At 36.7% G+C, this 72,089-nt stretch overlaps 1 protein-coding gene and 1 long non-coding RNA gene across 5 annotated transcripts; one reads left to right on the forward strand and one right to left on the reverse strand.

Moving 5' to 3' along the window:
* The first annotated feature begins 6,665 nt into the window (after positions 1 to 6,665).
* Positions 6,666 to 20,288, forward strand: LOC121415567. 2 transcript variants are annotated; one of them, XR_005970023.1, is made up of 3 exons: positions 6,666 to 6,874; positions 16,836 to 17,049; positions 18,188 to 20,288. It is a non-coding gene; the product is annotated as an uncharacterized LOC121415567 (long non-coding RNA). The 2 variants fall into 2 exon arrangements; XR_005970024.1 differs by lacking the exon at positions 6,666 to 6,874 and adding an exon at positions 8,006 to 9,069.
* Positions 20,289 to 20,691: 403 nt separating this feature from the next.
* Positions 20,692 to 35,294, reverse strand: LOC121415568 (THAP domain-containing protein 5-like). Of its 3 annotated transcripts, none has more exons than XM_041608831.1 (6): positions 35,158 to 35,294; positions 28,105 to 28,310; positions 25,204 to 25,344; positions 24,550 to 24,884; positions 21,587 to 21,702; positions 20,692 to 20,904 (listed from the first exon to the last, which is right to left on the reverse strand). In XM_041608831.1, exons 2-5 carry the CDS (start codon positions 28,261 to 28,263, stop codon positions 21,699 to 21,701), a joined length of 639 nt encoding a protein of 212 aa, XP_041464765.1. In that variant the 5' UTR covers positions 28,264 to 28,310; positions 35,158 to 35,294; the 3' UTR covers positions 20,692 to 20,904; positions 21,587 to 21,698. The 3 variants fall into 3 exon arrangements, with proteins under 3 accessions (XP_041464765.1, XP_041464764.1, XP_041464766.1); XM_041608830.1 differs by lacking the exon at positions 35,158 to 35,294 and adding an exon at positions 33,753 to 34,003; XM_041608832.1 differs by lacking the exons at positions 25,204 to 25,344; positions 35,158 to 35,294 and adding an exon at positions 33,753 to 34,005.
* Positions 35,295 to 72,089: the final 36,795 nt, after the last annotated feature.

Here is a 72,089-nt window from a genome sequence, read left to right on the forward strand (position 1 = left end):
GAGGTTGGCTATGTCTTTCTTTATGCCTGGTGTGATGAGGGATAACAGGATTGCACTGGGGTGGAGGCCCTTTTTCATGGCTCTATTTTGCCTCTGTTGCTGCCGTTGCTCCAGCTAGCTCGTCAGTGCAATTCGACGCTGGAGTTCTTGACAACAGGCATGAAAACCAGAGTTGTTTTCATAGCCTGGTATCGCCCAGAGCCCTGCAGGTTGAAGGCAGATCTGATGTACGACCCCACAACTTATGACCAGCTTCAACATAACATTTATACTGTACAATACACCATGCATACAACGGCATATACAATAATATTGCATGTCGTTTCTGTCAAATAAAGACTTTAAAACATTTCAAAAGAAATCTAGACAATCACAATGCAGTAATCTATTTTCAAACATAAACAAGACTTGAAACATGTGGGAAGAAAAGTCTACCATCACATACTCAACAAAGATAATAAATTAATATGAGCAAACTGCTTAGATCATTCGCATTTGAATATCGTTCCTCTTTTTCGTATTCCTATCACGATCATGTTCATATTCGGAAGGGGGATACGAAACTAGTAGAAGTGGAAATGTTGCTAACAATTAACTAGTTTTCAAGAGAAACGCATTTTTTTCCATCAAAAGGTTATAAAGATCGATATACAAAAAACCCTTGAATGAAGAAAAGAAAATGCTATGAATTCATAGAAGTTGAAGTTTTTGGATAGATCATTATTTGGACACACCAGAAACGTTATTCATTGAAATTTGGGAATGTATGTTGATTTTTATCGTAATGATGACCAGAAAATTGACTTTACCTGTGTGCCCCCATCTTAAGCTGTGATGGATAGGATGCAGGCTGTGTATAGATGGAACTCTTCAGTTTTATGACCTCGTGTGTACAATTAGAATCCAACCACGCTGACCGGACGGTAGAGAGCAGATGTCATCAGAAATTGACTGGACAGATAAGATGTTAACTCTTGCAATCACATCGCGACAAATGCAGAAAACAAAATCACAAAGTTTCCCGATGGGGTGAGGGTGATGATGATGTCTCACGACGCCAGGAGATGAGGAGCTCCGGCTCCGGAGGATCCGGGACAACGAAAGAGATGAGAAATCAAGTAGGAATCCACGAGTTTGAGTAGGAGAACTGGCATCAAGTCAGTTTGGATCACAGGAGCCCGGCGCATGGCAGTCCGGACTCGACTAGATAGAAAGGTGATAATGCGGCGATAAGAGATGGCACAAATTCAACACCTTCGACTACGGAGTTTGAAGATTACGGCCACCCTGATAAATGAGGGTCACAGTGCAATACGACGGTGTGTATAGGAGAGTGTGTGTGCGTCATCATTGGTAGGGCTATAGGTAATGTGTGTGCCCGTGTGTGTGAGTTTGTGTATACTATAGTGGACTTTGGATGGAAAGAGGCGCTGTGTCTCGAGCGGTCGTCTTTTTAGTCCTCCATCCTCCTCCTGCTCGTGCGAGCAATCATTCTTCCCTATTAGAATGTTCAAACACCTCTCCCATCTCCGAACTGGTCAGGTTGGATCGTCACACTGCCTAGCACAATCCATTTTGACAGTAGGGGTGTCGATGAAGTGTCCCATTCAACGGTACACTCTTTTATGTTAGGACATATTTCATTTTAACGAGCGACAAAGGCGGTGCCTTGGCTTCACACCCGAACAGTCAATAAAATCGACTTGCTTGGCTTGTGCGCATTCAGCGGGTAATAATTCGAATAATATTTGACAAATCGCATGGCGACCTCAAAGGTTATAAATACCTTTCAGTATTGACGGAGTGATTGTAATATTTAATGCTGCAGTAAAGCGCTTTGTCCGACCTTTGTGATTTCTCTTCGGAGTTTGATCCTTTGTCGTATATGAATTGTTTGAATTTTGCTGCTGATGATTTGATTGCAATACAGATAGCTATGGATAGGTTAAATATTACAAACAACAGCATTGCATTCACCGTTCCAAAGGTTCAACAAATTGAGTACTATTTTTACAATATGAAAACATGAAATAACAGAGGAAGATCGCTTTTCTATGTCGTTTACGACAATCAATTTGAAAAAGTTATATTAATAGGTTCCACACGATGAAATACCCAGAATGGAAAATTGTAACTGTGCACATTCAACTGAGTCACACCCACGTTTCGTAACCCTTGTAGGAATGAAAATTTTATGGATACAAATCGAGCAGAATGTTTTGTTTAAAATATTCTGTACTATTCACGAAAATATCAATCAATTTGTGAAGCAAAATTGACGTTTTAAAATGGGGAAAACAATATCACATTTAATTGTATGCTCAATCATTTCAATTTTATATAAATCATTATTTTTTTAGACATAAAACGTCGACAATCACATACCATTGTGATCTCCGTATGTCAATATTTCATAAAGAAAATTCGGACTTAAATAGGGCAAAGCGACTTCTCAAATCCAAATTCTTTACAGTTGTCAATATAAGAATGACAATCATTCCAGTTGATGTCGAATGCAGAAGCTGAATGATGTGCCATAGCAGAAAATGTAATCAACCAATTTCCCTAGTTGACATTGTTCTTTCTTTCATACTCTTCACTGATGATGTTTCACTTTACATCAAAGTACAACTCGATTTTTTCTTCGCAAATTCCCAAACGTAATTTGTTTAAAAGCCAGGCAGATAGTGGTATTGCCTTTATTAATTAGGGGGTACCGATGCATGTAATTCGAATCCATTTCCAAATCAATAGTTTGGTGATATCCCAATTTAGCGACTGTGACATAAACGGGTCATTTAAAAAAGTTCTAATCTTACAGACCATCTTTTACAAAACCAAATGCATGCATTTTTAGATGTGTATTCTTCTGTGTAATTCATCTGGACAAAATCTAAAGATTCACGTTATACAACCACATCACAATATTTTAGCTACTTTTCACAGGAAACTTACATGTAATGATCATAAACCATTATGATCTAGATAGTGACTGCACTTAGTGATGATTTAGTAATTCAAATTTTAACTAGAAATCAACACAGTCACTACTCACAATACAAGCCCTATTAATGATAAATTAATACTTCAATTTTTAGTGTAAATGGTTCATAAAATCACGTTTGATCAGAACGAAATATTTTATATTAATTATTTTTTTCTTTTCCATCATTTATTGCTTTTTCAATGTTCAACGCAAAAAAATCAATCTTATCAGCAACCGTGCTGTAAAAAGGAGTTTGAAACTTTCAGAAAAAAATTAAAATACGCTATCTTCTTCTTCCATCCATTCATTCACTGTCCAAAGTGCCAGCCATTTTATTTGTCCGGCTGGTCGTTGACTTCACAGAAGACACATTTTACATTCAAATCACCTAGTCCCCGTGTCCCAACAGTCAATCTCAACCTATATCGGGTTAAGTAAATTTGCACTATTTTTACATTGGGTATGGCGAAAGCAGTACTCAAACCACTTGAAATCCTCTCCCAACCTTCTCCATTTAAAATTTTTACAAGAGAAAGGAAGAAAGGAAAGAGTGTTAGGCTGTAATATACTCTTCTTGCTCACAAAATAGAACTAAAGAGGAAAGCAATTACTAGTTAAATCGGAATTAAATGGATGTTTGGAGTTTGACAAAGCAGGGAGATTTGTTAACATACTTCAGAACAGAAAACCAGCGAAGGCAAATTAAAACTCGCTACATCAGACTACAAGTAATGATATAAACCAAATACAAGATTACACATCCGTTTAACTTTCCGTTTATAGTAATGTTTTTTAGTGTGGTTTGGTTAACACTTGGAAAACCTGCCAACTTCATTAAGACCGTCGGGTGTATAGGTCATATCAAAAGGTCTAAGAAAAGAAGAGAGTTTTGTAAATTTTATATTAAAATCGGTTTTTATCATTTTGCAAATCTTGCTAATTGGGTACCCCGGAAAAACTTCCCTTTTTCAAATCGACTGAATATGGTTTAAATGTCTCAAATCAACAGCTCGTTAAATAGCGTAGATTTCTAAAAGGGAGAATAAGGTGAAAAAAACACCCAAGAAGTTACACGCGTTCGCCAATTTTTTAAAGTATATTTTTGTCGAAAATCCATGTTTTTTTTAATGTCACTTCAACCTCTACCCCCATTTTGTTTTGTCCCATTCCATGTATTGAAATGATTTTTGTAACAAAAGGATATAAAATGAATAATATAGGACCCTTTTTTCATTTCAACATTTTTATTGCATATTTCACCAATAAACATTATATTATAGATTGAATCTTTCAATTAACGCCTGTGAAATGACCGTGAATTCATTTTATCTGAAAAGTTTCACCAAAACTAAATACAGGCTCTAGAATCTGAAATTTGACACCAACCATGCCAACGTCGCAATATTCAATGTTCTAAAGTGTCTTTTTAGTCATCATATTATATTTACATTTGAGATCATCCATCTTTATAGCCTATATGTACTGAGGCGCGATAGTCCAGTCGTATAGAGCGGGGGTTTCGGACTCCGGTGACCCGGGTTCGATTCCTAAGTGGTGCGCTAGTGCCCTTTGGTAAGGCATTTATCCTCATTACCAGGTCCCTCGGAGAGGACCTTAAGCCGTCAGTCCTCTGGTTGCTTGCTCACAGGCATTCGTGCTCTCTTAGCAGTCAGGTAAAAAACCTCGGTATGGAGATACATGAAGCAATTACATTGTAACATCATGAACATGGTAAAAGTACATGTAAACTGGTATATTAAGTTAAATGTATTGCTTTTGTTATCATCATTATTTGCTGTATATTTTTAGACCTTATTCTAAACGAAAACCGCTTGACATGTGAGTACTTTTTACCTGATGATATGAACAAGCTTTTCTCGGGTTTGATATTTGCCAATGCAGTTGACACTAACCATGCTAACTGTAACGTAAATAATGTGCGAATGTGCCGTTAGCAGTTGAAATGGAATAAACTTCTTCACCCCTTTTCCCCTTTTCGAAGTCTCTTCTGTTCTCTTCATGTGTGAAAGTGACTTGCGCCATGACAAAACCGGGTTAAACAGCGCCGGTGGGACCTATACTGGCCACCAATTGCAGAAAGACAGTGGGTTGACACCGCGTCACGTGGCGCAATAAATCGCTAATAAATTGATCAATGGAGTTCTGTTTCGTCAAGTCTTTTCCTTTATATGTTTCCTAATAGTTACAACACCTTTTATTTTTATTTCCTGAACATTTTTTTTGGGGGGATGACTGAGAAATTTACAATACAATTTAGACAAAGTGAAAGGCACAATAGGAATAAACAAAGTTTTGTTTTTAATGGATGGAAACTAACAAAAAATGATAGGAAATAGAAAGGCGACAGTAAAAAAATCATCATACAAAGTCATACACATTTCAAAGAGGTTGTTTCCTAAAGCTTGAATTAAGTTCGAAAATAATTATCCCCCATTTTTTTTAGATGTAAGCCTATACAGTGTGCAAATCTTGTTGAACAAGAAAAACAACTAAATTCACACAAACGACTTTTTGATAAAAGCTAAGCAATATTTTCGAAGACACAATAATGGAGGTCAAGATTTCCATACGGTTTTAGTTCTGAACGTACTGTGATTAGGATTTGAGTTAAAGTTAGGTTGAGCTTGGGGTTAATGTTTGCTCTAATGAGCAGAACAATTAAGACCGGAGTTAATGTTCAAGGAATAATATTTGTTTTCGTGTATTCAAAATGGGAACTGATAATAGGGCATCATTACGGTAAAACTGACCAAGCTGGAGAACAGAAAGAATGAAAAGAAGCAGCAAATAGAACAAAAAGTAGAACAACATGCATAGCGAATTAGTTTTATTCCACTAGTATTTCACAAGTGTTCTAATTTTCTGCACTTTTAATGTACTTTCTAAATGCCTCAAGAAAACTATGGGGCGCCAAGTGTCCGCCAGTATATTCTGTGCAATTCAAGCAATTCCGTACACAAAATGTGTTTTTATTCAGACGAAAATCTTTTCGTCATGACGCTGTTTTATTTCGTACACGAAATTTATTTTGTGTCACACAAAATTAATTTTGTCTCAACGAAAAAAATTTCGTCTAGACGAAATGTAATTGCGTCCACAAACTTTTTTTGGCGTGCCATACTCCGTCCAATTCACGCCATTCCGTACACAAAAGTTCTTTTGTTCATATGAAAATGATTTCGTCATGATGCAATTTTATTTCGTATACGAAATTATTCTTGTCACACAAAATAAATTTTCGTCGAGACAAAATGTAATTTCGTCCACAAAATTTATTTCGTACACACGAAATGAATTTTGATCTAACGAAATGGCACCCCAAGTGTTCAAAGGAAAATTCTGTAGGAAAATTTGTGTTTCACTCCAACGAAATTCATTTCGTCATGATGCAGTGTGATTTCGTATACGAAATTTATTTTGTGTCACACTTATAATCAATTTCGTCGAGACGAAATAAAATTGCGTCCTCAAAATTCATTTCGTTGCGATGCGAATATCTATTCGTCGATGAAATGATTTTGTGTCACATCACAAAAAATTCCGTCGACGAAATGATTTTGTGTCACATCACAAAAAATTCCGTCGACGAAATTATTTTGTGTCACATCACAAAAAATTCTGTCCATGTAAAATAATTCTGTCTCCTCTTTCTGGCAGGGTATATGAGATCGTCGCTGATTGGCTGCACCTTGCTCAAGCCGATCTTCGATCGATCGATATCCGGCCGCGGGACGGTCACACTCACAGGTCGGCATGTTGGTGAACCTTTCCTGTTTAGCTTAGATTTCACGTTATCATGGTTATTCATGCCAACAAGAGCTGCAAACAACTTCTCTAATTAGTAGAATGTGGACGGACATTGCATTCGTAAGTTCAGCTATGTTTGAATTACGTTGAAAACAAAATGGGAAATGTGGTTGCCATACCTGCTACTTTCATTTGCAAGAAGCTGTGTACTGTAAAAATTATAGTCCCATGTATTCAAGTTTGTGTACTGTAGTCAGACAAAGGGGGGGATTGGTCTTTTCTGCACACCTAAAATGGTGAGGAATTATACAGGCTGAAGATATTTTGGCCTAGAACTTAGCAAATAATGTAAAATTCATACAGAGCAAAATGCTGAAAATTTCATTGAAATCAGATGACAAATATATTTTTTTTTAATTTGAAATAACAAATTTATTCAACAGTTTGGGCATGTTGGGCGGGCTTGGCCGCAACTTGGCGCAAGTTTACCCAGCCTCACTTACCTCATACCCCGGGCCGGGGCACTTGAACAAAAAGTGGTGGGGGTGTGCCGCAGGAGAGACAAAAACGGGGGCCTTGGGCTTGGAGCATGGAGCGGGAGTATTGTAAAAAGGAGGGTCCTCGGAACGGGGTTTGGAACTAAAATTTTGTGAAATGGGGGTCCTTGGAAGTTGGAACGGATCGATCGCCAGCGTGTGAGTACGTGCGTATGCATCCCTATGGAACGGGCATCCGTGATGCAGCTAGCGCAGCCTCCGCCGGGTGCGCTCGCTCAGAGACGATGGTCGGACAGCGCTCTGTGGCCGCTTTTCACCAAAATTGCAGCAGATCAATGCGACCGGAATGGCGTAACGAAAAATATGCGAAGCTTTGGAGCGAATTTCTTCTTTTTTCTAGATAAGAAAAAAATGCTTTGCCTTGGCTTGGAACGGAAATTTGGGTGTAAAAATGGGGGTCCCCTCCGCGGCACATACCCACTATGCATTATATACTGAGTGCCCCCCCCCCCCCGGGCCTCGTACTAGTGTGAGTGCCCTAGCCTAGGCTACTCCACTTACACGTATTGCGATGTTTCAGTCTTGATTCAGGCCCTCTTCAAATTCAGCTCCTCTGTAATTATGCTCTCGCAGACAAAGTCCGGAGGGGGCATTAAGCGTTCCATCTGTCCATTGATTTGCCTGCCTCCCCCCCCCACCCCCACTTGGTTTCAGTGCAATAAATTGAAATATATTTGATTGTTTTTTTTTTAATTTAGGTGTGTTGGTAGATGACACTCTAGGCACCGTGCCTATTAATTCCTGTGTTAAAAAAGTGAGTGCACGCGAATTAAAAGTTGGACTTAAATTACTAGATTTTAACATGGAACTCCATTAAGAAAACTATTTTTAATTAGTCCCTAGATACTACTTCTTTTCTTGGGGTATTGAAGCCTATTCGTCCAGAACTTGCTCAACTTTTGCGACTAGCCTTGTCGCCATAGGGTTGTACACATCCTCGTTTAATACTGATTGTCACGTGACACGGCAATGTGTGTGTGTGTGTGTGTCGTTAGGCTGTTTGGCCTGTATTCAAGGCGTTCTATCCGTTATGATTTTATATTGAAGCAGAATACATCAGGTATAGGCCCATGTCAAGTCAAATCGATACAGGGATCGAGGAGGGGGGAGGGGTAGAGCAAAAAATTCCCAGTCACATGGTATGAAAATGATATTTTTTAATGATTGTTCATGCATTAGGGCAAACCCCTGTGTGGCAGGAGCATGATGAGTAAAAAAATGAAATAGTAGAAAGAAAGAGGCCGAAACATATGGCACGTGGGAATAAAGTTGCTTTATATGTTCCAAGCGAATGAAGCAAGCGAGAAAAAACCTTTCGTGCAAATCTAAATTTGAGACAGATATCTTACCTTACACTTTTCCTAATTTTGGTTTCTTTAATTCCCTTCATTTTTTTATATCTTGGTTGTACGTAGAACATTCGGGGGGCATGCACTGGGCATAACCCTGGCTTGTGTACCCCAGTGCTAAATCAGCAGGTGGGTTTTGATATCTCTGGATCTTTAGCAATTTTAAAACTTTTTATAGAATGGATGAGAAAATCCCTGCAATCTGATTGGTTGAGAGCAATGCAAAAATTTTACTGGGCTGCATGAACGATATCCCGATAATCAAAACGCAACGATATCCACTGTAAACAAGCAATCGTCCGAAAAGGTCATTGTGATGTCATCGCGCATGTACTGTTACCGTCGCTTGTTTACGTCAAAATTTGAATTTCGATCAAAGCAGAATGAATCAAAGGATGCAAAATGATCTGTAAGTACAAATACGGTACCGTAATTGTCATTGGGATTAAAACTGCCCACATACTCGTTAGTTGAGAAGTCCAGACATACATGTACGATCTAACGTTAGATCTATACTGCCCTGGGCTGGCTGTGCACAGCGAAATATCCACTGCAGGCCCAGGCAGGCGCTGGCCCCCGGCGCGGCCCGCATACACACACACAGCTACATGTATTGGAGGTCGGAGGCTGCCTCAACTGCTCAAGATATAGTCAATGCAAAGCTGTATCTGGCATTTTGGGTATAACAATATCTTTGTGGCAACATTATCCAGTTAAGCCCATATTTATGTTGTCCAGGGTTATCAAAGTGTCTGCGCTCTGCATTAGATTTTGGAATTTTCATGCATCGATCCGGTAAATAAATCATGCGTCCAGTAAATAAATCATGCGTCCGGTAAAAAAAATCATGTGTCCGGTAAATTAAATTTACCGGACGCATGAAATTATCATGCATCCAGTAAATCATTAATTTTTGTGGTTTATTAAAAAAAAAATTCCATTCTATAAAACAGATGATGCATGGGTTTCTTTCGTGGGTCAGTGGAACTGTGTGCATGTGGTTACCTTGTACACAGAGTTCCTACTGACCCACTCTAACGCATCATTTGTATATAGATGGCTACTATTTTTTATTAAATCGCGAGTGTAGACCTAAATGTAATTATAGAAAAACATTTCGTTAAGGTTTTTATTTTTTTGACCCCCCCCCCATAAAAGAAGGAAAAACAATTATAAATGAAGTTATAATATACACCCCTTTAATGATTTCGCTTTTTCTTCTCTCTTTTCCCCTCCTTTTTTTGGGGGGACCTTTTCGTTTATTTCCCAGTCTTCCCTTTCTCCCCCCCCCCTCTCTCTTTCTTTCTTTCCTTTTCTCTTATCTGGATTTTTTTTTCCGGTGAAATCCACTAGGGATCAAGGGCCAGCCTGCATGCCCCTGCAGCGGTTTACGCCTCTGCCGTGGTATACGCATGATCTTAACCCTAAAAAGACTGAATCAGCCCCCCCCTCGACATTTTTCGTGATAAATCCGCCGCGCAAATCTTTTTGACCGCGTTGCTCGCTGACTTTTTACTTTCAAGTCTCGCACAACTTTTGAGACCAAAATTGTGACCCCCGGTACACAGTTTCGAAATTACGCAACATTTCGTTCGTGCATGCAGACCCAAAATTACTCAAAAACGTGAATTTGTGTACAAATCCAATACAAATAGTGTTTTTAGCCAAAATTCATAAATGTATTATTATTTTTCCTTTTACTGCTTAAGATCAATTTATTTTATCTTTTTCATGGTCAAAATAAAGTCCCTGACAATTTCCATTGAAAAAACAATGAAAAACAAAGTCGAAAAACAATGAAATACATAAGAAATTTAGAAAACAATAGAATACATAAGAAAATAAACATGATGTTGAAATTTTTTAAAAATAAATTTGATCAGATGCCTATCTAGAGTAGGTGAAACAAAAATTAGCATTTCAGGGGCATTATTTTATTAATTAGAGCAAACTAATGATTTTACGCAAAAATTAGCATAATTAATGAAACATGAGATTTTTTGCATAATTTGATGTGATAATTTGGTAGATTATGCCATGGGTAATGTGTGCCAATTTTCGTCGCGATCGCGCAATCGACGTCCGAGATCATAAGGGGGGCTGATTCAGCGCCCCCTCCCCAGTCTTCTTAGGCATCGAAATAGCCCAGTCTATTTAGGGTTAATCATGATTAAATAAGAGGTAAATCCAAGATTTTCCAAAGTAGGGGGGGGGGGTGGGGTGAATTTTCTCAAGTACAATTAGACAACTCCCAAAAAAGGTTCTCACTTAAAAAAAACCGGTCATTTTGTCTCACGTAAAGTGATGGTCACTAAAAATGAAAGTCATTTCGTTCGCGTGATATTCGGCAAGCTCCCCCCCAAAAAATAAATAAGAAAAGGGAAAGTCATTTTGTCCATGTTATATTTGGCAACCCCCCCCAAAAAAAAATTAAAATAAAAAAAAAGGTTTTAACTGTAATAATGATCGAAGGTAATTTTGTCTTGCGTAAAATTTGACAAATGAAAAATAAGATTGTCACTAAAAAAATGAATGTAATTTTGACCCACATAAAATTTGGCAAGCCCCCCCCAAAAAATGAAAAGGTTTTAACAAGCAAAAAAAAGGCTAAAAAGAGAAAGAAGAGACAAGAATATGAACGAAATATATCCCCATTACAAATAATGCTGTGATCATCATGAGGGAGGGGTCGCATAACTAATATAATTCCAAAATATTTACTATAAATCTCAATAGGGGGATCGTGTAGAAATGCTCACCAACAGTGAGCATTAATATAATCCATTTTAATTTCAACTAATTTTATAAAGTATTAAATGTCTTCCCACCAAATGAAAGTCATATCGCATAACTCCAATTTGTATTAAGGCGTACATTTACCAAAGTCTTGGTTTGAAATCAGATTCAGAACAGCATTGTCCAACCGGCAACCCATATTTTGGGTAATGTCGCCTATGAGGTCCAAACATTAACATTAATCATTGGTACTAGGAGTGTGTGTGTGTATTTTGAGTTTTTGACAGACGTATATCAATCAGGTTTGATTATTTACGTCTGGGACCGACCTTTAATGTCACAATCCGAAAGACGTGATCAGGGCTCGAACCTCTGCATCAATGTGTAACTTCCCCACAGCTTGGAGTGGGTGACACCATAGTAACAAATAATAATAATATTCCCAATATTTATATAGCGCTTAATGCATCGGAACGACGTCTCTAAGAGACTAAGCGCTTTCCAGACTCAGTATTACCACGGTCATCAGAACCTTGTATGCCTGCGTACAATGTATGCACCTTCTCCACTCCCTGGGGAGCACTCCAACAAGAGTTCCAAGACTCAATTGCTAGGCATACTACATTATACATAGGCTTTCACATCCTACCAGGTACCCATTTAACACCTGGTGGAGAGTGGCAAAGTGGATTAACGCCTTGCCAAAGGACGCTAGTCCATGGCGGGATTCGAACACACGACCCTCTGATAGTACAGGCCAAGTTTGAATTTGGAGTCGGCAGGTCAAAACACATTAAATATGCAATTTAGTTTCCGCATGATAATGTCTTTTTTATGAGTTATGAAATATTCTACTTATTTGAACAAATTTGGGTGTGTAGGTAGATGATACCAATACAGGCTAAGTTCGAATTCGGAATATGCTGGTCAAAGATCACAGCTCATTAAATATGCGAGTTGGATTCCTCACGATATCTTATCAAAAGTCATCAGATTTTTTAAAATTTGGGTGTGTTGGTAGATGATGATGCACAGCATTTATATAGTGCCATATATCTGTTAAAGACATTCCAAGGCGTATTGGAGGAGCCAGCCAATCTGGGTCGCCTACAAGGGTGCGCACACAGAACTGTGACCCGCAGGTATCTCCTCCCAATTACTGGTTGGGGGTATCCGGGTGGACCACTACACTGGGTCATTAAATATGCGAGTTGGTTTCTTATAAAATAACATCAATATGAAATAATCACGTAGGCCTTATATAAAAGTGCAAAGGCAAGCAATTTTTTTTCTTACTTTTTTTGGAACTTTTATATATGTATTTAGGATGTATTTTGTCCTGAAAATTTAACATTCTAGGCACCGTTTGTGATCCTGAACAAGATGTGTGTGTTCTAGATAATTACTGAGAATGCCAAGCACGAACATAATTTTTAATAAGTGTTCTAGCATGATCCTGTTAAGGACTGTTTAACCATGAGGATGGTACATATTTCAATAATGGGAATGCGAAGCACGAGCTGAAAATTGTTGACATTCCGACCTAAAAAAAATGGTCATTTGTTCTATGCACTAGATCATAAAATGATAGGTACGTAACTAAATAATTGATGCGAGTGCAAATTGGGAATTTGAGTGTGGCAAACTGATTCTGTTTGGTTCTGCTTGCGTAGACTGGGGCCCGTTTCTCAACACCGTTAAGTCTTCTAACTTCTTAACTAAATTGGAAATAGTTAGCTACCTGTTAGCGAACTGTTTCACGAATCCCTCTTTGCCAAGATCGGGGACAACTTGACCAAATAGTTATGACATCTCCAAACCTGTCATAACTTACTTCTTTCTTAAGGATCAAGTCCACCTCAGAAAAAATGTTGATTGGAATCAATGGAGAAAGACCAGACAAGCACAATGCTGAAAATTTCATCAAAATCGGATGTAAAATAATAAATTAATGACATTTCAAAGTTTCGCTTATTTTGAACAAAATAGTTATATTAACGAGCCAGTTACATTCAAATGAGAGAGTCGATGATGTCACTCACTATTTCTTTTGTTTTTTTATTGTTTGAATTATACAATATTTCATTTTTTACAAATTTGACAATTAGGACCTCCTTGCCTGAAGCACAAAATGTTAAAATAATGTAATTCCACGTGTTCAGGGAGGAATGACACTTCATTTCACATGACAATGACGAGAAAATAAAAATAATTCATATTTCATATAATAGATTACAAAAGAAATAGTGAGTGATGTCATCAGTTTCTCATTTGCATATCGACCGAGATGTGCATAACTGTTTTGTGAAATGAAGCGAAACTTTAGAATGCCATAACTTTCTTATTTTACATGCAATTTTGATGAAATTTTCAGTGTTATGGTTGTTGAATTTTTCTCTTTTTATTCAAATAAAGTTTTTGTTGGAGTGGACTTGTCCTTTATGTAGTGATATCATGTGGATAGACTGTGACATTCAAATGAGCCTCGAAATTTGAAAATTTTATTACGTAATAATTTAAAGAAAAATGAATTATATAGCAAACAAGTGGGATAAATCATTTAATAGTAATTGTAATGCACAGAAATTATAACAAGTGTTAATTTAAGGTAGTAAAATAATTGAATTGACAAAGATTCTACCACTTCAGGTCATCCATAATTGGACTCGTTTTCAGACCCTTATCAAAATTTTAATAAATTCTTCCTCTAATATACGCATAGCATTCATAAAATTGTGCGTTTAGGTATCTAAAGAGTTTAACAATCCATGATAATATATTTTTTGATGATGTTTGGAATCCTGAAAATCTGTTTGATTATCATCAATTAAAGGCAAAAAGAAGCTGCTGAAAACTGCTTATCTAAAAAAAAAAGAGCCAATGGAGTAAATTAGAGAGTCAAAAGGGGGCCTAAGCTTTCGATCCTAGCAGAATCTTCGTCGGAGGCAAAATGACAAACATAAAGTGGAACAACCATGATATAGACCACAAACATCCAACAGCAACACTAGAAAATCATGTTAGGAAGAAAGCCTTATGGTTTACTTACGTAAACTATTCAAATTTTATATCTTGGGATAAATATCTCAATGTCCACTTACATGTGATTTTTTTTATCATGATATGAATTAGTGTTAATTTCATTTCCTCAGAAATTTAATGCCCATGTCTGCATGTTTAAGTACTTTTTAAGCATATTTTGCCTCTATTTTTTGCAACTTTTGGAAAATTTGCTATTTTGTGACTAAGGCTACGTCTGGTATGTACTTTCCACCAATAGTATCAATATGATATTAATGGATTCTAGTTAATCCTTTTGGGTAATTTTGGAACTAATTCTGTGTTTGGTAGATAAATAGGACTAACTTGTCCAGTGTTGAGAAACGGGCCCCTGCTGATGAGTAGGCCTAGAGTTTTTATGCCCCTGCAGATGAAGCCCGGAGGGGGCATTAAGTGTTGCCCCTGTCAGCCCCCCCCCCTTGGTTTCCGCGCAATAACTTGAAAAACATTCAATGGATTTAAAAAAATTTGGTGTGTAGGTAGATGTCACCAAAATACAGGCTAAGTTCACAGCTCATTATGCAAGTTGGTTCAAAATTATTTTTTTGATTATATTTATATGCGTATTGATTTCTGCATGATATTAAGTTCAATCATATTGAATAGATTTCTGATCGCGTTAACTGGGGCCCGGTTGGCACGTTTTAACCAGTGTGTTTTAAAACACATTTTTTTTACTTGTGTGTTATAAATAAATCCTCTTTCTCTTCCCCCTTTACTCTTTCTTGATTGCTTTGTCATGTTCCTCTTCTCCCTGTTCAATCTTGCACAGCAATCAATATTAAGAATATCATTTTAACAAACAAATCTATGTGATTAGCTCACTTTTATCTACAATAAATTCGTAAACATGGCAGGGCCACACAACATTCAAGACTATTTTTGGAATGCATGCATGGTTACGCAGTTATGATATACACAAGTGCATATTATCAGATTCCGAATTGCTTAAAAACTTGATTTCATGTACAACTCAATGTGAGTCATTGCCAAAATTTGTATCTGTATCATTATTTTCAGAAATTGCTGAAAATTTCTATTAGTAATAAATTTGAAAATCTGTACATAAGAAAAATGAAAAAGTAAAAAAAAAAAACATTACCAGTAACCTACATAGACTGGGCTATTTCATTTCCTAAGAAGACTGGGGGGGGGGGGCTTTATGATCTGGGCAGTCAATCATGGGATCACAGCGATGATTGGCAAACGCATTACCCATGGTATATTCTAAAAAACTATAATCAAATTTTGCCTAAATCTCATTGCTAATTTATGCGTAAAATCAAAAGTTTGCTCTAATTAACTAAATAATGCCCCTGAAATGATCACTTTTGGTTCACAGACTCAATATATTTCAACATCACACTTATTTTCTTATGTGTTTATTGTTGTTTCAATGGAAATAGTCGGGGACCATATTTGACCGTAAAAAAGTTGAAATTAATTGATTTTAATCAGTAAAAGGAAATATAATGGCACATTTATGAATTATGGCTAAAAACACTATTTCCATAGATTTGTACGCAAATTCACATTTTTCCAGCAACTTTTGGTCTGCATGCACTTCCAAAATGTTGTGTAATTTCGAAAACACATACCAGGGGGTCGCAATTTTGGTCTCAAAAGTTGCGCGAGACTCGAAAAAGTGAGTGAGTGATGCTGTAAGTCTGTGAGTGATGCGGTAAAAAAAATTGCGCAGTGGATTTATTGCAAAATATGACAAGGGGTAAATCAGCCCCCAGTCTCATAAGGGTTAAAAACATTATATAGGCCTACTGATTGTTTTTAATATACATTTGATCAGAATTCCTGAATTAAAAAAATAAGTAGTTCAAGGGCTATATTTATAGGTTTGAATTGAATTTGTATTTTATGCCCTAAAATTGGTATAATTGATTCAAATGAAATAAAGCATATTGATTTACCCGAAATGAAATTAAGCTTTGAAACCCAATGTATATCAATTTTTCCATTGTGCAAATTCTCCTCGCCCCCCCCCCCCCTCGATTGACAAGACTCAGGATACCTAGGGACAACACGTATATAATCATGTATTAGGAATGAAATGTCATATTACTTATAAAGTGTTTTTTTTTTGTAGGCATTCAATTTCCATGATTTAGTAATTTGGGGGGAAATATCAACTTTTCTGTTCAAAATTCATAAACAAAATTGTGGTAATCTCTTATTAAAACATCAAGAACTGAAATCTTATTTTATTTAGTGTATAGTTTAATTGATTTACAGAAAATTGCATCATAAAACAATAAAAAAACATTTTGTACTACAATTCTGCGGGGCATCTGTTTCCTTTGGACACGTCAAACTTTCTTAATTATGTGTAATTGATTCTATGACATGTGTTTACATTTGCTGCAGATTCCCATTCAGCCATTGGACTGAACCGGTACCAAGACCGGAACTGTAACACAGTAAGGATGGTCAATATGAAGCGAGCTTCATTGAATTCCTCCAAGAGCTCTGTACTCTGTTCTGATCATTTTGAAGATGCTTGCTTTGACCTGGGCAGACGATACGTCTTAAACAGGATGCTGTCCCAACCATATTTGATTTCCCGCCTCGTCTTCAGAAGGTACAGTGGATCTATATCATACATGCGTTCTAAAGAAATATATATTCTGTTTTATCTACCTTTGTTTTGATAGAACATTGCTTTAATTATTCAATTTTCAGTAGCAAAATAGAGATGAAAATTATCCTAATCAGGAGGATAACCATGGACCGGGGCCTATACTGTGTATTTACAGTAAACTACTAAATAAATATATTTTTTAAAATTTGGTTTAACTCATAATCCTGGGCTACTTTGAGATTGCATAGCCCAGGGAGGGGGAGGTGGGCTTTTTTGGTCCCCCTCTTCAGATCTTGCCTCTGATCAAAACGAAAACCAATGCACACATCAACATCAATGTAATCTGCAAGCATGGAACTAAAGGTTACAGAATTCATTAAAATTTATTGTTAATAAATTAGTAATGCTAATTTATGCGTAATAGAGAATTCTTTGTTTTAAAGGTTAATCTCTAAAGAATTCCCGAAATTCTATGATTTCTAACAAAGTTGCTCAAAAATAAATGGTAAATGACATTTCTAATCTTATGTATTTTATTGTTTCTATAATTCCATATGTATTTCTTTGTTTTGGGGCCTTATGTATTTTATAGTTTTTTTAATGGGATCTGTTCATGGCACTATTCTGATTATAAAAAGCAAAGATTTGATTATTTTCAACCAATAAGTGCAAGAATAATGATAAATTTGTCAATTATGACTGAAAATAGAATTTCCATTGGATTAAATGTGTATACAAAATAATATTTTTGAGCAATTTTTGGTCCGACATAAACTCATAAAATGTTGCGTAACTGAATATCCGGGTATCTCAAAAGCTCTGCAGAATTGACCAAAAAGTAATCATGGTACCTCATTTCTCATTGTGGACTTATCATGAAAAATGTGGATGGGGAGGGGAGTTTATTAAGCCCCCCCCCCCCCCCGGCTAGATAGGGTTTATATATCATGTATATTTTTAAAAAAATTATCTTGTTGCAAGTCACTGCAAAAGGTTTGATTTCTAAACGAATATTGTTCTTCATGGATAATCGAATATTTGATTGAAAAATTATCTTTGAATAGTTATCTTTTCATTCTTGTATCTGTTTTTGTTCAATATTGTTTTTCTTATTTTTTTATTAATTCGTCTCCTACAGAATTCACCCAAACCAAGGTATTTCCCAAAAGACTTTTCGATTCAGCAAACAACCTCCCAGATACTGCAAAGACACCAGTGCCAAAGTCTTCAGCACCTTAATTTCTCGAAGACCACTCCTACTGAATACCAGAAAGTCCAAGAGGGGTAAAGTGGAAGTCAACAACAATAATGGACTGTATTAAAACTTGGAGAAGAGGCTGAAAACCACACAGAAGTCCTACCTTATACATTACTTGCTTTTAAGTTTGGACAAACATTGATTTGCACAACTTTACAACAAAAAATTTACGCTGTGTGGATTCTGATTATTTAAAATAGCTCAATGAAAACGTTTATCACTGGGCATGTAACAAAAATGAATTCATTGAATTTGAAGATGTCTTACAGTATATTCATTCTGATTTGAATGTCAGAAGAGAAAAAAGTTTGTGAAAAGTAGGAATGACGGCAAGCTGACAGAAGAATAGAATACATGTAGGATAGAACAAGGCCACAGTTATAAATGAGCTGTTGGATAGAGACAAAAAGATGAATTAAGAATGGGGGTGATAGAGAAATAGAGACAGGAATTGGGGAGCCTGTGATGAATGCCTGAGAAAGTAAAAATTACCATATTTTATTTTTTTAAGGATTTGAACAGTCAGGAAGAATGTGGTCTTTTTTCTGTTGTTATTTCTCAAAATACTGGTATGTTTTGTGTACAGAAAGGGGTATAATCCTTTGCAATAATCACTCTCACAGAAAATATTAACTAATCAAAAGAAAAGTCAAATATTTCACTGATTTACAATTGTTCGGTCACTCTCATATCTAAAGTTACCCCCCCCATCATTTCAAGGTATTGGAGAGAGAGGTTGGGCAGGACATGGCTGTCAGCAGAAAAAAAATGCAGGGTGGGGCAAAACAATTTTGGGATATGTGCGAGGGAGCGAATGCGACAGAGCAGAATTTTGTGGGGGGGGGGGATATATGCGAGAGAGCAAAATGACAGAAGGAAAATGCAGGGGCCAAGAGATTTGAGGAATATGTAAGAGGGAGCGAAGTGACCAAGCAGAAGAAATGTAGAGGACAACAAATTGTTGGGTATGTGAGGGAGCAAAGCAACCAATTAAAAAAGGAGGTTAGTCAAAACGTTCTTGAATATGAGTAAGGAAGCAACTTGTTCACTTCCGAGCAGTAGGACTCGTTTTAAAATAGCTTAGGAAATATGTGTTTCCTAAGCATGGTAAACACATATTGTAGGCCTATAGTACAATTTAGGTGCTCTAAGAGTTAAATTCTGAATGAGCTGCATTTGCTGGTAAATCATGCGCAGAGGATCTTTGTCTTTTATCCATTTCTACACTTTTCTTTAGATTTCAGTTTTAAGGCGGGAAGGATCCCACCCTCCTGTGGATGCTAATATTTTGACTGACCCTGGGTAAATAGAATAATTACAAAAACAAAAATGATGTTTTAATATGAGATTTTTTAATGCCCCTTGAAAGTCCACCATCTTTCTCACTCTCTCCATCTTTGTTTTTATTCATTTTAACTTTCCAATTCTTTCTCTCTTGATATCTATAAAGTTCAGGTTCACCCTTTTAACTTGCACTATTCCAAGCCCCCAACCAATTGGCATCCACAGGAATGGGGGAGTGGGGCTTCCCCTAGAAAATAAAGTCAAACAAAAGAAAAATGTGGAAAATAGAAATGGATAAAGACAAATAATCCTCTACGCATGTCTTACCTACCAATAGTTCATTCACAATTTAATACCTAAATTCTACTGAGTTTACCATACTTAGAAAATGCATATTTCCTATGCCATTTTTAAACAAGTCCCTATCGCTGGGAGTGAACGTGTTGCTCACCAGCACGAATTCGAAAATATTTTGATTGACCTGGGGCCCGTTTCATAAAACATTTGCCGCAGCGGCAACTCCCATTTTCTGCGGCAAATCTCAAAACAGCGGCAAATGACAATTTCTGCGGCAATATTTGATGCAGCTATTTGAGCTGCGTCAAATATTTGCCGCAGATACTTTCAGGGGCAAATGACAATTTCTGCGACAATATTTGATCTATTTGAGTTGCGTCAAATATTGCAGCAGAAACGGCTTTTTCATCAAAATATCAACAATTTGGAGGGCCTAACAACCATATTGCTAAAGTTTTTGATGATATTGAATTGATAAATTGCTTTTTGTCATTCTAAATAGAAAATACAGGTATTTTCACTCATTGACAAATAAAAGTAGATATTTATTGAATCACTAAATTTATTGAATTGAATTTACTGAATTTATTAAAGTCAAATTTATTTCATTAAATAGATACATAGGAACATCCATTGTGTTCCTGCAAATTTACACTTTAAAAAAGTATTTCTTTATCCTGTAAAAGAATGAATAATTGTCTCAGTTTGTCAAAGATGTTGCGTCATTGGCTTTTGAGTTTCAATTAGATTCATTTCATTATTCATAAGTGTTTTTTTGCTGCTGTTGGTTTTTTTCTGATGTGTTTGTTGAAACTCCAGCTGAAGCTGTGGTTGCTGTTAACGTTCCCGGAGTGTTTGTTGGACACCTTGATGTTGTTGAGGTTGCCAGTGTGGTTTTTGCATCTCCTGCAGAAATTGTTGATGCTGCTGTAGTTGTTGCTGTTGGTCAATGTAGTGTTACATCTCCTGTGTGTTTGCTGCTGTTTTTGCTCCTACTGTGCATGTGATTGAAGTACCTGAAATAGTAATTAATTTATAATGCATATGAGCAAGATACTAAACTTATTCCTAATTTCAATTTCATTGTTAACCCTTAATAGAGTGGGGGGGGGGGGTGGAGGCACCTCTTGGTACTTTGCAAGATTTATCCAAATGGACAAGATCCTCAGGCACTCCCGGGATGACCTACCAGAATAGCCTCACAGTAAGGTGTATTAACAGGATTTTGTACTCATAACATTCAGTTGATTTTGCATGAACTCAATTCATCAAATGAATGTAAAGGGTCTACCAGTAAAAAAAATTCTGTGAGCTTTTTCGGGTAATCTTTCTGAGTCCTTTTACTCCTTTAATGAAATATTAATAATAAAATACATGATGAAGTGAGTTTGACAGTTATTTGACATGTTGCATCTTATGTGCTAGTGGTGGGGTCAATCATTATAGAAATGCAGAATATACATGTACATGTACCAATTTGGCAAGAGAAAGCAAGTCACATTATCGACCAATGATTGATATTGGTTTGTTACTTTTGCAGCTGAAAAAAAAATCATCAACACCTCAAACTAAGAGTTTAATTCTAAAATTTGGATTCCTGACAAAGAGCAAATCAAGAAGACAAAAATCATTCAAATTGTTATTATGACTTACTTTCTATGCCAAAATGAATCAGAATTATAAATAAGTTTAACTTACGTTTAAATCACATTTCTAGGCTCTTTATCTGGCTCTTCAAACCCTTCAGTTGTTGATTCTGGCATGACTTTCTGATACTATTTTGTGTCCTTCTGGAACTGTGGACAAAACCTCACCTGAAGGAATAAATTAAAATTTTCAAAAAATGTTTGGCACTATAATTTTTTTTCTCACATGAATACATTACATGTATATCAAAAGAAAAGAAAAGGAAACTTCATTTGACTATTAGGTTTTTGTCAGGGGGGGGGGGGGTAAAGGGGTCAAGATGGGTCAATATGATGAACAAAAATGCAATAGTAAGTAATACATAAGGATCAATCTCTGGTTGAAAAACGTCACTTCATGCAATTATTCCTCATAATTCATCTTGCACACACATATACACATAGTGAGGATGGGTGAGAGAGAGCGAGCATCGTCATCGTACATGCAAAAAGTATTAAATCCATCACTGATGTATAGATGGGGGCCATGCCCCCCAGTCAGACTGCAGGTCCCAAGAGAGTGGCTTCTTTCATCCAAATGATATTCATGACTTGAGATGTTTTGTATATTTAATGAGCTTGACGCGGACCATAACACCTTTTCATTCGGTCATTGCTGCTCTAACTGTGCATCGAATTTCATGAATTTGGTACCATTGTAAAGAAGAAGAATCATTCTTTCATGTCATATGTTTGGATTTATTCAAAGATTTTGTAATATAGGTTCAAAGTTTGATCTAAAATATGCTATAAAATAAATATTTTCACCTGACAAAAGTTGCTATTTTCACACTTTATTTGTGTTTGAGCCCAAATGATTTTTATATCATGATAAAGCTGAATATGTATGCTTTGAAACGATATAGGTTTCAAAATAAGAATTGGTTTAATCGGGTCAAGATCACACTTTTCATTTGCCAAGTACATAAAGCAGTTTGAAAACAAGAATACTGCATTCTGATTGGTCAAATGGACCACCCAGTGGCAAATTCCAACGGTTCCAGTGCCATGGTTCGTAGGAAGGTCACACTTCCCATGTGGTAATCTCCTCAAATACCCTGTGCCTGTTGTTCTGTGAACCTTATCCAGCCAATCAGAACTCTGGATTTCATGCAAGTACAAAATTACAGAAATCTCGTATTGTACCTTAGTGGGAAAAGTGTGATCTTGACCCGATTAAAAGGTGCCGCATATCAAGAGTGGCATTGTGAGAAAGAAAAGAAGTTCAGCTTTATGGTGATATGGATATCCTGGAGGCTCAAAATAAAAAGTTTGCACAATGTGCAAAAGAAAATGGAAGAAGAAAATTAAGTTTTGAGGCACACTTTCAGGCCAGAAATTTACTTATTTAACAAAATATTGTATACAAAATAAATGACCAATATGAAAGAGTAACTTTTACTCTATCTGATAGTGCAATAATATTTAATTTAACTTGAGGTTAAAAAGTAATGCCAGTAGTTGCAGTAAACACTGATTTCATGAGAAAGTCTGGCTTAATTGTCAGTATATCATCGAGGATCTAGATTTGGTAAAGTTACATAAACTGAACTTTGTGAAATCTTGAAATCTACGCTGAAAAATGTTCACACTGAAGATCACCAACACAGATAGGCACACGTGGGACAGTGTATTATTATTGCTGGAATATGAGCTTATTTCTCAGCAATTACACAATTTCTTCCAGAATCCTTTGGCACATATTTTTTATTCATACAAACAGACACTTGGGTGGTCATTATATTAGATTCTGTAAAAAGTCATTTTGAGATCGTTACCAATACTGGAATTTCTCTTTAAAACAGGTAAATTCTTAGACTCGAGAAAGAAAATCTCACGAATCACAAGATTTTGCAAGGATTCAGCCACGAGATGATTTGGATGTATCTGGACTTTTTGCTCATTAGCATAGGGACCTGCGGTCTGACTGCCCCCCCCCCCCCAATGTTTAACGACCAAGAAAGAAAAGGAGAAAAAGAAAGAAAGCGAACGAGAAAGGGTGAAATAGAGAGTATTTACTGGATATTATTACGTCAAAATCTTTCCAAATTTTGATTTCTGTATTAAAAAGTTCTAAAATTTTGCACACTCCCTTCGCTCTCTTTGGAGAACTTTTGTTCCATTCGCCATATTTAGCCCTCTCAAAATATTTGGCTCATTACGCCACTGAATTCAATTGTAAGAATTTTATGTTTGCTTAATGTAGACTTAATCTAACCCTAATAAGACTGCCAGGGTATTTTGGAGGCAGGAAAGATGGGCGGAAGGGGAGTGGGGGCCCTCAAGATTGACCGTTAATTGCGCAATTGTGAAGAAATGCAAAATGCCTGCCACAGATGAAAAAATTGTATATTTGATCATTCTAAAATTATTTAGAATTATATATTTTACTAAATCATGCATGAAATTAGAATTTGGCTGGAAATCTATAAACACAGCCCTTGAAGTTTTTGTTCAGACACATAAAAATTAATTGATATCAATACCTCTCATATGTATTTTTTTCCTTTCTTAAGTATTTCTTTGTTTTTTTTACTTTTTTTATATTGTTGACAAAATTTTCTGATCATAAGCACAATGAAATTAATTGATTTTAATCAGTAAAAATAAACATTAACCGGTATGATACAATTATGAATTCTGGCTAGAAACAGATTTTGCATTGGATTTGTCCATGAAATCACATTTTAGTGCAATTCTGACATGTGTAATTACACAATGCACAATGTTGCATAATTGCAGAACCGGGTACCCAGGTGTCACAAATTTTGTCTGAAAACTCATAAACTTTTTTTAAAAAAGGCTTTATAATGACGCGGCACAATCTTTCACGTTGTGGATTTATCGTGAAAATTTTTGGGCTCCCACCGCCTTTTTAGGGTTAAATCAGATAGCACATCATGATGGGTTTTACTGATATTCATTCTGCAACCCATATTTCAAAGACTATCCATCATATCTGACATTGATTTTTACCTGTGGCAGTATGTTAGTCTCTGCATTTCTACAACTGTGGCCAAATATTCTACTACTAGTTCATTAGATGGGCCCATGGCATTTTTCTTATTGTAGGAGACTGGCAAGCCCTGGCTTTGAAGTTCCTGGTATATCCTTCTCCAGCTGCAATATCTGGTCAGTTGAGGACTTGGGGGCTTTGTGTCAGGAGTGGTCTTGGTAATGGCGGTGGCAATGGTGATGGCAGTGACAGAAGCAGACTTGGTGGTGGTGACTGCAATTGCAGCATTGTTGATGGTGGTATATGCCTCATCACGACCAACATTAGCTCCTGCTGCCATGCTGCTGGTCTCCATCTATTATGTTTTAAATAGAATAAAACATTAAAACAATTGATTATTAACACATCAACTTCAGAACACTAGCATATTGATAATAAAACTTGTAGATTAGCAGTCAAAGCATAAAATGAACTTCCACAGAAGACTACATGTACCTTCTAATAGAATTTCAGACCACCTTGAGGATGTTATGCTCAAAGCAAGGTTTTTATTTGACAACATTGGTCAGAGGGACATGGATTTAAATGTCAGAATACAACTGGTATCATTGGTTGATCAATCATACTGTACAATACCCCATTTAGATATATGTTGCTGTTATCTTCCACTTTACCCCTCTTAGATTTTTGGCATTGAGTAGTAGTCCCAGGGAAGGTGCTGAAGACTTTGGTACAGGTGTCTTTGCAGTATCTGGGAGGTTGCTTGCTGAATCTAAATGACTTTCTTTCGAGGGTTTCCCTGGTTTGTGTGCATTCTGTACGAGAAGAGTGAATAAAAAAAAAAACATTAAAAAAAGAAGAAAAATTGAATAAACCGAGATGCAAGAATGAAAAAAATGACTTTAAATTTGTCAAATTAATATTCAATAGTACATTTAGAATAATATTTGTTTAGAAATGAATCCTTTTCAATGGACTTGCAGCAAAATAAACATGTTTAAATATTCATGATGATTTATTAACCCTATCTGGCCCCAAAGGAGGAAGGGGGGGGGGTCTTAAAGGGATGGTCCAGGCTGAAAATATTTATATCTTAATACATAGAGTAGAATCCACTGAGCAATATGCTGAAAATGTCATCAAAATCGGATAACAAATAATAAAGTTATTGAAGTTTAAAGTTTAGCAATATTTTGAGAAAATAGTCATATCATGAATATTCATTAGGTGGGATGATGTCACATCCCCACTTTCCGTTTGGTTCATAAAATCATATTTCATACATGTGTAAATGATGTGTCTCCATTATGATGAAATAAGTTTCAGCAATTAATATCTAATGTACTAAATCAGTTGTCAATCCAATTTTTCTAGTTCTTGGAGGATAAAATTTAATAAACATAATTTCATATAATAAAATTCAAAAGAACAATTTGAGATGTGACATCATCAGCCCACCTAATGAATATTCATGACGACCGTTTTCACAAACTATTGTTATAAACTATCAAATTCAATAACTTGATTATTTGTCATCTGATTTTGATGAAATTTTCGGCATTTTGCTCAGTGACTTCTACTCTATTTATTAAGCTACATGTATAAATATTTTCAGCCTGGACCATCACTTTAATAAGCCCCCTCCACATGTTTTGCAATAATTCCACAGTTAGAAACATGTCCTCATTTTTTTTGTTGGTCAAGTCTCGCAGAAGTTTAGGGACCAAGTTTGCGGCATCCGGATACGCAGTAATGCAACAATGTATGAGTTCATGTCGGACCTAGAATTGCTCAAAAACATTATTTTTCTTACAAATCTAATCCAATGGAAATTCTATTTTAAATCATAAATGACAAATGCATCATTATTCTTGTACTTATTGGTTGAAAATTATAAAATCTTTGCTTTGTCTCAAAATATAGATCTAATATTTTGATATTAATAGATGCTCTAAGATCTTATCTTTGAAATGGCATTTAAAAAATAAATTCATGCTTGAGCGAACATGGGACGTTTTATACTTTTAGACTTTTGGCTAATCAGCAGACTTATAATATATTCATTATCTTTGCCATAATTTTCGAAAAATGCTGTCAAATTTCACTAATAAATTTATTCATTTACCTGAATTACATTGGTTTTAATTTGAACTTCTTTTACCTTTGAATTTTGCTTCATAAGTAAGAAGAGACTTTCTTGTCAACCCAAGTGAGAAGATTTGCATTTTTAATTGGGAGAATTTGTAATCATTCAAATCCTTTTTATTATGTGAAACAAATTATGTTATGGTACCTTTGATAATAATTATGTGAAACAATTTATGTAATGGTACCTATAAAAGACATGAATCCTATTTTCAAGGGGTCATTGAATCCTTCACCAAGTTTAATTATGTGCTTGACAGGACAAACAAGAAAATATTCATGTCTTTCAATGGCAATGGTGTATTGAGTCAATTTTGAAGGAGCAAGATATGGCAGATCAGGTAAAATGCATTGAAAAGTTGTGAAGCGAGCAAGCAAAAATTTCCAGTTTTTACTAAAATATCCAATTTTGTGATTTTGACATAATATTCAGAATAATATCATATTTCACTTTCTATGTTTTCTGTTATTTTTCTTTCCACTTTTTTCCTTGGTCATAATTTTGTATTGGGAGGGGGGAGCACCCCGAGCCCCCACCCCTCAGTATGCCACTGTTCAAAGGCATCATAACCTTTGCAGAACACAATGAAAGGATTAAAAAAAAAAACACGCTCTACCATAATTTGGTTTTAAAAAATGTTCTTGCCTAAGGAAGGAATATTCAAAACTAAAAGAGAACATATTAAAAAGGAACAACACCACAACTATCCAAATAAATAAGTAGATTTGGAAATGAATTTTGACTGCATAATTCGAAAATTATGGCAAAGATAATGAAAAGGTTAAGAGGAATTCTGCTGATAGCAAGAAGTCCGACCATCATATTATGCCATTTTGGCGCAAGCTTCCTTTTTTACCCCAGACAAAACAAAAATTTGTGTTTGCGTAAGCACGAACAAAACCAAATTATTTTAATAGCATTTGAAGGATAAGACTCCATAGCATGTATTGACACCAAAATATTGAGATCATAATTTGAAACAAAAATTTTATAGACTTTTCAAATCTATCCCATTTTTTCATACGCACTGTAGAACTTGGGAACTTATTTAGAGATTTACTTAACTGTACAGCAGAGAATTCTCTATTTATGCATAAATAATTTATCAAAAATGAATTTTAATAAATTATGAAAAATCAGCAATACACCCTTAGCTTTGCAATTTCAAAGAAGCTCATGCTAATTATGTAGGGCTAAACCAAATTTTTAATTTGTTTGATCATTTAGTAAGCGTTAACTTAAAATACACAGTCCCCTGGTACACAGTATAGGCCGAGGTCCATGGTGACCCTAACGAATAGGATAATTTTCATTTCTCTTTGGCTACTGAGAATGGAATATTCAAAACATTGTTCTGTCAAACCAAAGGTAGATAGATAATACAGAGATTATATTTCTTTAAAACACGTATGATATAGATCTACTGTACCTTCTGATGACGAGGCGGCAAATTAAATGTGGTTGGGACAGCATCCTGTCTTAGACGAATCGTTTGCCCAGTCCTGTCAAAGCAAGCATCTTCAAAATGATCAGAACAGAGTACAGAGCTCTTGGAGGAATTCGATGAAGCTTGCTTCATATTGACCATCCATACTGTGTTACAGTACCAGTTCAGTCCAACGGCTGAATGGGAATCTGCAGCAAATGTAAACACATGTCATGAAATCAATTATATATAATTAAGAAAACTCTAGGCCTACTCAGCAGCGGCCCGTTTATCAACACCTGGACAAGTGAGTCATATTTATCTACCAACCACAGAGTTAGTTCCTATCTTTAGGATTTTTAACAAGAAATAATCCATTAATAACGTTATATTGAGACTATCGGTAGAAAGTACAAGAGATGTAGCCTTAATCACATAATAGCATAATTTTCAAAAAGTTAAATTATGATAAAACTTGCAATTATTGTGATAAATCAGGAAATACATCCAATCAAAAAATAGCAGAGCCAAAACTAGAACTAAAGCTTCGGTCTCTGTTAAAGGGGAATCCAACCCAAATAAAAACTTGTTCTTAGGGGAATAAGAAAAATCAGTCAAGTTGATAGGTGAAAGTTTGAACACTATCTGACAAATAATAAGAAAGTTATTTTTAAAGTTGTGAATATTGGTAATCCCTAGATCCACGAGACTGCAAATTGGCCACATATGTGATGTCACAGTGATGTAAGGCAAGGACTACTCTTCCATGTACTCCAATACATAAAATGGCTAATATGTCATTTTTTCAAATGTTTTACTTCAAATTTTTATTTTTCTTTCACATGAGGACATAAAACAATATACTACCAGGGTTATATTTAGATTACTGCCCCAGGGGAAGGGCAGTTAGGAGAAAAACACAAATCCCTGATAATTAAGTACATGGCCTATGGGAAAGTTGTCCTTGCCTCTTGTCATAATTTACTTACCCAGTTGCCACTTTGAAATCTACATAATCATAGGGATTTCAATTTTAAAGCAGCCATAACTTTCTTATTGCTGGTCCGATTTCTTTCAAACTTTCACCATTCTGTTTTATCTAATTTTCTCCTTTCCAACACTATATTTTATGACCAAGGCTGGATTCCCCTTAAGTGTAAAGGCATCTGGCCGAGCGTTGTTGGAGCGGTCGTGGAGCGGAGAGAAAAAAAAATCATCACCGCTCGCTACCGTTTACCATTTTCAAGTTCGATTTGTTTTTTTGTTTTCGATTTTTCCCCCATTTTGAGAGAAAAATTCTACCCTCTTTCCCTACCGCTCCAACAACGCTCGGCCGGTGTGACCATGCCTTTATGTTGGTTGTTCAGCTGAATTTCGTTGGCTTCACTCACCAAATACAGAAAAAGATATAAAAATACTCCTCGAGACAGAGGGCTGCCAGCTGTCTACTAAAGGCAAAACATGCATCAAACATAATTAAACCATGCAGACTTGGGGATTAAAATGCCGAGAAAAATGAAATCATCACTAATTCATTTTGAACATGACTAAAAAACAAGGCAAAAGCAATTTTTGTCTCGCCCACTTATGAAAATAACCAGAAATATTGTGATTTGCGAGGGCACGCAAGAATTATATCGAAACTTCATTGTGAAATTACTGGGATGGAATAACACTTGTCATACCAGCCTTGCACGTAAACTTTAATATTGACCTGAAAATGACCTTTGACCTTACCATGTGACATCCGACTGCAGCATAAGTCTGCAAGTTTGGTTGAAAAGTGACTTACGGTTGCGGAGTTAGGTGTCATAAGAGAGTCTTGCATGTAAACTTTAACCTGTAAATGACCTTTGACCTTTCCATGTGACCTCTGACTGCAGCATAACATGCAGGTCCCCCAAGTCCATATACCATCCAAGTTTGGTTGAAAAGTGACTTACGGTTGCGGAGTTAGGTGTCATAAGAGAGTCTTGCATGTAAACTTTAACCTGTAAATGACCTTTGACCTTTCCATGTGACCTCCGACTGCAGCATAACATGCACGTCCCCCAAGTCTATCCAACATCCAAGTTTGGTTGAAAAGTGACTTACGGTTGCGGAGTTAGTTTTCATAAGAGAGTCTTGATGTAAACTTTGACGTTGACCTGAAAATGACCTTTGAACTTATCATGTGACCTCCCACTTCAGCGTAACATGTGCAGGTCCCCCAAGTCCATCTACTGTCCATGTTAGGTTGAAAAGCGACTTACGGTTGTGGAGTTAGGTGTCATAAAAGTGTTGCATGTAAACTTTAACGTTGACCTGAAAATAACCTTCGACCTTACCATGTGACCTCTGACTGTAGCATAACATGCAGGTCCCCCAAGTCCATCGACCATCCATGTTTGATTGAAAAGTGACTTATGGTTGCGGAGTTAGGTGTCATAAGAGAGTCTTGCATGTAAACTTTAACCTGTAAATGATATTTTACCTTACCATGTGACCTCTGACTGCAGCATAACATGCACGTCCCCCAAGTCTATCCAACATCCAAGTTTGGTTGAAATGTGACTTACGGTTGCGGAGTTAGGTGTCATAAGAGTCTTGCATGTGAACTGTAACGTTGACCTGAAAATGACCTTTGACCTTACCATATGACCTCAGACTGCAGCATAACATGCAGGTCCCCCAAGTCCATCTACCATCCAAGTTTGGTTGAAAAGCGACTTACGGTTGTGGAGTTAGGTGTCATAAAAGTGTTGCATGTAAACTTTAACGTTGACCTGAAAATGACCTTTGACCTTACCATGTGACCTCTGACTGCAGCTCAACATGCAGGTCACCCAGGTCCATCTACCATCCATGTTTGGTTTAAAAGCGACTTACGGTTGTGGAGTTATGTGTCATTACAGGTTTGTGACGGACGGACAGACGACATTTGGATCCCTTAGTCTCGCCTTCACCTCTGGTGGGCAGGACAAATATGTCATACGGACGTTGAGATATGCCGCGAGAGCTTTTCTCGAAAGGGTGGGTTGAGGAGGAAAGTCAAACAAAACACACCTTTTCGGGACAACCGGGGGAACTTTCCATGAAAGGCTGCATGTGTTTAATATTTTTTCTGAACCAATCGTTTCTATGAAAATTAGTCTTGAAATAACAATATAACAGTAATATAGACACTAGACAGAGGTGCATAGATGGGGGGAGGCTTGGGATGCTCTCCCCCCCCCAAAAAAAAAAGGGAAAGAAAAATGAAATATAACATTTTCTGAATATTTTTATGTCAAGCTACAAAATGTGATTTTTTTTAATGAAAAGCTTGCTCGCTCACAACTTCTATTGAATTTTGCCTGATATGACACATCTGACTCCCTCAAAATCTTGGGCTCATTTTGTCTCTGATTATTAGGAGAAAAAGAGAGCTTGCAGTTTTTGTGATTCTGAATAAAATTTCATATTAATGAAGTAATTCAGGACACAAAATAATTACACAAAGCCATATGGAATTATGAGAAATAGTAAACAAATATATCAGGCTTTGAAAAAGTATAGTTGAATTATTTATCGAGGTTGGTCTGACAATTACTTCCTGAGGGGCGAAGCCCCGAGGGAAATATAGTAGTTTTGCCAGTCCAACCGAGGATTAATAATTCCCACTATGCTTTCGAATGAAACGCCTGATATATTTGTTTTTTATCCAACTTTTTATAATTTATAACCAAAATCTATGTGATGAGCTTGCAAAGTCCGGTTACTTGAGTTGAATTACCTACTTTTCTCTGAGCCATCGTGCTCAGCAGAACGCAGATCAGTGCCTGTGCCGACACATCGCTGGACTTGCCAGGAGAGAGAGCGCGCTGGCCGGTGTGCCTGAGAGTTTAGCTAGATCCAGTTTTGTGAAATAATGATGTCAGACCTCGATATACTAGTATCCAAAAATATATCGAGGTATGACGTCAGAGTTGAAATATATTCGGTCACATGATGCTACTTGAACCAATAGTACTATACATGATTTACTCTATGTAGGATATAATGTATTCTATTCTATAGGCGTAAGTATTTGCATAGAAGTGTGATGAAACAAATCAGTGGCGAAGTGAGCCAAAGTTTTGAAGGGGCTAGATATGAATAATTGGGCAGATCTTTTTTTTGTGAGCGAGCAAAAAAAATAAAAATATTTAACTTTATAAATATCAAATGAAAGCATAATATTCAGAAAAAATATATTTCACCATTTTCTTTTCTACTTTCTTGTTCATAATTTATTTTTGTAGGAGAGGAGAGGGGGCAAGCGCCCGAAGACCCCCTCGCCTCATCTGTGCACTGAAGAAATTACTTTGAAACTGACTTTCCTTTGCAAGCTGCTGGATAATCTTTATATAATAGTTACCATGCAAGGACGGCTGCACTGCCGAGACTATTGAAAATAAATACATGAAAATGCGCAAAATTTGTGTTTTCCCTTCTTTCCTTCCGTTTTGTTTCACCTGCATAGGAGAGTAAAATTATATTATAGGCGCTGTTTTTCTGACGGTGGCGGCATCAACACCAAATCTTAACAAAAGGTTGTGTTTTTTAAATGAAAACTTAGAAACCTAGTTCATGAAATTTGGGCATAAGGTTAATCAAGTATTGCTAAACGTCCTGCCTGAGTTTCAGGTCACTCAGTTGTTGTGTGTCCGTACAGGTTGTGTGTCCACACGATCAATGTTAGAAAGTCATTTGAAAAAAGTTAGAAGCGAAGTTTCATCAAATTTTAGTACAAAATGTTGGGAAATATAAAGAACAAAATAGAAGATGATTACAAGTATTGAATTCATATTTTTAGTGTAATCCAAAGACAAAAAGGAAGGCTTCAAAAAGATTGTTTACATTCATAATTCCGAAGCTTCGTTATTCCGAAGGTTTGGATATTCCGGAGGTTCGTTAATCTGAAAGCGAAATAAGGTTCGTTGTTCCGAAGGTCGGACGATCCAAAAATTGAAATGACGTTCGTTGTTCCAAAGGTTCGTTAATCCGAAAAGGAATAATGAGAGTCATAATTCCGAAGGTTCGTTAGTCCGAAAAAAATGAGGTTCGTTGTTCATTTAGTTTTTTCGGATTAACGAACCTCATTTCGTTTTCGGATTAACGAACCTCATTTCGTTTTCGGACTAACGAACCTTCGGAATTATCACTCATTATTCCTTTTCGGATTAACGAACCTTCGGAATTACGCCACAAATGTTCGGATTAACGAACCCTTTTTCGATTTAACGAACATTGTGGTTCAGGCAATAATGAATTCACGTGTTTTGGAATTACGAACCTTCTGAATTACGAAGTGTAACCAAAAGATAACATGTCCGGACACTGGACCCCCTCCTATATTAGTTTTGTTTTTAAAGATCGTGATGTTCCATGAGTTTTATATTTCCCCATAAAATCCCACCTTTGTCACTCGGAATATCAGATCGACTTAACGGACACGATGTTCAGCCAGATGGAGCGTATAGTAGTGGTGGTGAAGTGGAGCCGGCACAAACATCGCTCAAAGTAACTAAACTTGTACTAGTAATGAGTGGGGCTAGGACCTAGGCCAAACATACTTAGGCTACCACAACAGGCGATAGGCTTTCTTACCCCTCCAAAGATAACTTCTTAAATTGGAGATAAAATTTTACCTTCTAGGGTGACCTTTTCTTGGACTTGCCCTATACCCTGTACCATGAACCGTTTTGGCAGTGGATATCTAAGTCAGTGGGTCGCGCATGGGATCTCATTCTCACTTCTGGTGTCCATACCACATGATTTTTCTGTGCGCGGTGGCGCATCTTTGGGCCCGAGCCGAGATAGGCCTCGACTCTAACATTAGAGTCTACGGACAAGCCCAACTCATAGTCAAGGGTTCATTACATGCAGAAACAGATCTAGAGGGGGGGTTGCAACCCCCCCCCCCCAAAAAAAAAAAAAATCTGGGGACCATTTTTTTTAAATCTTATCTTTTTTAAAAAACTTGTAATTTTATTTTATTCTATTTCTATGTCTTCATTTAATTTATTATTATTATTTATTTGGGGGGAGGGTTGGGCGAACAAATGTCACATAGTCCTTTTTGCCCCCCATCAGCTTTTTTGAGGACACGGGCCACCGCGGAAGTGACAATCTAGGCCAGGGTTGCCGATTCTCATCCCCAAACAAAAATCCCCCCATTAAAAAAAAAAAAAATGGGGGATTGCAACTTAATTTTACAAATTTTCATGGGGGTTAATTTGGCAACGACCTCTATATCAAAAATAGTGGTGTTTTAGATGCAAGGAAACGCCATTTTCACACACAGATTTTCAAAAATTTTCCCTACGTGGGAGGGGGGACACCCCCCCAAACACCCTCGCTTGCTCCGCTCGGTTGGACTCGGTCGCTACGCTCCCTCACATACCACCCCAACCCCCCCTTTATAAAAGCTGGATCCGCCCCTGACATGCCACAGCGCACAGAAAAACCAAGCCATTACTTAGAAGTGGTGTGTTTAATGCCTTATGGACGTGGACATCACTTGCAGAAGTGGGATCGCAGCAAGCCAGCATGTGCGACCCACTAACTCATTAACTGTCAATTCGAAATCCACTGCCAAACATGGTTCAATGGTTTAATTTACCAGTATTAATACTAACCTCGCAATGCGTGTGGGTGCCCAAGCTAAAGCTGTTTTTAATAATCTAAAAATAAAATCACGTCAATCACTGACTCAGACAGTCAATAATTATATAAAATTTGTCATCCAATGAAGTTTCCAATTTCAACATGCATTTTGCTCTGTGTCAGTCTGAGTATGAATTTTACACCATTAATCAAAATCTAGGCCTAAATATCAGCCTGTATAATTCATTACCATTTTAGGTGTGCACAAAAGACCAATCCCCCCTGGCCTGGCATGGGCATGGTCGACTACAGTAGGACCCTACACAAACTTGAATACACGGGACTATAAATTGCACAGCTTCTTGCAAATGCAAGTTTGGCAACGACTAACGAATTCCCATTTTGTTTTCAACGTAATTTTGAAGTCGAAAACATAGCTAAACTTACGAATGCAATGTCCGTCCACATTCTACCAATTAGAGAAGTTGTTTGCAGCTCTCGTTGACATGAATAACGTGCAAGCTAAACAAGAAAGGTTCACCAACATGCCGACCTGTGAGTGTGACCGTCCCGCGCCCGGATATCGATCGAGCGAAGATATCGGCTTGAGCAGCAAGGTGCAGCCAATCAGCGACGATCTCATATTCCCTGCCAGAAAGAGGAGACAGAATTATTTTACATGGACGGAATTTTTTGTGATGTGACACAAAATCATTTTGTCGACGGAATTTTTTGTGATGTGACACAAAATCATTTCGTTGACGGAATAAATATTTGCATCGCAACGAAATGAATTTCGAGGACACAATTTTATTTCGTCTCGAGGAAATTGATTATAAGTGTGACACAAAATAAATTTTGTATACGAAATCAAACTGCATCATGACGAAATGAATTTCGTTGGAGTGAAACACATATTTTCCTACAGAATTTTCCTTTGGACAATTGGGGTGCTATTTCGTTAGATCAAAATTCATTTCATGTGTACGAAATAAATTTTGTGGACGAAATTACATTTCGTCTCGACGAAAATTTATTTTGTGTGACAAGAATAATTTTGTATACGAAATAAAACTGCGTCATGACGAAATCATTTTCATACGAACAAAAAAACTTTTGTGTACGGAATGACGTGAATTGGACGGAATTTACCATCGGACATTTGGTGCGCCATTTTGTATGGCACGCCAAATGAAGTTTGTGGACGCAATTACATTTTGTCTAAACGAAATTTATTTTGTGCATTTCGTCGAGACGAAAATGATTTTGTGTGACACAAAATAAATTTTGTGTACGAAATTAGAAAAGCGTCATGACAAAAAGATTTTCGTCTGAATAAAAACACATTTTGTGTACGGAATTGCTTGAATTGCACAGAATATACTGGCGTACACTTGGCACGCCATAGAAAACAGGAGAGATGTGAGAGGCAAACATTTCAAGATTTCTCTCTCATTCTCTTTTTTCCATTTAATGCTCAGGGGTTGATGGGATAGGCGAGACATTCTCACGACCTATTAAAAAGTTCTGAAGTAGAACATAGTGAGAAAAGGGGGTCAGCCCGTGATCGATACATACGGGAAGAGCTTGCAGACGATTGCCCAATTCACATATAAAATGAAATGTTAAACTTTGATGACTATTCATTTCATTAACATCCATGAAAAACATCATATTATTTTTCGAAAGTACATTTATGAAATGAAATGTTGATTGCGTGCTTCTTCTTCCTAAAGACAATGGCCCGTATTCAGAAGTCGGGTTTAACATAGACCACGGTCTAACTCTGTGCTAAAATTATGGGGAGCCAAAAATTCCAAAATTATGTTTATATTGTATATTTCTTATGTTTACTATTTTGTTTTATTTTGCTTTCATAATGAAGAAAAATCCTTCAGTTATCATTCCCAGACAATTATGAACAATTTGGGTGTCAAATTAGTTAATACATTGGATGTGTACTGTTAGGGATTTGTGCCCCAATTGGCTCTCCATACTTAAACCACAACTTTAAACCAGGGTTTAATTTAAACCTGAGTTCAGAATACGGGCCAAGGAGACAATAAGTGCATCATTATAGTTGTACCATAAAATCGATAACGTGTACAAACAATATATGCATCAAGATGTAAATAAGACATCAGAAACAGCGCAGAGACATATAAAAGCATAGCATGCACCGTTCATCATAACAAATTGAAACAATACTTCAGTGATAAAACTAAAAAGTTGTTCGCAAGCACTATGATGGATTGTTTTGCTTCTGATCACTTTGATACAGTAAACAAACTTTAACAAATGTGACGAAATTACCTTCCTATTAACCAAGTTTTAACATTTTATTGAGCTCGTCTTTCACGTGGGTGTGTTAATTTATATATAAGCGTTTATAAAACTTGGTGTAGATTTTTTTCTCGAAAAGAGAACCCTGTATACGCTGGAATATCTCGTTTTTAATACAAGACATCCATTTTTTTCAACAGGAAACAGATTTTCGAACGTGAAATGGGTGATCAGGAGAACTGCACGGCAACACAGTAATTTGATAAACCTGCGACATGGCGCGAGGAAAATAGAAAATCTGGGAAAATAAGGTGACAAGAAGAGGGAACAAAGGAGAATGATTGCCAGGAAGAAGAGTGTTCACCCCACGCGACTAGCCTGTAAAAACACAACAATTTAACATCTATAACCAAAAAAAGAGAATATAAGAACGGTTGAAAATAATTGGGCTTAATTCAGAGCATTTTCCCCTTTACTCTTATACCATTAAAAAATAATAAAACTGTTGTCCATCATATTAAGTTCTGGATATTAGACAACATAGCGATAGTTTTCATTAGAAAATTATCAATAATTTAAAAAAATACACCCTTTTTCACATTTCCCCTTCATACATTATAATTGCATCTGTTACCCCCCCCCCCCCTCTCCCCACCATATAGAAAAGGAACTAAGCTAACAGGAATTGGTAACAATCAACACTTAATGAAACAATAATTAAAAAATTAATTGCTACCTAAATGTGCCCTGTCTGAAAAAACAACCAACAACAAAATATCTATAAATTTACAATTAATTCCATTGAGTACTGAAGACAAATGAACTAGTTAATGAATGGAATTAAAGGTATTGTTTAACTTTGTGAGCAGCCGATTTAAAAAATTCTCAAACCAAGATGAAACATGTGTACAAGAGCATGTATTAGAACTAATAAACCCTGAAAACAACCCTTAATGAGAATGAAAAGCTAAAACTACAAGGCAAACCCCGATTTTGTAAATAGGCGTCTTATAGACGCCTAAATAGTACACATAAGTGTATGGGATGAAATTAAGATGGTGTGTCCGGTCACTTTATATTTCAATTTTTGAAGCACTAAATAATGATTTTCGAACGCAATTTTTTCTGGGCTTCATTTTTGTAACATATTACAGACACAGGTGACAAGTGTGACCTTCTAGCTCAGATTTTTTAAAAGTCAAACCAATGTTAACCAATCACTTTAAGGAGGAACGTTTGACAATTAAAAAGAAATCAAGTAAATTGAAGGATATGCTTGGTGCATTCAGGAGTATCATCTCTTATCAATGTTTTACAAACGTGAACCAAATTCATTTTCCCCACCTTTCTGCTACTTAAAGTTTTAACCACATATGCTTGTTTCATGCATGTAATTAATAATACCCTCACTGCATCAACATTCAACAAGGAAGAACAGATACTTGAAACCTATTTGTAACTGATAGTCCTGTACTCGCAGAGTTCATTGTAATTAAGATGAAATTGCATCCGGTATAAAATGTGTGGAAAAAAAATCGAAAATTCCTCGAAAAGGAGCAATATAAACATGGTAAAGGGATATATAATAAGCACAGTGCCTGAATTGGAGTTTAAATATACCACAGGTGATTCAATAAACCTGTTTATTGACTGTGATTATGATTGTTATTTGGTTTGAATCTGCTCCTTTTTAAATACACATTTTGAGGAATATGACACTTTGCTTTAAAAAGCGTGGCATGTTCTATTATTTATGACCATCACGGTATAAAAATGCATGGAAGTAGTCTCGTAGATGTACAGACCACCAGTCGTATGTTAACATGATATGCTTTGATTAATATCGTGTTTAAATTGGAGTTTCGTAATCAAATTTCAATATATACCTTCTATAGCGGCGTGTGAGTGAGAGCTGGCTTGAATGTGTGCGAATAATTTGTATTTGGGGGTTCGAAAGAAAAGTTTCTGGTATGCGGAAGTCATTCGGAACTAAACAAAAAAATGTGTATGAATTTATGGGCCATTTTTAAAAGTGCATAAATGATTTACGAAAGGTTGTTTGTCACGAGTTCTTTTCTTCCTGAAAAGGGTATATGATCAGACTAAAAAAAACAGTTTATAAAAAAAACACATTTTAATGACGGTGGTGATCTTTGACTGATAATAAAGATGGTATTAGTATCAAAACTTATTTTTAAAGTTGTAGTTGTGGTTATAATCATTCCCACTCTGGGCTTTATCATCAGGGGGGTGTTTCACAAAGATTTAAGTATGACTTAGGTCGCACTTAAATGTCGACGCGTACATGATATGCAACGCGCAATCTTATTGATCAATACGCAGTAGTGCGCGTCCTCCTGGCATGATCTGACCAATGCTGTCATGCCTTTTATACTGCGCGCAACTAGACATTTAAGTGCGACTCTAAGTCATACTTAAGTCTTTGTGAAACACCCCCATGATCATTTCATTTTTTTTCAACACTTGGTAACATAATTGCAGGTTATGGTGGATTAGGAGACCAACCCCAGCGAACCACTGATGTTGCTGACTCATATAATGAACGACCAACATATTCCAACCTTGGGAATGCTCTATTTGGGGAAGAGGATTGGTAAAATTTGCCATGATTATGATCGGTCACGCCGAATGCACCCTTTAATCACATGGACTAGTGAAAAGCACACGACTTTGGTAACTCGAGGAACCACAGAAGCACACCATCAGAGATGCAAACAAATGTAGATTGTCAGTAATCGCTTGAGTTGTTGGATTCTTCTCCTTTCCCTCTTTTGAAACCTTCTGCTACATTTCTTTCTTTAAAAATTGTTTGCCAACCTTCAATATTTGGATTCTCGGCTTTTCCAAGCAAGGCAACGTCAGGATAAATATTTCAGAAGGTATATCGACTCAGCGATTGTCCCTCAAAATCCCCCCCCCCCAAAAAAATAACCTTCAAGGAAAAGGAATATTAACTCCGATTGATCACCATGATACAGGATTCTTGAAAACGACAAAAGCAAGAAAACATAATAGTCAGGTCCAGATTTTAAAAAATGTGCTCAGAAAAAGTGCTTTAGGCATTTTGTGTTAATGCTGATTTATCAATTGTTTTAAGGTAATTCAGGGGTGCTGAACCCAAAAATGCTGTTTGCCAAACTTGATTCCGACGTTTTCATCCTCAAATCGGCAAAAAACAAAATGGCGGCATTTTTAATGAAGTTTCCCATATTTAACGATTTTTATGGGTGATTATATTTTTAAAAAATGGGATCTATATATTATGCGTTATTTTTTATACCCAGGGCTGATTCGTCAGCCATCTTTAATTCCAAGATGGCTGCCATGATTCACAGCTGCTGATTTGATAAATAATATGGCAAAATGTTTGATAATTTGGGGGCGATGCTGGCATATTCACATTGGATATCTTTAACGTGTCCGCCATTTTTTCCTCGCCTGCATAGCAGAAGCAAGACATGGACGTCGCTTTTCCGACGGCGGCGGCGAAGTCAACATCAAATTTTAACCGAGGTTAAGTTTTTGAAATTTCATAACTTTTAGGGTTTAGATGTTTATTTCATGAAATTTAGGCATGTTAGGATTAAACAAAGTCTATTGGCACAGGTTATAGTTACAAAACGTTGTCAAGGTTACCTGGAAATCCAACATAGCGTCCACAACGGCAGTCGTTGTACCATCAACTCAAAATAAAGTAAATCCTCAAAATCAAAATCATCAAAAAGCTTTCAAGGCAAATAATGAATCAGGACATGTTTACAAGATAGTGAGTGTGTCAGAGAATCCAAGATTACCTTCCAAAATGGCGTCTATAATGGACGTTGTAACTTTGAAATGGTCCAAATTCATATAATATCCACCTGGTAGAAATAACTTTGGGGTCTACCGAGAATAAAATAAAACATATAAAAAATCATGATTCCAAAGGGGAAAATTACATTGGAAAAATTTCAAGGTTTGCCCCCCCAAAAAAAAAATAATGATGGCTTAAAAAATAGGTGCTATTTCTTAAAAATCTGGCTGCAAAGTTCATATACTATCTACCTACAATGTTAGAACATTTTTGGGCCTTTCTCTCATCATTCCAAGGTCATATGATATAGATGAAGACAGATTACAGGGAACCACTGTTGTCCATTTTGTCAAAAAATTGAAGAACGCTCCAAAAATTACATTCAAATTGGCCACCATTATTACAAAAATGACAATACTTCATATCCCATCTAGTGCCACTATTTTGGTGTCTCTGTTTCTAAGACTCATGAAAATATGCTTTACAAGAATTAGTGAATAATTAGGTGGTGGTGCACCAATAAGTAAACATCCAAAAACAAACTTTAAAAAATAAGGTACACTTTCACCTAAAAATTTCCATAATTCACTGATAAGTATTTCAAGACACGTCATTTTTGTGCTCAGGACTATCCTATGGCTTCATGATGAGGGGACAGCAGTCATTTTCACGCAGTTTTAGAAGTCGCTTTGGACTTTTTACGACGAAAAGGAAACTGACCATCTTTTTTATTTGTTCCGAATTATTATTTCAGCCTTCAAACCACAATACATGTAGTGTAGATTTTGTTCACCTAATTATGACTATGTTTAGCTGATGGAAGTCTTTAAGACTCACTTTGAAAGCCAAATTTAAATAATAGGAAAAATTGACCGCTTCATACCATTGTAACTAATCCAAAAGTATTATTCAACCCTTAAAACCAAAGTGTAGACAAAAAAACATCATATTTCCCAAATGGATTTTAAATAGATTATGTCAATTTTTGAGTATCAGCAGCCATTTTAGTCTCCTTTATTGGAAGCCATCTTGGATTTTTAGACATAAAGGACCATTGATTGCCCTTGTAACTTATCCTAATGTATTACTTGACCATTTAAACCAGGAGTTTGACAACATAATCATAAACCCCAGGCGGATATTAAACAAACTATGACAGTTTTTAGGTAACAATAGCCATTTCAGACTCCCAATTTTGGAAGCCTTTTTGGATTCTTGGACATGCTGGATCTCTGACTGTCCTTGTAACTAGTCCTTATTTATTACTTGACCCTTTAAATCATGGGTTAAACACCAAAATCATATACCCCGGGCTGATACTAAACAAACTATGTCAGTTTTTCGGTTAGAACGGCCTATATAGACTCCATTTTTGGAAGACATTATGTATTTTGGACATAATGGAACCACTAACTGTCCTTGTAACTTGTCCCAATCTAATACTTGACCTTTTAAACCATTCATTATGCTAAAAAATCATATTCCCCAAGCGGTTATTAAACAAACTGTGTCGGTTTGTAATTAACGACAGACATTTTATACTCCATTTTTGCAAACCATCCTGGATTTTTGGACATGGAGGACCATAGACTGTCTTTTTACTTGTCCCAACGTATTTCTTGACCCATTAAACCATGGGTTAGACACCAACATCATGTGCCCAAGGCAGGTATTAAACTATATGTCGGGTTTGGGGTTTTTAAAGATAAAAACAGCTATTTTAGACTCCAGTTTTGAAAGCCATCTTGGATTTTTGGACATAGTGGACTGTTGACTGTCCTTGTAACTTGTCCCGGCTTACTTCTTGACCCTTGAAATCACTAATGAATACAACCCAAATAAAATACACTAAAATACGTAAAAGATGAATTGTGAATTTTTAGGCCATGGCAGCCATTTTTACGCAATCTTGGATTTTCAGGTACCCTGGAGTGCTTATGTTCACTCTTTCCTTTTTCACCTTCCACCATTGAATACATGTATGCACCGGAAAAGGTGTCTGCGGTAGTTAAAGTGCCGGTTATTTTAATTTTCAGTTAATGGCGGCCATCTTAGATGCCATCTTGAAAATAACCACTTTCCCGGATGCGCGTTTCCGTTTTACACCCTGGCGAAGGCATTTTCCGGAAAAGTAGCCAAAAAGCGACTAGTGAAGAGTCTACGTCTACGTTTGTTTACATTATCAGCTGGGCGCGCGATCCAAAGTCCGCACCGAAGTTATCCGCAGAACATACCGTACTTTCAAATGCAGCTGAGCTTATACTTTCCAGGTTCAATACGAATGTTTGCCTTGATCATTTGCCTTGCCGATTTGCTGATGTCTGTCTTTCTATCTGTCTATATATCTATCTCTCAAATTCTATCTCTATCTATCTATGTAACTGCAGTATCTATCTATCTAATAATCTTCTCTGTCTCTCTCATTCTTTATCTAACATCTATCTATCTCAAATTCTCTATCTCTCTCTATCTATCCATCCATTTGTCTGTCTTTCTCTATTTCTCTCTCTCTACCTACCTATGTAACTACAGTATCTATCTGTTAATTTGTCGCTCTTCTCTCTCATTCTTGATCTATCTGACATATATCTATCTCTCTATCCATCTATCTATCCATCTGTCTGTCTTTCTCTATTTCTTTCTATCTATTTATCTATTTTTTAACTTATCTATCTATCTGTTAATTTGTTAATAAATCTTTGTCTCTCTCCCTCTTTATCTATCTAACATCTATCTATCTCTCACCTATCTATCTCTATCTCTATCTTTCTCTATTTCTCTCTATCTATATATCTATCTATGTATCTATCTGTTAATTTGTCTATCTTCTCTGTCTCTCTCATTCTTTGTCTTTCTATCTATAACATCTATCTATCTGTCTCTCAAATTCTCTATCTCTCTCTTTGTCCGTCCATATTTCTATCTACAACATCTCTCTCCCTCTCTATCTATCCTTCTCTCTCTCTTTCTCTCTCTCCCCCTCTCCCTCTATATATCGACCTCTCTGTCTCTCCCCCTCTCTCTATTTATCTATCTATCCATCCATCTCTCCCTCTTTCTCTCTCTTTCTATCTATCTATCCACCTCTCTCTCTCTTTCTATCTATCTGTCTATCTTGTCTCTATCTATATATTTATCAGTCTTCTATATCTATCTTTCGGCAGCTTCTAAGTGTATCAATCCATCAAACTTCAGTTTGTCTTTCCATCATAAGTATCTGTTTATTTTGATTTTGCCTGTCATTCTATTCATTTAGTTAATAATTTTTTTTAGAAAAAAAACTATCATAAACAACGCGACTGCAAAAGCATGTTCGGATTTCACTCCTGACTGTCGCTCTCTCTGTACATGAAGTGCCGAGGAACTCTGTGCTCTGATCAGTAACTGTGCAAATTCCATGCGGTGGTGGACTCGCCTGTGTCGCACGCTGTATGCAACCAGCGACGTGTGTAGACTCTTCACTAGTCGCTTTTTGGCTACTTTTCCGGAAAATGCCTTCGCCAGGGTGTAAAACGGAAACGCGCTTCCGGGATACGGATTTTGGTGGATTTTTAGTATGTTATTTTTGAGATCAAATAGTACCAAAAACCGTTGACAAACAATTTTGTTACAAGTTTTGGGGGTCAGAATAGAGTAAAAATGAGTGTATAATGGCGGCCATTTTGTTTTTGCCAATTTGAGGATTTTAACATCAAAATCAAGGTTGGCAAACAGCAAATTTGGACTCAGCGCCCTCAAATTATGTTAAAGCACTTCTCAATTCAGCATTAACACGATTTGCCTAAGGCAGTCTACTTTTCTCAAATCTGGACCTGACTATAACTAGAAAACGTTGTTGCGAAATAAATTCTTTATGTAAAATTCAATGATTGAACAATCCTAATCTTCTTTACACTGCACGCATTGTTTTAGTTCCATGAATAGGTGTAAGCCTGTACGTACTACTTTTTTATCAGAATTCAATCAAACACCCGAATTCCACTACAACCCTTTTATCAAGACACACAATAAACATGACTTTAACAGAAGGTTAAGTTTAAAACCGGGACTCCAAGTAGGCAGTCATGACAAAAAAAGACTCTAGGATGATGGATGGGATGGATAAATCAAAAAGATGCCCTTGTCGCTAACGCAGTTATCCAAGATTGATACGGTCCACACTTCCATGTTATGTTCGAACACTCGGTGCTTGTGCGCCATTAGGCTTCCCATTGCGCAGCGATAGAAGAGCCACGCTCAATATACGCCCACCACCGATCCGCCAATCGTAATTTACAGAACTAATAAAGAGATGAGCTCCTCGCTTTTTTTTTACATGAAGGACGAAAGTTTTCAGGTAATGATAAGGAAGAAATGTCTAGATGGAAGACAGACATTGGTTTAACTTCAAGTTTGTCATTCATTTAAACATAAATGGGTGGAAATTGAATACCAAAACTACCATGCGTCTAATAAAAGTAAGAGCAATAACATACATATACATCAGAAATGTCATCATGATTTTTATTCTCGTTTGTGAGTATCATTGTTTATGTGTACTTTTAAACTGATTTTCCTGAAAATAGCATTGTGCCTCAAAGAACGTTATTTTTGTTTAACCATCACATGTAAATAAATAAAGCATACGTACGCGGACATTTTAAGGAAAGGTATTGGCCGAGTGACACATCATCTCAGATTGCACCCCATCCTATATCCCGGTCTCCTCAATACAGAAGAGAAGGAGTGAAAAGATGTTTTTAATGTCAATATTAAAGAAGTTTGCATTAGGAGGGGGAAATGGCGAGAATCTCATTACTGCACCGAGGGTCTAGGACATCATAGAAAGCAAGAAAGAAAAAAAAAACAGAGAGGATGAAAGCCATGAATGGCATGAGGCACTTTTATCGAGGCGAAGTCACGGCCAAATTATTCCGATGTCAAACATTTTGACAGACGTGCGTGGCCAAGAGTCGAAATACGGCCGTAACTCGATAAATTTATGGAGAGCAGAAAGAAATAATGAGAAGATAAAGCAAATGCCCGCCCTGGCATTGGCCTCCTGGAAAAGTGTTCGATCGACATGGCATGTGTTTTCTTGAATTCATTTGAAAGTTGTAAGGATGTTAAATTTTGCTTCATTGTTGTATATATAATTTTTTATTAACATTATCTGAACAAAACAAAACCACATTGCCGCTTGAAGTAGATAAACTATTCGTGTTCGCCGCAGTAGAAATAAGGAAAATCCGTGAAAAAATAACATATTGGAAAAAAATAAAAACGTTAGTAGGAATGAATATGATTTTGTTTAGCCACAGTGGATTGATTTTTCGGGGCATTTCTAGCGCCCCTCCGTGTGTGATTAGCTATAATTGTAAACATTTAAAAAAGACAATATTGAATTGTGCAACATAAAAATAGGCATAACCGTCCTAAAAATGTTTCATAGCAATTTGGCGTACTATATGGATGCCCACAATAGACTGGATAATGCACAGAAACTCTTGATGTAAAATATGTTCTCGCGGTTGCAGCTATTTAAAGCAATTATTGGCTTTATTGAATAAAAGGATTTGAATTACACAGTAATGTTGCTGACAATTAACAATCATTTTGCACATAATCGTTGTGATTCGCTTAAGGACTTTCTAAAAGTGGCGCATTCCAATAGAATTTATCATGATACAATTCAAGTATAATGACATTCTATGTAAAATAGTACAAAGAGGTGTAATGCCCGAAATATCAGAGCGATATAATCACTCCGATTATTTTTTCATAGAAGTAGTAAGGAATAAAAGAAAAAAAACTTGAGCAATATTAACCCCTATTTCATAAGGCGACGGCACGTTTATGATCTAGTTACGATTTAATAAATCGGATTCCAAATCGAAATTGTGCATGCAGTACATATGGTGAAAAAACAAAAAGTGCAAAATAGGCCCTGCAGGTAAAATTGTTTGGCGGGTCAGCCGCTATTCCGGTGTGATTGTTTTTAAAAAGTTGATTTTCCAAGGGTGTATCTGCTTGGTCATTCACCTTTGAAGTTGACTGTGGGCATGAACCCTGTTTCACAAATCAGCTTTACTAACGTAAAACTAAAATCGTGGTATTTGATTGGCTGATGACATATTATTCGCGATTATTTTCAGCGGTTAACAATTTGGTTTATGAAGCAATTTTCTTTTTCAGGACATTACCTCATGATATTCAGTATATTACTAACTCTTGTTCATGGCATGTGTGTTAGAATAAACTGCCTCACTAAATATAACTGTGGGTATCATATTGGCAATTATCTCAGAGACGATATATTTGATGGAATTAAATATAGTTCACTAGCAAAGATCATTACCAATACATTATTGCACAGTATGGTCATGAAAGCTGGAAACAATTAAAAGTCGATACACGATTATAAAAACCAACAACAAAACGTCAGAACGTGTCGAAAAATGTTATAGTCTGCGTTAGCGTATAACTAGCAATAAACCTATGGTCATTGCATCGGGGAGAAGAAGTTTTCATTTGCCCAAAATAGAAGTATTTACATTACACTATATATAAACTTTATTAAGGTTTGATTACTATTTTTTTTCAAATTCAATGGACACCTGTCCATTTTTTAAAAAGCGTCCGTAATTCATTTTGGGTCCAGACGCCCGCGTTGCAACTTTTTCTACGAAGGGATTTCGAGCAAAGACAAGAAATTAAAAACAAAAAGTGAAATAAGAAAAAAAGAGTTGGAAAGCAATGCTATGTTGATGATAGCTTAAACTGCAGTCTGTGATATGATCGGGACTTTTCTTCAAATTCGAAGTCAATAATGGAAACGCGTGCTGTCTGTAAAGACTATATCTATTGACAGTAAGAGTGTATCGGTTAACACATAGCAATTCATTAATTACAATTTCGGATTTTTGCGTGTCGTCAAAATATGCATGAAAACTTTTCAATTTAATGACGCATCATCGACGCACCTTTGCTACAACTCCAGAAGGTTTTTAGCCACCTCTCTCTATGTAGACCGTCTGTGGGATGCGCGCATTACGTTTGGGGCTAAAGAGCGCCACGGTCGTAATCTCCAGAGGTTACATTTTAATCGCACGAAATTGTGCTAGACCGTGCTATCTTGCTCGCAGGATCAAGGGGAGAATGTTCTCCTCATTACTCAAGACAGAATTCCGACACACTGTCAAACACCTGGGAATCTTCCTAATTGATCGATGGAGGCTTTTATTTTCTACACCGCAAAACGGTTTCAAATGTTTCGCGCTCTTTAGAATCTGGGTTACGTTTTTCCCGCGGGGATAACGCGTGATTCATTCGTAACTGTAGGCAAAGCGTGTGAGTGTGTTACCGGTGCGAATGGCGCAACAAGGATGCGCGTTACACAAAACACGCCGCCAGGCAGCAATTCAAGAAGAGTTGATTTTGATAATTTGGCGAGTTTACAGATTGAAGGGGGTCGAGAACGTGTGGTAGATCGGACCCTAGGAGCAAGTTGTGAAATGCTAATTTCATTATGGTGGAAGATAATGTGTGGGTAAGTGCGTCTTACCAGGGGAGAGTTAAGAATGGACTGACGTTGGTGGCTGGGTCACTGTAGACGGTGACCTGATTTTAATGGACGATCAGATGAATTGGGCATGCTGAATATCTTTCGCCTAAAGCAGCATCCGCTGACATCCTCACTTCATACCATCATAAATCGAACGATAAGCAGTCCTTTGTTACCCTTTAAGCGGTGTATTATCAAAGAAATGCATTTCATATAAACTATGATGCTTATTGCACATGATGATGATCCTGGTATTAACGAAACGTCAACAAATAAAAGTAGGCCTATTTTGCGCGATGGAATAATCGGTATCCTAAATCGAACAAATATGTACAAAATGCAGACGATGTTTGAATAAATTTGGAATCGCTTTTCTTGTCCGATTATGCAAAATATCCAGGAAACAATGGCATTATTTCTGATGAAAAGTAAATTATGCATCAGAAAGCTTACAGAAGGGATCGGATCGCATCCTTTTTATCCTCGTTAAGACATGCATAATGTATTTTGTAACTTATCCACAATTTTGACCGATTTCAGAAGGAGAAGAGTTTCATATCAGATGAAGATTGGCTAACATATTAATTCCTCCCACAGCGGTGGTGTCTACTCCGAGAATCTTTGTGAGACTTTGATTACCCTTCAGAAGAAGTACGAAATGAACGGTAATATTACATAAATAGAATATTTCTGATGCATGCGAGTCGCATAGCCCAGCCGTTTAGTCGAATATATTAGCAGTCAGCATAAGCTGCTTTATTCGATAGCAATGAAACGCTTTGAAAATGGAATGAATCAGTTATTTTTTAATGCATGCACTTCTTTTCAAAACTGACATCGCTATCGAAGAAATCGGTTATTATTGGTAATGAGTATCTAGAAATTATAATCACCTAATCATTACTGTTTGACATTAAGAACAGTGTTTAAATTCAAAGGAATAATCACATATTCTAAAAACGTTTAACAAGATTTAAAATAAAAATATCCTACCTCTCTGATATTTCTTGATAAAGAAAGTAAAAGGGAAGGGAAATTGTACCTGAACACCAAAGGCATATCTTTCGTTTTCCCAAGCGACTGGTCAAAAGACTGCGAGAAGTAAAGAGAGAAATCGGGGGAGATCAGAGGACGGGGTTTGTGTTAAATCCTGCCACACATATGGCCAGCCTTGACTAAAAGTGTGAAATGGGTAGAAGACTTGTCGAGGTGTCGACATGTTAATCCATGTTCGGCGTCAAGGGTATGAAAGGCAAAAGACACGGCCATTACCCATTTACAGATCCCTCGCAAAGATATTCCATGGATTCCATTTCGGGTGGGAAAACAATAAAAGTTTTCTTACAAAATATGGAGTTGAACTCCGTTTCTGTGTAATGCTGTAATGTGATGCGTTAGGCTGAGGGAAAAATATTGTGTGGTGATCCAAATGGTCAGAGTACATACAGACAGTATATATGTTTGTAAAGTATGGGTATACTGGTAATAAAACCTTGTGAAATTCTCCCCATAACTTCCACACCTTATGCCACTCTGATCGTATCAAGTCAATATACACATGTTGTATAAAACCAAGCATAAAACTAAAATGGCATCACAGATTTTAATGAAGATAAAAAATATCTGCAGTTTGAAAATTCTATGAACAAGTGGAAAATACTGCCAGTGACATGTTTTCCCCAACATCATCCATGATGCAAATCATGTACAAATCAATTCGGTTTCTATTTCTTTCATGTTGATGTCAAGCGCGAGACGGAATAATGCTCGGCACAAATTCGAAAGAAAACATTCTGTATTTTTGCGACTCAAGATCCCAAATCCCTCAAAATCCTTCGAGTATTTGTACGGGACCAATCAATGCCAAGACTCCTATTTTCATTTCTTTGTACCTTATAACCCCAAGGTCAACGTTAATTGCACGTTAGCACGTAAGGGACCTACAACGCCCGTGGGATCACGAGCTTCAAAAGAACAGGCGGGTCTGGCCCGGCATACAAACAATACATACATGTAGGTCTCTTGTTTGTTAGTACCAGAAAATATGATTATATAATTGAAATTGTATGGGGACAGCAAAAACAAGATTGGTGATTTGACTCCCCGTTACCACGGTGATACATAATACGAAGTTTTTTTTTCATCAATATCTGCCCCGGCTGCACTAAGGAAGCGCACAACGAGTTCCAAGCGATATTTTTTTATTGATTATTGTGATTGATTAATATTTGACTTTGACATAGAACGCTGATGGAGCTGCACGTCAGAAAATCAGAAAGTCCTACGTCAAGAAAATGACGGAGAGTCGTACATCAGTACTTGTTGATTCCCCATGTGAGAAGATAACGCAGTCCTAGATTAGGTGCCTTTCATCAAAATACGATGCAGTTCGTCAGGACCTTAAAACGTTCTACGTCAGTAGTTTACGCAGTCGGCCGCCAGATGTACTACAGTTATATACAGCTCAACTCTCACTTTCCTGGTCTTACGTCAAGAAACACCTATTCTTCTGAACTTCATTAGATTAGACTTCGCGTCAGTACTTCACTCAGTCAGCATTGCATTCAGAGTCTATAGCCGCGGAGGACTGAGTTTCTCAGAGCATGCACCTACAGAAGAAAGGCAGACGTAATGTCAGTCCGTGTCGTGTTCCTATATCATGGACGCTGTCCAACATGTCCGATATTTAGCACTTGAAAAATACAATGGGATACGTATTTACTTGTTCATATGCTATGCAGGTCTATTTATTAAAAAAAATAAAGCTGCAAAAAATCGTAACTGTCCTATAGAAAACCGCAATGGAACCTACCCATTCTATTCCCGAATCCAGACAAGGTACCTGCAATATGATGAACATTAATAGAGGACACGATCAAACAACAAAACCAGATTTGAGCCAGTAAAGAGTCAGTCAGGTTGGAGGAAAGATAATGGAAGGATGGAAAAGAGATAATGTAGCTGCTGTTACGTCTGAAGACTGGTTTAAAATTTTATCTAGGTTAATAAGCTTTATTACCATAGCAACTGAAGAAACTGTCTTGAGATTAGGATCAATGAAACGACAGGCTTTCAGACGGAGGTGTCGTGATTGCAGTTTCGTTTTGTGAATGTTTTTTCTTAGATAAACAAAAAAGAAAAGGGTCATTCGTGCTGTTTCTTTATTTCTTGAACATGGAAAAATAGAACGGGGAATTAGGAACATCTACTTTCATTTCCTGACACGTGTCATACTAATATTGCATTCCAAAATCCTCAAAATTTCAACTCTTCTTTTTGTTAAATTGGCATTGGGGTTAAAAGAAGTTATTCTCTTCTATTTTTTTAGAGGGGGAGTAACGTGTACAAAATAAACAACGAAGATTTAATTAGTAAACCTTCCTCCTGATAATTAAAATAGGCAGACCACCCCTCCTCCTTATGACAAGAAGTTGGCAACAGCTAGTTTTCCCAATATTATTTATCGAATCCAAGACTTTTGTCAGTTTGCCTTTATAAGTCTTATATATTTTCCTCATTATCTTTTATGTTGACCAACAATCAAATTCCAACAAAAGCTTAAAGTTCATTTCTCTATTGTATAATAAGCAGTGGATTTGCTCTGCATATTGGCTTATACTAAACTACAGCATTCTGTGACCTAAATTCCATCAAAATAACAAAGAGTTATCGCTAACAAATTCAATTAAAATATCTTGTAACAGCTTGCACCGGTCTTTGAAAATCTGTCACAATTCCTCGCAGCAGGTTTTCGCTTGGCATTAATGTAAAGGACAAACTTATACACTGCACGGTTGGTGTGGGTTGCGAGCTAGCGACTAAGTGGGTTTGTAAAGCCCCTTTCACAACTGGTCAGCGACAACTTGCGACCTTTTGATTGCACGACAAGCTGCAACAGGCATTAATTGCTATACATCGCAGAACGACTTTCACAAATGCAACAGCTGTCGTACGAAAAACTCGACCAGTTATACCTTGGTCACATTTAATCTACGGCGGCCGTACGGCGAGTCAAAAACAGTCGTTTTGTTCAATTTTATTCAATCCAACTATATGTAGCTGGTACAAAAATGTTAAAACGGCTGTTTTCGACTCGCCGTAGATCAAATGTGACCATGGTATAAGTCGCATTTACTCGCAGAATGATCGTGGGAGTGGCGTTGCTTTCATAATGCAAATGTTGTGATTGTATAGTCGTGAGAGTCGCCATGTGCCAATGCAATCGCTCGTTCGATGAATCAAACCAGTGTGACTTTTCTTTCGATGTGATTGAATCGATCGCATTTGGATTTTGAACATCATGAACATGATCAAAGTTCAGATGCGACCGGTCACGACGACCGATCGCCTATACGACTGCGAGTGCTCCCAATACACAACGCGATCGATCGTGCAACATCTGGAAATCTTTTGTAGGCCGTCGTAAAATGATTGGGGATCAGTTGTAAAAGGGCATTAAGTTGAGATCAACTACAGAAAATGAAACTCCGGAAGCACAAATGGCTAAAATGAAGTCCCGTGTTTCATAAGATTTTGTATTGATGTCTTTCCAAAGATAGAACATTTTGGATCAGTTCAAGGATAATATTCAGACACGAATGACGTGATATCAAAAGAACGATATCACATGCTTCAAGCAACAATATTTTTAAATGTACTAAAAGAAAAATCAGAAATCGTGGAAATATAACAGACGAAAATTATATTAAATTTACTGCAGCAAACGTCATGTAGAGTCTAATTCATGTACCGTATATTTTTCATTGTACAAATAAGGTAAAACTGAAAAGATGATATAAACAAATCGAAAGAAAAAACATCGAGCCCAACTATTAATCGATCGAGATATCGGAAGCGGCCTTCTCTATCTCCTCTTCACCTTCGCGGTCTTCATCTTATTTCAAATCGTAATCATGAGAGTAATAAATGGAGAGTAATACATCGATGGATTGAAGTAATTCATAAATAAGCCCGCGTTGGTGGTCGGAACTGCAGTAATTTCATCGAGAGAATATGAAAACAACTTGAGGGCAGTGTACGGTGGAGTTTTTTAAAACTGTTAAAAGGCGACGCGAACCGCACGAGAGTTCTTCTACAATCTTACCGCGTGGTCATCAAAGAAAGACGCATCAACTTCATCTTCAAAAAGCAATACGGACATCGTTCCCCTGCATCATCGATTAGATTTATTAAGTGACTTCGGTAAATGTAAGGATCAGGGGAATTCTGATGACTAGAGCTGTTTGTTTTAGGTTGATGGGATGATCTCTCGATTGTCTTACAAATAAAAGCTTTTTGGTGTCGTTGTTGATGTAGCGGGTCACCACGGCAGGCTTTTCTCCCGCGGGACTGGTATTGATGGAATGGAGTCCCGCTTTCTCCCCAAAACGGCAAACACTTGATTGTTGTGTCCACTTTAGTTTTCGTTTTTCTTTGTTAAGCCTGACAAAATCTTCATCCATACTTGAAAGTATATTCAAAGTACTTACAACTAAAGCGAACGGAACATACTGGAGCATTGGAATTCTGGAACATGTAGCAAGTTCTTGAATAGTACTTAGCACATATCTTATTGCTGCGTTATATTTTGGAAGACAGTCATAAATGAATTTCCCATCAAAGTTGAGTAGGAAAGGAGAATTTATTTTCATTGTCGTTCTGTTTTTGTGATAGTGCATGTTGGGGGATACTTCTTACATTTGCATTGAAATCTGTAATATATCTGCAAGCAGATATCCAAAACTAATATAGCGTCTTGTAACTGTTTTAAGGGTAGAAGTTGAATCCAGCAATTTGAAAGAGGGAATTCAAGACACAATTACACACTAGAGGCAAAAAAGGGCTATAATTTCGACTTTTCATAATCTACATTACCAGATTTTATGAGCAGATGTACGTACATTAATGAGAGTTAAGAAAATCACCACTTGATTATGCAGAAAAAGAAAAAAACACATTTACACTAGCGTCTGCTTTTCCATTTTATTTCGAAACAAGGAGCACAAACCCAACGTATCCCGTCTCCGCCACTGGTCGTTATGTCGAAATGTGTGGATGCAAAATGCTCAGACTAATTTGTTATGTCGAGAAAGGTGATAGTTGTTTATGTAATTTTTACTCCTGGTTCCAGTGCGAAGCGTATAACTGTGACGCAGCGCAGTATGTTACGACGGCTAGGGTCCTCATTCTCCCAGGTGATGAATGTAAACATCATAAATCAATGTTAACACTCAATCTCTCCGACTTTCTCTTTCTATATTACCTTTATCTGCCATCACTCTTTTTGTTGGTCTTCTATTCCTTTCAATCCCTGACAAACTTGTTCTGTTTTCTCGTCATGCACATGAAAACGCAGTGTCGTTTACCTTGAAACTACCTTTACTTGTATCGTTTGAATTGCCCCTCTGCTCATCATCGCCAGATTTCACAAATTTCCTTTTTTTTTAAATCCTTTTTATTTCCAAATACTTAGTGCCCCATGGAAAAACATAATCTCAACCCACGTCCCTCGGAGATGCTCGAAGGCCTTCGGTCAAATTGACGTTTACATACATTTATGCTCTGTGTTTGTGTTCGGGTAAAACGATTCCCTAACCGGTTACCACATGTTTATCAATTACTTTCTTCAGAAGATGTGAAAGTACTCCGGATAAATTAAGGGCAGAGCAATTGGCAAATTTTTGACATCGCCAAATCATTTCATTTTTTGGTAAAAAAAAACTCATTTCGTTTAAATTCAACCAAAAATATCTTAACAAAAATTGCCACTACAGGATTATCTAACGTAGATGTAAACTTAATTTTGCGGCAATTTCCACTTACACAGACCCTAATTTCTTTTATGTGGTTGAAATTCACCTTTTTGTTGATCCAATTTATTGGAATAACTTTCCAATGACATCTATCCCACATAAAATTGTCTACTATATATGTAGACTAACTGGACATTTCAATAAACTTACGTACCCTTGCAAAAGTTCCCAAATCATGCTTATACATAACGCGTCGCAAGAAAGTTGATTTGAACGCAAATCAACTACAAATTTGCGTTTAATCAAAGAATATACTTTTGATAATTTTAACTAACGTTCGATTTCAAATTTCTTGCATCACCCCATCATACTTTTTTCACTCTTAATGCTTTTGCCTCAATGCCAATTGATTTGTAAGTCATCCAACATTTCACAATTCGAAATCAATCACAAAGTTTAACAGATGGCCTGACCTCTGCACAATTCTGGTTGGGATATTTCCAATTAGAATAGATAATGGAAAGTAAACAAACAGCTGACACCCAAATTAGTGGATACGATTAACTTGAATACTACTAAGAGTTTAAGAGGGAAAAACTAATTTGATGATTTGATAATCCCTTTCTAAATATCATTTGTTTTAAACAACGTGTATGTATCGACAAAAATAAATTGCATAATTCCAGAAGCGCAAGGCGATTGCATTTCAAGCATGACGCATCCTATACAAGCATGAAAATTAATTTGATATTCAAATTAACTTGTAAAAGCGAATTAATTGCCAATTATACTTGGGATATTGCATGATAGTTCTTTTGCGCCCCCCAAAAGAAAAATATATTTATAACTTTTTTTCCAAATACTCTTTCAGGAAGTATTACTTTTGTATCATATTTCTAATTTTGGTCCCTCTGATATCTTCGAAGCACGCACCCCTTCTTTTGGCAACCAAGTGTAACAGACCATCAATAATTGTCATCGCCATAAATAAGAGAGGAGGGAAATGTGCGGTATAACTTGGATGATTGAAGGCGATTTATCACACCGTGCTAAAACCCTGTCACATCGTCGTTTAATCAATCGAGCATGACGTCATGGGATTGAGAGCTGTGTGGGTTAGTGCACCACCGCTATGATTTATTATTCATAACGCCCAAGATGGGGGTGTTCAAGTCACTGAAAACCTGTGATGTCTGTATCACCGATCCAGGCACACCATCCATCATTACCAAAGAAATAAGAATTTGCATGTCCCAATAACGTTTTCAAAAATTTATTAACATGGCCAGAAGATAACAAATATTAAAAAAGGTGCCGTGGCCTGGTAGTCTAAGGCACCCCACTCCGCCAAGAAGATATGGGGTTCGATTCCCAGCCACAACGCCTATAGAGCCAGGCATTTCCATGCATGCACGGTTCATTTATCATTTATTAGATATATGAAATTTTGCAATGACTACTGGTACCGAAGTTTGTAAAATTTTTAACAAGTGATAAAGAAAATGATCATTACAGATCTTAGAAAGTTGTAACTATGAAAATTCCATTTACAATCATTAGGTCTATTGGTCAAACGGTCTCTCCAAAAACAAGAATTATTAATACTTGTTGTGTATACTTATCTTTCCCGGGCACGCCGGAGCTTATGTTTCGATTAATACTAAACCGATGATGAAATATCGACGTTAACAATGAGTAAAGAAAGGTTTCAAAATATTTGAATGCCATCGGACCCAGAAGTGAATGAGTTCAGAATAAAACACTTTTTTGTATTTTTGGTGTATAATTAGAGATTGAACTTATCAATGATTCATCAGTTCTCTAGTAACAAATAAAATATAAAAATTCGGAATGAAAACTGATGAAATAATGTGCTGATGAGTGAATCATTCTGGGTTTGCCAATGTTGCACAAAGATTCAAATCCGAATGGGGTAAAATAGGAAAACTACTAATGAAAACAACAAGCTGTTGATTTGATAATTTTAGAAACGCTCTATTAGAAATATAAAAACCAAAAAAGGGAGATGAGCCAAAATTAGGGCAAAATCAAATCTTGCTTATCTCATTTCGACGATTACAAAATATTTCAGCTCCTAATTGGTTGATTATCAAATTGTTCTCGTCTTAATCAAATAAGAGCACCAAAACATACAAAATGTGGGTAACACCTTCCGGAGGGAAAGTTATGCGGAGTTCTCTCTTTTCCCCCTCTCAACAATTTTCAAGCGAATCACGGTTCAATTCTAGCATAATTTCCCCCCTACGGTGACCGATAATCAAATTTGTCTTTCTTTTCTCAGGAATATTTCCCCTTTATTGTAAGCCTTCGCTGTTTCCTTCTCTTTTTCCTTGCTCTCGCTTTGCCCCTGTGATGCTTTTATCGATCTTCATGTGATGGAATGTGCTAGGGTAGGTATGTTCAGCTGTCTCTTCCCTCACACCTCACTATCACCTCATTAACATGGTGGCGGTGCGTTCACATTCACAGCAGGTGATGCTTCTAAAACGTCGTCATTGTCACATAAAGCTCATGACGTCAATGCCGATTTAATCAAAAGATTAAAAGAGAAGTATTGTGATTGGTCACTTGTCAGTGTTTTGAATAAACTGCATATTCAACACTCATTTTTATTGGCCATTGTCATTTTGCGATAGCCTGTAAGGCTTTGTCACGTAGACCACTATAGAAATATAATCAATGAAGAACATTGTCCTGGTATATGGTCCTACAATCGTACTAGAACATCCAAAAAACTCGAGGCCCATCGAAATAACCACCTACAACATGAACTTAGTAGTTTGTTTGAATAACTCGATTCGACTGAAAATGTGTGCTTTGCCTATAGTTTACAATCTACCGTAGATCGCAATTTTGCTCACATTAATCGTGATTAATGGACCACCTAATTTTTCTACTTCTCGATAAGATTCACATTCCCTACCAGTTTTCCTTCGTAATTATTCAATTTGATCTTTTAACAAGCAATAAAATACATTTTTTACGACGAAAGCGCCTCATCATTTTATTGAGGTCGGCGATGTATATGGGATTATTAGCATCGGATTAATGGCTTTTTTCACAAGTTTTCAAAAGGAAGCGACCATGTGTGCGCAATGATAGTATACAAAGTATCAGTCTTTAAACAAGTCATATTTCACGCAATTTTTATTTTATTTTTGAAACGAAATTAGTCATGCGTCATAAGTTCAGTGGTTATCATTTTATGGAGTGTGGATGCATCAAGATAAAGCTCGGATCACACCTCTATCACTCCCTGGCAGCAACAGAATCCCAGCTTTAGCCCCCCTTTCGCTTTACTCTCCTTGATCGCCCCCCTCAGGCAACCATTCCCCCTTCCATATCTCCATGAATATAACTACTAATTAATGAGATTTTGAGAGAGCGCGGTTAAATGGGTTCTCTCCAAACAGCATGTGTAATTCATCTGAGCTCCCCGAGGGGGTTCTTATGTTCACCGGAGAGGGGTAATAAAGGGGTTGCTTTGGTAGACGTCAGGGAGGGGGTTAAAAAGATGATGGAAGATGGAGGTGGGTCGGGGTGAAAGGACAGACAGCTTATGATGGATGTACTAAGACTTCAATGAATAGAGATGAAGATGACATCATCCTTTGGTGTTTGATGTGCAGAGTTACGACTTCGGCGTAGAAGCATTCAGTCCACTCGAGCATGCAAAGTTTCATGTCGGTTATGATTTATCACGCGTCATTAATGCGATGTAGAGAACGGATCATTTGATAATTAAAATACACAGCTATTTCACACCTCTATGATATGATTCATAATGTTAATAAGACATTCAGTCTTTCCTATGATTTATGAAAATAAATGATGCGAAGTAACCAAGAAGGAAAGAGTTGCGGGATATGAGAGAAAAGGGGTGAAGGGTCGCGGATTGTCACCTTTTGTTGGCCTCTTGCTTGAGCGGGGTATGTATGCCAATTACAAGGCCAGATCAATGTTCGTTTAAGCTGGCTAGACAAGAGAATGTAATTCAAATTGACAAATGAAGAACATGAGAAGCGATCGAAGGCAGGCCAATTGATGAGAGAAGATATACCCCCAACTCGCGTAAGGGATAGTTAAAGAGCGTTAGAAATGGAACCAACTCTACAATGGGTTGGTGGTTAGCTGGGTTCCCCAACCTGCTATAGAGGAGGATTGTGGGAAGGCAGGGATGACCCTTGAAATGTGCATGGATGAGTCAGATGTAGAGCTGGGGTTTCAGGTTCCATATGCAGGCAGCTATGACCCACATGCATATGTAAATATAACAAATGCATACTTATTGCCTCTTTATCTTTTCTCATCTTATATTCTGCGATTCTGCTGCATGACACTCAGGAGGGTTTCCCCGCACTCCCTTTTCAATTTTCGTCATCTTTTACGAATTCATCGTTGACTAATATTCTCCCTTCTCCTGATCGGCAATGATGACGGGTTGGCCCATCTCCAGTGTGTCAATCACGCTTTCGTTCTCTGTTGTCTTTCGAAACATGATATTGACCGAGCATTGATGAAGAGTGGGAGCGTGCATTTATCTCTCCCTCTCTTCCCTCGTCTTCCACTTTCTTACTCCAACTCCCACTTTCTTTCTTCATCTCTCTCCCCATCTTTTGGAAGAGTGCTGCTTCTCTGGAGTTGACGGTGATCAAAATATAGGGTGTTTCCTCGATGGTGGCATAATCAGGCTGTCCTAGAATCGTTGAATAGTAAAAATGAATATGGGTGACACGATTCTAGTTTGGTTCTTAATAGTCACAGGTTTTGTGAGAGGGATCCCCTTTTTAGGTTCCAATCCAAGATATGTCACGAGATGTTTTCTATTTAGGCATCAGCTTCAGTAAAACACGTCACCTCGTTATTTTTTTCTTATTTAGAATAAAAATTGAAATATTCCTTCTTAAGAAGAGGAAGAACCGAGGTGGTACATTTGGGGGAAATAAGGCAAAATTAATATTTCAAAACTCTCTTTTTAAAAGTGTATCTATCAGTCGAAAGAAAATAATGCATCGCTCTCTTATGTCCCTCTGAGATATTACAGGCATATCTTACTTTTCTTTGGAGTTGTATGTCTTTCTATCAGAAAGAGTAATATTCCTTCTATTTTAGCCGCAAAATAAATTCCTCTTAGTTATGACGCTGAACTCTTACGACCTTTTTTTCCTCAAAAATAAAAACACTTCTGCAAAATAATAATTCTTTTACATGAAGAAACAAATTTCAGAGCAATTTTTTTCTTCCAAATTGAATAGACCTTGGTCTACATTCATGAGTAAAACTCAAGCAACTCTCCTGTTTGTTCAATTATCTAGAAAGAAGAAAGGCACATTCAACAAAAATCTATGCCAGTGTTCCTGGCGACGTATCATCTTTCCAATTTTGTGTGGATTTTACCCAATTTGTTAGACGTTAGCTCCTGGCTTAACCTACATTTGGGGCGCGCTTTTTCGTCTCTTTTTGAAACCAAGAAGGCTCCCTTCAAAGGGCTTTGGGTTTCGCACCTGTTCGGCGTTTACGTTCAGGGTAAAAGATGGCTTGAATTTCAAACTTGTGCTGATTCAAGTAGGAAATTGTTAAAGAAATCTCCCTTGACCCCCCCCCCCATCGTAAAATAGTATAAAACTAAACACAGCTTATATAAACTGTACAGAAAGATTGTACCATTTAAAGCAAAAAATGTACAAATAACAATCTTTTCATTCCAATCACTTCATAAATCTGCTAAATGCAGAAATGAATAATCCATGGATTCCTTTTTTGAGGAGAATGGAGTGCAATCTTTGCCTCAATACCATACCACATTTTGATATTAAATGAAGTAATGATAATATGGAGCCCATGATCACTTTAAAGCTACAATATTTTGGTTAGAAACCAACACTTTAGGCTAAAAAGCAACAATCTAAACCTCCGCTAATATTCAGAACTATCAGCGGAAAAGTGGGTAGTTATATACAGTAATGAATGAAAAATATATATAATTTTGACAAAAAGTGGTGCCTCGCACAAAAGATTATGTAAGCTATAATATTGGCCATGATGATGATACTTTATGGCCGACCATGTGGATCTTGAAGTCTGATTGGGTTCTTATTCCGAGTCATATTGTGGCACAACGTGCTCAGGCAAGTTACGACTTTGCTGCTCTTTATTCAGGTTGATATAGGTACTAAAATAATCGGTACTAATAACATCTAAGATTCCTTATCATTCACTGAGAACATCAGCTCTTAAATCACAGCAGAAATGTCCTTTAAAAAATCAAATTCATAAGAAGAAAAAAAATGTGTGTGGTATCATTTCATATGCAAAGTTAACTTGATAGTATAGATCTCATAATAGATATAATGCTTGATGTAGCATATTTCCAACTGTACTTCCAATCTTTTTCAGTTCATGGAGGGGGGGGGGGACTGAGAATTTGCTGAGGAACCCCAGTTATAAAAATTTATTTCATCACATAGTCTCATGATCTTGTTCACAACACCTCTCCCATTATTTCATTGTAATACACATGAAAGTCTTGATACTTCTTCAATTTATTTATCTATTGGTTTTATCTATAAAATAATGCATTTCTTTGTCAGAAATTTACCAGTTTTGTTTAACCAACCGTGCGGGCAGGAGCTTAGGACATGACAATTTACCCTGTGTCATAATGGTCATTCCCTTCCTGTTATGAACTGTTGTGATGAATTGGATGAATACATTTCAATAAAAGAACCAAATTTGTAAAAAGAGAAATTCAATATAGATGGCTAATAGGCTTGAAAGTGCAATTGGCCTGAAATTTATCAGTCATTCTTTGCACAAGGTGTAAATGTATAGGATGTTTGAAAAAACCGCCAGCCTCAAACCTTACAGAACCTTCTTATTTGAAAGATGTGGAAAATCATGTTAAATTGATTAAAAAACAGCTTGGGGGTTTATCCCAAAGGAAGGCTATACCTGGTTTATCCTGGAACCGTACCTTCACCGTCGGTATCGGGTTCTCCTGCCGCATCTTTAAAACCGAATCGGGTGAAACTTCCAAATGAGGGGGAGGGGGATAAGAAGCTGGCAAGGTAAAGTGGTGCCCATTATCCATTCCTCTTACTTTCTCTTGTCTCTTGGTGCCAGCCGAAGAGTGCATTGCACTTCCGACAAAATCATGAACATAAGAGAGGGTCGGCTCTTACTTACCTTTACAGTCAAGACTTCTCCATTTTTGTAGTCTTCAAATTGAGCCACTTTCCTAGCCCTATTCAAAGTTAATTCATTTTTCAAATATCTATTTTCAAAAATATTAAGAATAAAGATATCTGGTAAAAAGTATGAATCTTTCAAAACAGCAGGCACATTTGAAGATGTAAGGGGAGCATTCTGATGTACTTGGATAATTGCACTTTGAATATCAAATTCAAATCAAAGTTAATTTAAGTTAACACATATTCAATGGCAACATACATTTGCAAACTGGTTTTCCACGGCCTCATTATTATAATCATTCATCCAATTTTCAGTTATCAATGAACATTGCGTTGTATACTGGCACACACCAAGGAGATATCATCTCCTTGCACACACAATGTCAAGGAGTATGCTAATGAAATGTTTCTATTAAAACAAAATTCTACTAACGGCGTCCAGTTTTCTATACAACAAATGAAAAATAAACAAATCCTTCTAATCAAGCTTCTTTGGTACAAGAATGGTGTAAGTAAAACTATTTAAAATAGTTCAGGCCATGCCAAAGTGTCAAAAGGGACTAATTGGAGGTCTCTACTAAGGAGACTATCAAATGTCTTGAGCACTTTTTTCAAGTATCACAGTAGCCAGGAGTAGAGATTGGAAAGTCTCTTTTTTTTAAAGCTTTTTCCGCACTTCTTTGGTCTTGGTTTTTTTCATCCATTTGCTCGCTTTTTCTTTCTTTGATTTGTGACAGAGATAGAAATGCAATATGAGTAACTCAATAGTCAAGACCTTTTCCACTAGAGGCTTGTTCTTCCTTTTAGCTTGTTTGAACAGGACTCAGCCAGGGAGGAAGGAAGGGCAGAGAGAAAGAAAGATCAAGAGAGAAAGAGGGGAGAGAGGGGGAATTGGAAAGACAGAAATTTAGATTTTGAAATAAAGATGTACAACTAGTAGAAAATGGCATGAAGGAGAAAGGACAATAAAAGATAAGAAAAAAATAATAATAAGGAAGCTGTAATACAAAAGGAGAAAATTGTGATGCAGTACTTAAGTTAGTGATAGACAATAACCAAAAAGGAGAAAGAGGCGAATAGGAGCCTTTTTTAAATCCAAGATATTGATTAGAAAGATGTGGATAATAGGTTATGGGAAAAAATTCAAAGGAATTAATTGCAAGGTGACTAACAGACAGATTAGTCATGTGAGAGCCAGACAAGAAATTAGGTAAGATTATGAACGTTGAGAGCAATTTCAATCAAAATTATCAAAAGTTTATTATGACAGAGAAGAAAATGAAAGAGCTTGAGTGTGAAAAGAATTGTATTGATGAATACATTTGAAAACGATGATGATTATCATGTACAGCATTAGTATAACATTCAAATGCAAAGTAAAATAATCCCAAAATTGTAATTCTATCATTTCGAAGAATATTTAAATCACAGGCCGTACTATATAGCACTGGTCTTTAAATGGAATAAAAAAATAAAAGTGAAAAGGGATGATGTCACAATAACAGGGACATATGAGAGAAAGTTTTATTTACCTCAAATAAAAGACTACACTTAATATGCACAGAGAAGATGGGCTGCAGACAAGAGAGAATATAAAATGTCAACTTAAGAGCAATCCTCATCTGGTAGATAATGGAAGCATATTTCAGTCACATGATTGGATCACATGATTGGATTGGTTGCCATGCAAACAATCCTAAAGTGAATAGAAAGAGAGCTTTGAAAGATGAGAAAGTAGCAGAGATTTCTCAAATCTTGGCGTCGGTCGGGGCGGCACGCTCGACACCCTTTGCATACCTTTGCCGACAATAAACTCTTTTTTTTAAAGAAGAAGTGAATCCCAGCGGAAGAAGTGAGAGAGCATGAGAGAAAAAAGCTCTTTTGAATACCGAGTTCATGTCCGCTTAAAACCTGGTACAAATTACTCTATTCAAATTTGAAGGTGCTCCTCAATAAAGACTGATCTTTTATGACCACACTGCCAATTCATAAGTCTTGAAAATAAATAATAAACCCAATAAACTTGTTCCCAGGGAAAGAAATTCCTATGAAAACACAATTTTTTTGAAATGATATCAATCATCTCTTCTTACCAAATAAAAAAAAATAAGTGCTGTTAAACTACATAACAATATATTTCCATAGTTTTTATTTTTATGTGTAAGAGTAAGTGGGACTCTGCTACTTGAGTACAAGCTTTTTAGATGAAAATTTATGTATACACATATTGAAATAACATTTTATTTAACTATCTAAAAATGAGTAAAACCTGACATTGAATATTACAAAGTGAAAGTTAAAATATTGATTTTGTTTCCTAATTTAAAAAAAGATGCTATTTGCAGCAAATTTGAAATTTGCTTTACAAAGTCAATAAATCATTTAAAAAAAAGAGAAAAAGAAAACGGAGAATGAAGGGTAGAGATCAAAGGTGAGAAAAACTTAGATGAGATATAAAAAGATCAATCTCATGTAAAGGGCAATGGAAAATTAAAGATGGGGTGTGAAACTTGAATCATTGAAAAAAAACAAGTTTTCTGTCTCAAAGGCAAAATGTGGCTTTGAACCGCAGCATTGTTCAAGAACCAAGTAAAGATTAACTTCAATTTAATGCATTTCAATAAACTCAGCATTGTATTCCTGGAACCTTGATTTGGCGGGGGTAAAATGGGAGAGAATTGAATAGGTGGCTGCATCACCCAAAGGGGAATTCACTAACTCCTCGGAGAGCATGAAAGGTGGAGAATGGGGCTTGTAAAGGCTAGGACTGTAAGGGGGACAGGGGGTCACCTATGTGCAAGTATGCTGTGGATTAGTGAATGTGCTGAGAGGAATGAGCTTTGGAGATTGAGCAGATGAAGGCTGAGGAGAGAGAAGGAGAGAAAGGGTGAAAGCCAGAAAGAGAGAGAGATGTTAATGTTATTATCATTATGTTAAAGATAGGGAAATGACAGAAGGGGTGGGGCATATACAGATGGGGGCTTAACCCAAATCTGGAACTTGAAAGTGGGGCACATGAAAATGGAAAATGAGATTTGAAAAACAACACACAGTTCCCCATGCATTCTCTGTCTCTCTCCCTCAAATATTTCAATCAAGGAACAACGATCCTTGCATTTAACTTTGTATTTCTTAAAAATAAAAGACAGAACTAAACAAAAAGCTCTATTAACCGTCACCCATCATCTTCATCATCCATCATTCACCATCATCATGTCACCTACACCCTAAGGATCTATTTTTAGCAAAATAGCAAGTGAAACAATAAGCTGAAAGCAGGGAATCGTTCATGAGACGCAGTCAACACTGCACTTGCACCACAAGTTAGGCATACACCTCCTCCACTCTTCTATACCATGCTGAAATTACATATATAGGTGCTTATCCAGGGGCGAGGCTATAGCTAAAGGATGAGAGTTCTGCACACCTGGGTAGAGTTTAGAATGTCAGGCCAGGGTATGGTGTCTCAGACACATTCCAACAATACCAAGGAAGGGCCGTGAACAGCACCCCAAGACATCTCACCCAGACTCCATCATGTCCCTCGTAATGTTCTTGGGCATGGTGTGGCTTTCCAAAGAATCTTATGTTCTCCACTACCTTTCAGTGTAAGTTCCCCAGGATGTTACCCTTCCCTCAAAAGAAAACATTTGTGAAGCTTTCGCAACATGCTCGGTAGTCTGTGATCAAGTCTTGATAAAGATTTTCTTGGTTTTAAAGGATCAGGTATATTATGAATATTGTACTCCGTCCCAATCACCTTATACTGGCAACTTGATGTATGTCAAAACATATTCTTGAGCATGGAAAAGTTTTCAAAGGAACTCAATATCTGCATTTTTCCCTTTTCCTCAAAACAAAACGTTTGTATTTTTCTTACGAACCATTTGTAGTCTGTGATCCAGTCATAACAGATAAAGCTCATATGTATAGTAATAGTAGTACTTCAAACATCTCCTTTGAAAACATGTCCTTAAATGATATCCAAGTAGTCTACTACAAAGGTAAAAGGGGAGATGGTATCTGATTTTTATCTTCCTCTTTGACCTTGGCAGTTTCATTCGCAAGATTTCACATTAATTTCATATGCAGGTAGAGTTTCATAAGATTCCCTTATGTTACAGAAAACCTTTGTAAATTGGGAAATATCATGTCATGTAATGTGAAATCTTCTAACCAATCATTTCACGGGTAAGTTTTATTTGCACCTACAACAAAGTTGTGGCACGATTCGGTAAGATGGTTGAAAGCCTATGATTGACTGCGCTACTTGGGAGTGACCTATAGCAGGCGGATGCCTGAGGAGTTTTAAGAAATTACCTTCATCTATTAAACATACAAAGATATATGGGTCTCCAAGAAGAGGGTTGATTAACGAGGAGTACTGTGTGTCTAATGATCTTAAAGGTGTAGGTTGCAGCAGTATATGATCTATCCGACCGCCAATGAGTTATTCATCATCACATTTGTTCAGTTCAATGAAATTACATGTAGCAACAAACAGGATGATGAAGAGTCAAAGGCCGTGTTTATGCTTCCACTTTTCAGGCCAGAATCAGCGTTTCCAAACGTGATTAGTCCAAAACACGGTTGCGTCCATGCTTACTTTCATTTAAACGCTGTTTCAAAACGCCGATCGTAAACTCACAAAAAAGTGCGTTTGTAAACGTCATTTGACCAGAATCAGGCTTTCTGGGGAAGTATAAACAGAACCACGATCGTAAACATGTTTAAATGACGTCATTTGGTACATGCTTCCGGTGAGATGAAAATCCGCGGGCAAATACAGTCGTATTGTTCCATGCTTATCTCCACGTAATAACAACAATCGGAAAAAAAACTTTCGAAAAAAGGCGCGCCCAATTTGACCTCGCTTTACGATGTGAAGCCAGCTGGAGATCAAGATTTGCTCTGAAAAGTTAAGCATAAACAGCACTCCCAGAACCACGTTTGCGATCGGCATTTTGAATCGACGTTTGAAATCGCTGATTCTGTCCTCGCAATTGAAGCATAAACGCACCCTAAATCAAAACAAAACATGATTCCAGTAAGAACATTGAAGTTATAATGGAATTCCAGATAAAATTACGATTTGAAATGATGACAGTAACAAAAAATCATGAATTTGATGTTCTCCTCTCTCAAATTAATGAAATTCAAATGCTAAAGCACCTTACTGTCAGCCATGCTGAAGCCATGGTAATTGTAGAGTGCCAAGCTGACAGACTCAAAATAAATGCAATATTATTTTTCTCATTATCACCAATATAATTAAAATGGTTCCAGTCATTGTAACTTTACAAAGTCAAATCAGACGAGAATGATTTCAAGCGAAGGGAGGCTTTGCTTTCAGACTAGTCCATGCACTAGAGCTGTTGCTCTTCCAATTTGTGGGTTGGTCGGCTAATCTAGGTAGAGCAAGCAGGTGATGGGAGGTGTTGATGGGGCAAGAAAAGCCGATAACCCAACGGGATAGAGATCAGAGATGACAGGGAAAGATGAGTGGGGGTCTTCTCCGTATCTTACCCTCTTGTCTATACCCTCCATGATGCAATCATTCCATCTCAGCATCTCTTGCTCTGCTGCTGCTTTGCTCCATCGGAGTTGTTTTTGGGGGTGTCTCACTCTCTTTTGTCTTATCTCATTTTATCTTTAGTCGGCAGTCTTGTTGTTGCCTTTTTGTATTAAGAATACTTTCTGTGTGTTCAGTATCTGCTGGTTTTGTTTTGACACTTGGTTTTGTTTTCATCTTAGAAATTAATGTTGAAAGTGTGAACCCTAGTATGATGGAATTAGAGTGATAAAAAGAAGTTAAAGGCAAGGTCCTCTAAATTTTTACTGACACTCTCCCCTCCCCACTATCATACACATACCCTCACCCACCCCACTCCTACACTCTCTCTTTCATTTAAATTTTCAATTTGGAAAATATCTTCTTTTTTAACTCACTCCCTCTTCCTCTCAGAGTTTCTACCCCTATCCCCTTTTCTCACCCCTCCCTCTCCTTGGAATGACATCACCCTTTCTTCATCTTTTATCCTCAATCTTTCATCGCTGGTGATCACCTAACCCCTATCTCTCAACACACTGTCATCCTGGGTGGATCAGACCCCAATATGTTACCAGGTATCAACCTAAATCTTCATTCTCATTTACACCGTTCACCTTAGTTAGAACCGGGCAAGTCTATACCATTAGATCTAATTCCTGCAGGAGAAGGAAAACAAAGCTGGATGACTTGACCGCACCTGATGAGAACATTGCGTGATCCTTTAATCAGGGTTCTGTTTCATGAAATGTTTTATCAGTGATAACTTTGCTCTTAGCCAATCAAATGTCATTGTTTCAGTACCTTATATAATTGTAACATGTTACTGAAAGTTTTCATGAAACGGGACCTGGATACATCATGCTTGAACATTACGCTCCTATCATCACGTACATCATCTTCTCATATTCACCCTGAAGTGATACTCTGTCAGAGATCATGACTTAATTCCATCTTGCTTTCTTAGGGCTTGATTACTCTCCTTATGAACAGTAGGCCCACCCTACCACTATGAACTCATACCTAGACAAAGATTAGATCAATAAAAAACAAAAAGGACTAAGGAAGAGATGAACTACTAGACTAATAGGTTCAGTAAGAATGCCACACAATCCCCTTTCTTACTTTGGAGAACATATAAAATAATCCGGGACCCTATTTATAATTTGATATTGATATGAAATTATACCCAAATCTGTTGAACATGTAACATTTACTTTTCACTGATAACTAGTCCTATGAGACAAGGTCCTGATGTGACTGTGTGTAAGTACACAAAAAGTAGAAAAACACTATATAATTATACAGAGTTCACAAAAAGTTTTGTATTCTGAAATTCTTTATATCCACCATACAACATTTAAATCAAAGACATGGGAAACAATATCATTTTAAAAAATAAAACTGCATACTTTACTTTTTATTACTAAATATTAAATCATTCAATATAAAAATGATAAAAAGACAATTTGATATATATTATGCAACACCATGCATATTACACAAATCACATAAATACATGTAAACCAAAAGCTAACATATTTCTTTTTGTTCAAAATAAAAGCAAAACAATAAATAAATTTGCACATCCAATATTATGAATGAATTTCAAGGCACAAATCAATCAGCAATATAATTTTGAATTTGAAAGAAAAGAAAATGCAAAATAAATCCCAAACCAACTAGCCAAAGGGCAGGAGTAAATTAAAGAATACCTCCACCATAATTAATTGAACTGTGGTCCCTTTTTAAACTTTTACCAAACGCAACCTAAAAAAAGAGGTGCAGGGTATGAAGTAATAAGAATATATAACAGCAGAAATACAGAATAAAGATAATGGAAATGGTAGGAAGGGCAATGCTGAAAATCTATGCAATCATCCATAATTTCTTACTTAATTTGTATTCTCCTATATTATGATATTAATAAGAAGGAAAAGATTCGGGTTGAAGAAACCAAATAATTTCCTGCCCAAACTTAAAAAGCAATAAAGAAGAAAGATCATATCCTTGGGATACATCATAAAAGCACACAATATCCTGCAAAGAAGAAGGGTCCAGAAGACAATAGCAGAGGTAGGGACACGTTAAAGAAAAAAAGGTTACAAGACACTAAGATAAGAGGACATTGTATGTTTTGCAATATCTTTTCAATCTGAAAAAATTATCTAATTTTCTGCAGAAAATATTAAAAGAAGGCGTACAAACACAAATTAAAAAGCAGACAAAAGATTCCATAAAAGGGCAAGCTTAAACACCTCAAGCAAATAACACAAAACTTGTGCTCCCATCATCTATTCAATTGATGGTCATTAAAATTCATAATGATTTATAATGCTTTAATTGTCAGCATCATGACAAAAATAAAACATGATTGGAACTCCAAATTGCTTTTATTGGAGAATACCACATACAACAAAGGTCTATTAAGAGGCTTAGGGGGATAGTCTAAATCATAGCATAGCTCACCTGAAAAGACAATGAAAGGGATCCTCTTTGATAAAAGACGTCATGTACATCCACCTAGAGACAAACAGAATCATAAAGACAGACAAATCAATTTAATTCAATTAAAACTAGAGTCATGCAGAAAATAAGGATATATATATTGCCCAAAACTTTCCACGGCTGTTTCCAAGTGTACACAGCTAATGGCGATTGCTCTGATTAAATTCATTTTAATATCATAAAGATCAATAAAATGAGACTAATAATATATCTTGGCATAATTTACATAAATTTAAAATTTCGGGGACTCAAAGAGTGAAAAAAATTTCATATCTACTCTGGTTGTGAACACAATTTTATTTAAAAAAAGTGCTTTCATGTGACAGGCATGTGATAGGCATGTTACCACAGCAAACTTTTTTTTTAATAAGTTTCAGAGAGATAAGAGCACATTCTTGCCTTTTCAGAATTTATAACACTGTGAGACTGATGTTTTGATATTCACTGATAACTTATATAAACAGGAAATCAAGAAAGTTTTACAAAGCATCAGCTTATATCATACAACATGAAAATAATGTATCCTATCATGACGGTAAATGTTTCCGACTAAGATATAGGAGGGAGGTAAAAGAAACCAATCCTCGCATAACACAAACAAAATTTGCTATCAAATAACACTGTGCATGAACCCATAAATTTAAAAGCAAATTTTATAAAAGCAATAAAACAAGACATTTATCTACTTAATGACAGGAAGATTGTATATAGCAAATCATTTCTTGTTGTAATCAACATGTTCAATGCAGCAAAGCTGTATTATCTTAATATTTTTGGTTCATAACAATCGTATCTAAGCTAGCAACAACTTTACATGGGTAATGAAAACAAGGAATTCCAAACATATTGCAAATTTGATGTGGCATAATAACACTTAAATTGTGTTCAGGTGGGATCATTATGTATTTAAACGTTGGTGAATTAATTAAAGTATGGTTTGATACTCCTGACTTTTTAAATCACAATATTAAATGTTTAAATGATGCATTTACTTAATTTTTCCCCTCTCTTGTTAGGTGACTGGAACTTATAACAAAGTAATAAGCAAAGTATTCCAGACATAATAATGTTCACAAAGTCAGATACCAGAGACTTTAGCTCAGGTATGCAGGCCAGAATTAGATAATGAGCCCAGGTATGCCAGGAGGGTGTTTGCGTTTGAAAAGAAAAACATCACGCCTCACACCTGCATGCCGCTATTTCTGTCCAAGGGTCAGATCGAATAATAATAATAGCAGGCAATAAGTACAGGAGGCCACAACAACAGGGATTATGACACATTGGTGTTAAGTTGAGCCAAAGAGAGAATATTGATAGGTCAATAGGTAAATGAAGGCTAGGAAAGCAGGGCTTTCATCTTGCCGCCAGCTTCACACCCCAGTATTCAGTCCAAGGCATTTGTATTGTTTGAAGGGGTGGGATGAGATCTGGGGGTTCTTTTATCGTATTAATCTTCCAATAAGGTACTCTTCAGGGGTGCGAGACAGGTGTGTTGGAAGGCACGCATAGTGAGAGCATGGAGCTATAGCTCCATGGTGAGAGTGCAGTATGAGTATTTCCAAGAGGTAATAGGAATTGTTAAGATGAGGATGAAGGAGCATGTAGTCAGGCGAGTTTCATGGATGACTGAGTACAGGAGTGGGCATGAAGATCCACCTATAATAACTCGCGCCCCAGAACAATTCCAAATTTATAGGCTTATATCATGTATATGGCATGA

The sequence above is a fragment of the Lytechinus variegatus genome, chromosome 5 (genome assembly GCF_018143015.1).
Source record: "Lytechinus variegatus isolate NC3 chromosome 5, Lvar_3.0, whole genome shotgun sequence".
Taxonomy (NCBI): Eukaryota; Metazoa; Echinodermata; class Echinoidea; order Temnopleuroida; family Toxopneustidae; genus Lytechinus; species Lytechinus variegatus.

Bases quoted from the DNA above. Each gene is read 5' to 3' on its own strand.
- LOC121415568 (XM_041608830.1), bottom strand. From the start codon at position 33,798: ATGGTACAGGGTATAGGGCAAGTCCAAGAAAAGGTCACCCTAGAAG. The intron at 28,311-33,752 runs GTAAAATTTTAT...CATTTGCTGCAG, and splicing joins AGAAAAGGTCACCCTAGAAG to ATTCCCATTCAGCCGTTGGA. The intron at 25,345-28,104 runs GTACAGTAGATC...CTTCTCGTACAG, and splicing joins TGCCGCCTCGTCATCAGAAG to AATGCACACAAACCAGGGAA.